Below are 72,089 nucleotides of genomic sequence, written 5' to 3'. Positions count from 1 at the left end.
GAACATGGAGATGGAGATCACCATGGTGAACAGCTTCAATGGAGATGGAGATCACCATATGAAAATGGGCCATACTGTGTCACAACTGTGTGAATGCTATTCTGATTTATGTTTTACTTTCTGCATGCTGTGATGTTAGAAGTAGAACGATCCCTCACAAAGTTTAAGTTAGTATGCCCTCCCAACTAGAACTTGCACCGTCCCATGTCTTGTACAATTAGTGGTGGGTCTATGAAATTAGGGTGCCACTAGTTTTCCTTGACTAGACGGGTCTGTGTCGGACACTTACATGCATAAGGGTTGGTTTGCTTAACAAGGTCATCTTAACGGTTAAGGACCTTGGGGCATAAAGGTTGGGCGCCGAGACATAGAGATGTCACCCAACAACAGGAGTCATATGTGATATGATTAGCAAAAGTTGCTTACCGATCTACCTCGTTTGCTAGCGGTGATGCTAAAGCTCACTAGTGGACTTGTTAGTTGTGGATCCTGAATCACTAAGTTTCAATAGAGGGATATTGATTTTAGTGGGAGTAGATTCTGTTAAAATAGTTTAATGTAATTTGCTCTATCATGGATACGTTTGTCTTAGTGTATTTTGCATTACTTTTGTTGTAGATTAAATGGCACCTAGCAACACCACCACATCGTTTGCTTTGCGTTCGGTCCTTGAGAAGGACAAGTTGAATGGAACAAACTACTCGGATTGGATCCGCAACCTGAGAATTGTTCTCAGGGCTGAGAAAAAGGAAGATGTTCTAGACAACCCACTACCAGAAGAACCTGCTGAGGATGCACCCGCTGCTGCTAAGAATGCTTACAAGAAAGCATGTGATGCTAACCTCGAAGTAAGCTGCCTTATGCTTGCTTGCATGGAACCCGAGCTGCAGATGCAGTTCGAAACAAACCATGAGGCGCACGATATGATCGTGGCGCTTAGAGACATGTTCCAAACACAGGCCAGGACTGAAAGGTTCAATGTGTCTAAGGCCTTTGTTGAGAGCAAGCTAGCAGAAGGCGCAGCAGTAGGACCACACGTAATCAAGATGGTTGGTTACACTCAACGGTTGGAGAAGCTAGGCTTCCCACTGGGCCAAGAGTTGGCCACTGATTTCATTCTTTCATCTCTTCCGGCTAGCTATGGGAACTTCATCTCGAACTACCATATGCATGGGACGGAGAAGGGTCTGAATGAGCTGTGTGGTATGCTCAAAACAGCAGAGGCTGACATAAAGAAAAGCGCTAGTACCAGCCATGTGATGGCGATACAGAACAAGCCCAGCTTTAAGAAGAAGGGCAATTCTTGGAAGAAGAAGGGCAAGGCTGGAACGTCCAAGCCAAACCCACCGCCCAAGGTTAAAGCTGGACCTGGACCTGCTCCAGATAAAGAGTGCTTTTACTGTCATGAACTTGGTCACTGGAAGAGAAACTGCAAGCAGTACCTAGCTTCGTTGAAGAACGGCGGAAGTAAGAGTACTTCTACCTCAGGTACGCTTGTTGTTAATGTTATAGACAACATATTTCTCGCTGATACAGTTATTAATTCTTGGGTATTTGATACCGGATCGGTTGCTCATATTTGCAATTCGATGCAGGGAATGATAAGAAGTAGAAGCGTGGAAAGAGGAGAAGTTGATTTCCGCGTGGGCAATAATGCAAGAGTTGCTGCTTTGACCGTCGGGACGATGCAACTCCACCTCCCGTCAGGATTTATTATGGAGTTGAATAATTGTTATTTTGTTCCTAGTTTAAGTCGAAACATTTTATCTCCTTCATGTTTGATGAAGGATGGTTATTCATTTGCGAGTGAAAACAATGGTTGTGTGATCTCTAAGAATAATATGTTTATGGCTTTTGCACCCATTGTGAATGGATTGTTTGTTTTAAATCTTGATGGTTCACCTGTCTGTAATGTAAGTGCTAAAAGGCCTCGGCCTAATGATTTGAGTCCTACCTACTTGTGGCATTGTCGTTTAGGTCATATAAGTGAAAAGCGCATGAAGAAGCTCCATTCTGATGGACTTCTAACTTCGTTTGATTTTGAATCATACGAGACATGTGAGGCTTGCTTGCTAGGCAAGATGACCAAGACGCCTTTCACAGGATTTCCTGAGAGAGCAGTAGACTTGTTGGAACTCGTACATAGTGATGTATGCGGACCAATGAGCACGACGGCTAGAGGAGGATTCCAATACTTCATAACTTTCACTGATGATTTTAGTAGATATGGATATGTCTACTTAATGAGGCACAAGTCTGAAACCTTTGAAAAGTTCAAGGAATTTCAGAATGAAGTTGAAAATCAGCGTGGCAAGAAAATTAAGGCCTTACGATCTGATCGTGGAGGCGAGTATTTGAGCCACGAGTTTAGCAATCATCTAAAGAGTTGCGGAATTGTTCCACAACTTACGCCGCCTGGAACACCTCAGAGAAACGGTGTGTCCGAGCGACGTAATCGAACTTTGTTAGACATGGTTCGATCAATGATGAGCCAGTCGGACCTACCGTTGTCATTTTGGGGATACGCTCTAGAAACAGCAGCTTTCACACTAAATAGGGTACCATCTAAATCCGTAGTTAAGACACCATATGAGATATGGACTGGAAAGGTTCCTAGTCTGTCTTTTCTAAAGATTTGGGGATGTGAAGTGTTTGTCAAGCGACTTCAGTCGGACAAGATCACACCCAAGTCGGATAAGTGCATTTTCGTGGGATATCCAAAGGAAACTTTGGGATATTATTTCTACAACCGATCAGAAGGCAAAGTGTTTGTCGCTCGGAACGGGGTTTTCCTAGAGAAAGAGTTTCTCAAAGGAGAAAAGAGTGGAAAGACAGTGCATCTTGAAGAAGTTCAAGATGAGCCAATCGGGCAAGAATCAATGAGTGATGCTAACGTAGCAGAACAAGTTGAGATACCCATGGCAAGAGAAGCACCGCCACAACCACGAAGGTCGGCAAGGCTCCGCGAAATGCGAGAAATATTATTGTTGGACAATGATGAGCCTGCGACATATGCAGAAGCAATGATGGACCCAGACTCCGAAAAATGGCAGAGTGCCATGCAATCCGAAATAGAGTCCATGGGAGACAATCAAGTTTGGAACTTGGTTGACCCGCCTGATGGTGTTAAAGCCATAGAGTGCAAGTGGATCTATAAGAAGAAAAAGGACATGGATGGAAATGTTCACATCTATAAAGCACGACTTGTCGCAAAAGGTTTTCGACAAGTTCAAGGAGTTGACTACGACGAGACCTTCTCGCCTGTAGTGATGCTTAAGTCCATTCGGATTATTCTAGCTATAGCTGCATATTTCGATTATGAGATATGGCAGATGGATGTCAAGACAGCTTTCCTGAATGGAAACCTAGCTGAGGACGTGTATATGATACAGCCCGAGGGTTTTGTCGATCCGAAAAATGCTGGAAAAGTATGCAAGCTTCAGAGATCCATTTATGGATTGAAGCAAGCATCTAGGAGTTGGAACATTCGTTTTGATGAAGTGGTCAAAGGGTTTGACTTCACCAAGAACGAAGAAGAGTCTTGTGTTTACAAGAAGGTTAGTGGGAGCTCTGTAGTATTTCTAATCTTATATGTGGATGACATATTACTGATTGGAAATAACATTCCTATGCTTGAGTCCGTAAAGACTTCACTAAAAAATAGTTTTTCGATGAAGGACTTAGGGGAAGCGGCATATATTCTGGGCATTAAGATCTATAGAGATAGATCGAGAAGGCTTATAGGTTTGAGCCAAGATACTTATATTGACAAAGTGTTGAAGCGGTTCAGCATGGAAGAGGCAAAGAAAGGGTTCTTGCCTATGTCACATGGCATACATCTCAGCAAGACTCAGTGTCCTTCGACTGCTGATGAGCGGGATCGCATGAGTAGAGTACCATATGCCTCGGCTATTGGATCTATCATGTATGCAATGATAAGTACTCGCCCAGATGTTTCATATGCGCTAAGTATGACAAGCAGACACCAATCTGATCCAGGTGAGAGTCACTGGACAGCGGTGAAAAACATTCTTAAGTACTTGAGAAGGACTAAAGATATGTTCCTCGTCTATGGAGGTCAGGAGGAGCTCGTTGTAACAGGTTACACCGATGCTAGTTTCCAAACCGACAGAGATGATTCAAAGTCACAATCAGGATTTGTGTTCACACTGAATGGTGGTGCTGTTAGTTGGAAGAGTTCCAAGCAGGAGACGGTGGCCGATTCTACGACAGAAGCCGAGTACATCGCGGCTTCGGAAGCCGCGAAGGAAGGTGTTTGGATAAGGAATTTCCTCATTGAGCTTGGTGTGTTCCCGGATGCGTCCAGCCCATTGAATCTCTACTGTGATAATAATGGGGCAATTGCGCAAGCAAAGGAGCCAAGGAACCACCAGAAGAACAAACACGTAATGCGGCGATTTCATCTCATTCGAGACTTTGTTAACCGGGGTGAGATCAAGATATGCAAAATACACACGGATCTGAACATTTCTGATCCGTTGACAAAACCACTCCCGCAGGCTAAGCATGATGCGCATGTAAGAGCTATGGGTATTAGGTACCTTCTAGATTGACTCTAGTGCAAGTGGGAGACTGTTCGAGGTATGCCCTAGAGGCAATCATAGAGATGATGATATTCCATTTGTATCCATGATTTGTATATTGTGTTCATTGAATATCCATTAAAGGCTACTTGAATTGATTTGCAATTATGTGAATTGTATGTGAAACTCTTTACTTGTATGGTTATTCTAAAGTTGTCCCTAGTCGGAGTTCATGTGAGGACACACATGAATATTAGACTAGCACATGTATTAGTTGATGACTATGTTTCACAAGTCATGGACATGGAGATGTTGAACTAATAATGTGGACACATGTGGAGACATGTGTTAGGACTGACCCAACACGAGAAGTAGTTCTCTCTTTAAACAACATATACGCTTTGTCCTTAGACCTGAGATTGTCGCATGTATTCTAGATGTGGATTGACCTACTTAGGGGCTATCAAACGCTACGCCGTAACAGGGTAGTTATAAAGGTAGCTTTCGGGTTTGTCAAGAAGCATGCTATGAGACATGGTCAATCAAGATGGGATTTGCCCCTCTCTGATTGAGAGTGATATCTCTGGGCCCCTCGAGTGATCGGATCAGAAAATGCATGGCCATGCTACGTACGGTTAAGAGTTAACCTACAAAGGGATTCCGAATCACAGGATCGAGAAAGAGCGGTCGGCTTGAAGCTAGACCAAATATCGTGAGGCAAAGGGAATAGCATGTATATTATGTTGTGATGGTTCGTCTGATATGATCTTCGTATGCGTATAGGAGTTGGCACGTCTTGCTAGAGGCCGCTACCGACTATTGGGCCGAGTAGGAGTACTCGGGCCATGTCTATACGTATCCGAACCCATAGGGTCACACACTTAAGGGGCTGGAAGCCCAATTCGGATCTGATCCGAGTTGGATTAGGTTTAGGAGTACTAATGGGCCTCGGATCCAGAGGCCCATCAGGAACCCCTATAAATAGAGGGGTGGGGGCGCCCTAGGGTTTCACACTTTTTGGCTGAACACACTTGCCGCGCCTCCCACGCCCTCGCCTGTTGCAACTCGCGGATCTAGCAATCCGGCTTGCGACGCTTCCTCCCTGCACGTGTGGATACCTTGGAGGTGTTGCGCCTGCAGCACTTGGACGAGCCATCGACGAGCCGCCGACGAGCCACGACGAGCCGACGACGAGCCGCGGCACCGGAGGCGATCTTGCTGTGCATGTGGACGAGCTGCTGAGGAGCCGCTGGACGTGATCGACTACGTACGACTACGTTGTTCGACTACGTACGACTACGTGATCGTCTTCACTGCACCGACGCATATCTACATCTTCCGCACCAGTAGTGCGTCGAGTGGTAATCCCGTGATCCTTATACGGCAGTTCTTCCTGGTTATACGCGGTAGAAATTTTGATTTGCGCTAGCGTAGCCTACCTCGTATCCCAACAGTTCGGCCTCAAAAACGCGGGGGCTACCTTCCAGCGATGCATGCTGAAATGCTTCGGGGACCTCATCGGGTGGACCGTTGAGGCCTACGTCGACGACATCGTGGTTAAATCCAGGAAGGGTAACCAGCTCGTTCCCGACGTAGAGCTAGCCTTCGAAAGGCTGAGGGATAAGCGTATTAAGCTTAATCCCGAGAAATGTGTGTTCGGTGTCCCAAGGGGCATGCTGTTAGGCTTCATCGTCTCTGTGCGCGGCATCGAGGCAAACCCGGAGAAGATAGCGGCCATCAGCGACATAGGGCCAATCCGGAACATAAAGGGAGTGCAGCGCGTCATGGGGTGCTTAGCATCCCTAAGCCGCTTCATCTCGCGCCTCGGCGAGCGAGGTCTTCCTCTCTATCGGCTCCTGAAGAAATCTGACCGCTTCGAATGGACCAGCGAGGCCCAGGAGGCACTTGACCGACTCAAGGACCTCCTGACGAAGGGCCTAATTCTAGTCCCGCCCGCCGACGGTGAGACCCTTCTGCTCTACGTCGCGGCGACCACCCAGGTGGTCAGCGCGGCCCTAGTAGTGGAGCGGGAGGAGGAGGGGCACGCTCTTAAGGTACAACGCCCGGTGTACTTCATCAGCGAAGTCTTGTCCGAGTCCAAGGCACGATATCCACAGATCCAGAAGCTCGTCTACGCCATCCTCATCACGAAGAGGAAGTTGCGTCACTACTTCACCTCCCACCAGGTAACGGTCGTCTCTTCATTCCCGCTTGGTGAAGTAATCCGGAACCCAAATGCAATAGGAAGGATCGCGAAGTGGGCGCTTGAGCTTATGGACCAGGATATCACCTACGTCCCCCGCACCGCCATCAAGTCCCAGGTACTTGCCAACTTCGTGACCGAGTGGACGGAGGTACAAGCACCGTCGGCGCCAGAGGAGCAAGAGTACTGGACGATGTACTTCGACGGGTCACTGATGAGGGCCCGCGCCGGAGCAGGCCTCGTCTTCGTCTCTCCGTTGGGCGTGCGCATCAGGTACATGATCCGCCTCCATTTCCCTGCGTCCAATAATGTCGCTGAATACGAAGCCCTACTCAACGGGCTCCGCATTGCCATCGAGCTGGGAATCTGTCGGCTAGACGTCCGGGGCGATTCTCAGTTGGTCGTCGAGCAAGTCATGAAGGAGTGGAGCTGCCATGACCCCAAAATGGCAGCCTACTGCAACGAGGTCCGTAAGCTCGAGGACAAGTTCGACGGGTTGGAGCTCAACCACGTCGCAAGGCGCTTCAACGAAGCCGCTGACGAGCTGGCGAAGGCGGCGTCCGGCCGGATGCCCGTCCCCGACGGCGTTTTCGTTAGCGACCAGCTGAAGCCCTCAATCCGTTATCTGGAGCCAGCAGGGGTTGGCGAGGCATGCCTAGCACTGGGGTCGGGACCCGAGCCGGGGGAGGTCGGCAGCGCGCCACCTGTCCCGGACCCGAGCGCCGATCCCGAGGGAATCAACACTGCCTTACCCGACTCGGCCCTGGAAGCCAAGCCGTCCGACCCCGTGGTCATAGAAATCACGGCAGACCCTGTAGCGGGGGCCGACCCCCGAAGCGACTGGAGAGCCCCGTACCTCGACTACCTTGTCCGCGGCACGCTCCCGGCAGACAAAACAGAAGCCCGCAGGATCGCGCGCCGTGCAAAATCCTTCACCATCATCGACCAGGAGCTCTACAAGAGAAGTCACACTGGGATCCTCCAGCGCTGCATCCCGATAGAGCAGGGAAAGGTGCTGATCCAGAATATCCACGCCGGGGCTTGTGGTCACCACGCCGCGCCGAGGACGCTTGTTGGCAACGCCTTCCGACAAGGTTTTTACTGGCCAACCGCGGTCGCGGATGCTACCCAGGTAGTCCGCACCTGTGAAGGATGCCAGTTCTTTGCCCGCCAAACTCACCTGCCCGCGCAGGCGTTGCAAACCATCCCCATCACATGGCCGTTTGCGGTCTGGGGGCTGGATCTCGTAAGACCCTTCAAAAGGGCGCCCGGGGGCTTCACCCATCTGCTCATCGCTGTCGACAAGTTCTCCAAATGGATCAAAGTAAGACCAGTGGCGCAAATCAGGTCCGAGCAAGCGGTACAGTTCTTCACCGATATCATCCACCGCTTCGGGATCCCGAATTCCATCATCACCGACAACGGCACACAGTTCACCGGGAAAAGATTTCTCCAGTTCTGCGACGACCACCACATCCGAGTGGATTGGGCGGCAGTGGCGCACCCCCGCACGAACGGGCAAGTCGAGCGAGCCAACGGCATGATACTCCAGGGTCTCAAGCCACGGATCTTCGACCGCCTCAAAAAGTTCGGCGGACGGTGGGTTGCGGAGCTCCCAGCAGTCCTCTGGAGCTTGAGGACGACCCCCAGCCGGGCGACAGGATTCACCCCGTTCTTCATGATCTACGGGTCAGAGGCCATTTTGCCCACCGACCTAGAGTACGGGTCGCCAAGGGTCAAAGCATACGACGAACAGGGAAACCAGGCATCACTCAAGGACGCACAAGATCAACTCGACGAGGCGCGAGATGTAGCCCTATTACACTCGGCTAAATACCAGCAGGCCCTACGGCGTTACCACAGCCGCAGGATACAAGGCCGCGCCTTCAACGTCGGTGATTTAGTGCTCCGCCTCGTCCAAGATAACAGGGGTCGGCACAAGTTGACCCCCCCCATGGGAAGGCCCGTTCATCGTCGTACAAGTACTACGGCCAGGCACCTACAAGCTGGCAACTCCCGACGGGCAAATCTTCAGCAACTCCTGGAACATAGAACAGCTAAGGCGCTTTTACCCATAGCTTTTATTTCCAAGTTATGCATAATCTTGCCGTCTTTTCCGTTCTTTCGTTTAAGCTCAGGGGCATCCGACCCTGGCCTCGTCCCAGGGTCGCATACCCCTCGGGGGCTACCAGTTTTGTTCTTCTGCGAAAAAAGAAACCCTGAGCCACCTTGGCTCAGGCCTTTTCCTTTAAGCTCAGGGGCATCCGACCCTGGCCTCGTCCCAGGGTCGCATACCCCTCGGGGGCTACCAGTTTTGTTCTTCTGCGAAAAAAGAAACCCTGAGCCACCTTGGCTCAGGCCTTTTCCTTTAAGCTCAGGGGTATCCGACCCTGGCCTTGCTCCAGGACCGCATACCCCTCGGGGGCTATCAGGGGTCCCGACCCCAGCCGCTGGGCGCCACCTAAAAAGAAAACAGTTTTTTCTTTTTTCAGACCGAACACTCCCTTTCTAAAACCTTTGGATGCAAAAAAGATAAGGATGCGTGAACGGTGCTCAGGCAAGTTGTGATCGGACCGCGGAAAAACCTACGCCCCAGCGGCTACGGCACCTTCGCTCATCAAAACTTACTGACGCACCCGGCAACGCATCCTAAGCTTTCGAGCCCAAAGGAATAACAGAGGGAATCGGGTTCTTTCATGCAACGAAAAGTCGTAAGAACAGGCCCGTATGGCCGACGCAAAATGAGTTCAAAGGACTGACATAATTACAAACTTTTTGGGTGCGAGCCCGGTACAGCTAATTTGCAGAGGGATCGGCAGGAGCGGCGGCTTCATGGTCGGCAGGAGGGACGGCTTCATCTTCCAGGAGCTTCGCGAGGGCCTCCGCCGGCGCAGTCACCGAGGCATCGATCTCGTCCAGCTCAGCTTCGGTGTAGCCCGCGCAGTACCCTTCACTCATCCCGGCAAAGTTGATGCCGGAATAATGAGAGCCGAAGACCCCGAAGGCTCGCCGCACGCCAAGGTGAAGCGCGTCCACGGCGATCTCGCGACGGCGACGGCGCACCCCGAGGACACGAGCCGGCAGAGAGCTCGACCCCTCCTCCGGAGCCACGCCGAAGTCGTCGCAGACGACACGAACCGCATCTCGCAGGGCGCCGTGCTCGCCGCGCTCCTCGTCGAGCTGACCCCGCAACTTGGCGATCTCACCTGCAGGAGCCACCCATAAAACCCCACCGAGTCAAAGAACAGAACACAGACGACACAGGAACGCAGGAATGGAAAAAACCTCACCATCGGCCTGGGTATTCAACTCACGCTCCCGGTTGGCGCTTTGGGACACGGCGGACTGAAGCCCCTGCACTTGCAAGCGGAGTTGATCGTTCTCCGTGCGGAGGGTTCCACGCTCCCCCCTCAGCTGCGCCAGTTCCTTGGCGTCGCGGCGGGCCCTCTCAGCAGCAGCTTTAAGCCCCTCGGCATCGCGACGGGCCCTTTCCGCGACGGCCTGGAACTCCTCGAGGTCGAGGCGGGCCTTCTCAGTGACGGCTTGGAGCCTGGCCTCCGCACGCCGCGACTCCTCCTGCGCTGCCCGCTCACGCCCTTGCAGGTCACGGATGACCCCCTGGGCGGCGTTGACCTGCAGAGACAGGTCCCTGGTCCGCTCCCTTTCGGTGTTGACCTGCAGAGACAGGTCCCTGGTGCGCTCCCTTTCGGTGTTGAAGCGATCCCAGAGACCCTGCTGCCGCCGGAGGAAATCAGATTTCCCCCGGCTGCCCTCTTGGAGAGCCTACAAAGCAACACCCCGTTAAGGCAAAAAAGGTAAAGGGGAGGTGCTCATCACCAACAGTAGAAGTCACATACCTGGCTGCCAGGGAGGACGGTGTTGCCCAGAACTCCCAGCGCTGAGGTCAGAGCCGCCTGGACCTAGGCGATGCCGCCCTGCACCGCCTGCCACCTGTGCCACTCGGCGGCGGCGTCCAGCGCGAAGAGATGCCTCGGCGGGTCATCGCGGGATGACCAGCGGAGGACGGACCCCCTCCACGCCCTGGGAACGGAGGAGGCCGAGGCTGAGACAGGGGCCGACCCTGACGCCGCCGTCGAGGACGGCACCACGGCGCTAGAGGCCGCCGGATCCGCTGACGGCCCCGGCACCTGCACGCTTGTTGCCGCCGAGGTCGCCAACGGTATCCCTGTGGGCACCTCCACCTCAGCCGCCAGAGTCACTCCCACGGGGGTGACTGGGGCGGAGGCCCTGCCTCCGTCACCACTGCCTCTGCCGCCACCGCGCCTCCGGGAGCAGGCGCCCCCTCCGCCTTGGATCCCGCCGCGACTGCAGGGGCATCCGCCCTACCTCCCGCCGCCGCCGTCTCCTCCACCTCGTCGGCATCAAGGTCGATCACCTCCCTGGCCTGAGAGCCCGGGGGGATCGCGCCCTGAGCTGAAGGGGCGACCGGAGGGGCCGAAGGCGGAGTAGAGTCCGCTCCCCCTCCCGCGGCTGACGCCGCCGCCGCTCCGCCAGCCGCCTCTGCAAGGGTCACCTCCGCGGGGGGATCCGCGGCCGCACCAGGAACCCCGCCGCTCGCCGCGGGCGGGGCCGCGGCCCGCCCTCCGGAGGAGGTCGACACCCGCAGCGCCTTCTTGGGTGCCAGCTGCAGGGTGAGGCCACGGGGAGAAGTGCTGCACATCGACGGCCAGACATCAGCAGAAACGAACGAAAGAAGAGGAGAAGAATGACGCACAGGGAAAGCCAACTTACGCCCTCAAAGCGCAAGGGCGGCGCGCGCGCTTCGACTCAGAGCCGGACGCCGACCCCAGGGCATCTGGCAGCGGCCTCTTGTCGCCGCCTCGCTGCTCTCCGGCAGCGGGCACGGCAGTGGAGGCAGGCTCCACGGACCCCCAAGGAGCGCCCCGAGCGGACTCCTGGGGAGCGTCCTGCGCCGGACCCAAGGCTGCGGTAGGGGAAGGCTCTGAAGCCCCCCGAGGGGCGCTCCGTGTCGACACCGGGGGGGCATCCCTTGCCGACCCCGGGGGAGCGTCCCGCGCCCGCTCCTGGGGGACGCCCTGCGCCGACCCCGGGGGAGCATCCCACGCCCGCTCCTGGGAGACGCCCTGTGCCGACCCCGGGGGAGCGGCCCGCGCCCGCTCCTGGGGGACGCCCTGAGCCGACCCCGGGGGGGCGCCCCGCACCCGTTCCTGGGGGACGCCCTGCGCCGACCCCTGGGAGGCGTCCCGCACCTGCTCCCGGGGGACGCCCTACGCCGACCCCTGGGGGGCGGTCCGCGCCAGCTCCTGGGGCGCGCGCTGCGCTGGCCCTAGAGGCACAGCCCTAGGGCCTGTGGGAGCCAAAGCCCGGGCGGATGCTTCCCCCACTTCACCCCCCGCGGCCGTCTGCGGGGGCGCCTCACGAATCACCAAAGCCCCCGACCGGGGGGGAACCAGCTCTTCCTCCTCATCATCTTCCTCATCTTCATCCTCTTCATCATCGTCGTCGTCGTCGTCGTCGTCGGACACGACCGTCCCCCTCCACCGCCGCTGGAACTCCTTGGCGGCCTTCTTCCGCCTCCTCGCCGTCTCCTTGTCCTTGCGGCGCTTCTGCGCCTCGGCTTGGAGACGGTTGCGAGTCCTCCGGTCGGCATCTTCCGGCACCGGCGGAAGGGAGTCCGCGACCCGGGTTAGTGAGCCCTGCAAACGCGAAACAGCTTCGCGTCAGAACAACAAATAGCGGGACACAAGGAAAGGAAGACGACGCGCCAACTCCTTACCAGGTCTACGAAGCCCGGCTCCGGGCGCATCTGCGGGTGCCCGGGAATCGGGTACTCGACGTCCCTGTCCTCCAGCGCCTCCTGGAGCCGTTGCCGGATCTCGGAGGTGGCAAGCGTGCCCGTCGCCAAGGCGGTGCCCTCGGTCGGCGCGTCAGGGGTCATGGCGCCAAGCGGCCGGGCCCGGAGCATCAGCGGCGCCACCCGCCGGGCGTGGTACGCGCCGATGACCCCAGTGCCGGTGAGCCCACTCCTCTTCAGCTGCTCGATGGCCTGCAGCAAGTCGGAGAATCGCTTCTTCTCCTTCTCCACCGGCCCGTACGCCCATACCTCGGGCGCCGCGTCGATGGTGCGGCCGGTGAAAGCCGGCAGGGGGGAGTCCGGGTAGCTCCTCACGTAGAACCACTGGTTGTGCCACCCCTTGTGGGACACCGAGGTCTTCACCGTCATATACTCCTTGGAGCGAGTATGACGGAGATGGATCCCAGCACACCCGATCGGCGCCAGAGGCGACCGCTGCTGGCTCCCGGCCTTCCCCGACTTCTGATACAGGCTCACTGTGAAAAAATATTTCCACAGTGCGAAGTGGGGCTCGATGCCCAGGAATCCCTCGCACAGCGCGACAAACGCCGCAATGTGCTGGATCCCGTTGGGGTTGAGGTGCTGAAGCTCGAGCCCGTAGTGGTGGAGGAGTCCGCGGAAGAAGCGGCTCGGGGGGGAAGCGAATCCCCGCTCGTGGAAGTGAGCGAAGGAGACGACATAGCCGGGGGGAGGTGACGGAACTTGCTCCGGCCCCGGCAGCTCCCACTCGCCCGCCGCCGTCCTCTCGCAGAGTAGACCCTTCCGCACCAGGCCCTCGGCGCGCGAGGAAGTGAACTGAGAAACTCCCCAGGAACCCATCGCCGGAGGAGGGAGGAGATCGACGGAGATGGAAGAAGAGCGCGCGGCTTGGAGCAAAGGAAACGAGGCGAGCGCGGATGAACTGAGTAGGAGGCAAGAAGGCTCGAATGCGAAGGGAAAGAGGAACCGGCGCGGCAGGCTCCTGCTTTTATAAGAAAAGTACCGAGGAAGCCAAATCGACGCCCCGGCCGCCATAAATGCGGCGCCAGGTACGCCCTTGCCACGCCTGTTTCCTTTTCGAAACCCGCGCGCACGATTGGCCGCGAAAACATCCTATCCTCCTCGATTCGCGGGATGGCGCTTCCATAACTCCACTTCCCGGGTAACGCGCCCACGACGCCCCCCACGTTCGGCCCAGGCGCAACAACCGCTCCACTCCGGCCCAAGGCCCACAGGGAGGTAAGAAAGGGATACGGGGCTGAAAACGCCCCTACGGCCCATTACGGTCCAGAGGTTCGAAAGCCAGCCCAACACGGGTTCGATAGCTGCCTCAGGACATCCCCCGAGCAAGGGGTGAGAAGGGACGGGTCCGCTAGCGGCCAATACCCAGGCGAGCGAAAGCCAAGGGCGTCCCAACCTCACGTTCGAGTCCTGCCCGGTATAAAATTCATGGTTTTTCCACGGGGAAAGGCAGCGAGCCCCCAGATCCGGTCGAACGGGTCCGGGAACTATATGAATTCGCCGGCGGGAAATTGGAGTACGCCACCAGCTTGGCCCAAGCCAGACCCCCCCGAACGGGGACCGGGACTCCACTCGAACCTACCTGTTCGTAGCTCAAACGAGCACCACAGTTCGTCCAACGCGGATAACGTGGCCCGGCTCAACCCCTTCGTCCTAGCGAACGGACGCTTGAGGGGCAACGATCAAAAAGTCGACCTAGCCTCCCGATCGGTTTCCTGCAACGAGCAGGAGCTCGGGGGCCAGTTTCGCAACCAACTACCACGCGTGTGGTCACAATTTGCAGGTTCCCCCAGCCAGGCTGAGATAAAACAAGCGCGCCATAACACAGAGCCCACGGCGAAACAGCGAAAGAAGCCTCCGGAGGAGCACTTCTGCTCCACCACAGGCTCGGGGGCTACTGTTGGGGGGAAATATTAACGATCCCCTAATACACCACTTAAGCAAGCAGACACGGGGGCCGGGGCCCACCTAGGCGTGATCAAAGCTCCGCCTCGCCCGACCAAGGCGCCAGGATCGGGAACGTCCGACCCCCCTCCGCAAAGTTTCCGCCTCGCCCGACCGCGACCCCGGGGTCGGGGGCGCCCGACCCCTCGCCACGGAGTTCCGCCTCGTCCGACCCCAAGCAAAGGGGTCGGGCGCGCTGGGGCCCCCGGGGGAGGGATCCCCCTCGGATGCGGTCCAGATAAGCGAGACAGACAAAATCCTATGGGTCCCCCCGTCGGCCTCATCATAAATGCGCCGCAGGCCTGGCAGAGGGAAGGACAACCGCGCTCCTCATGCGACCCGTCACAAGTACCCGTGCACGACCGCTCTGTGCAGGCTACAGTGCCGGCGGCCGACTCCCATTCGCCGCAGGGTACTCATGGCCTGCGTCGGCCGGAGCAAAGGAGCGACCGGCCTGTCCTCAGGCCCCGCGCGCCCTCGGGTCCCGCGCACCTGGCAGCGCGGATGTGACGCTCTCCCTCTCAGCGGCCATCGCCTGATCAGCAGCATCCACCGTCCTCCCAAACAGATGCTGGGATAACAACGGAACGCCCTCATCATCACGTGACGCCTACAAGTATCAAAGAAGCTATCTGTAGGGGGCAACAACACTTGGCATACGGCGGCCTCCCCCTCCGGCATGCACGCCGGCGTTCAACCAGGGCCGGCGGAGGCATCGGACACCTAGGGTCTGGCTCCTCCTTCCTGCCATACCTTTTACCATTCTACGTTTTACTCTTTACAGTCATCTTTACCCGATCCCAACTGTAACTCCGGCCGCCCCCTTGCGATATAAAAGGCGGAACCCGGGGCCAGAGGGGGGATCGGCTTCTTCTCCCGCAAGACAAGCCATAGCACACAACGCCTCTTTCCTGAGAGCACGAGTACCCAAAGAGACTTGGGACCGGTCCCTCTCTCGTCGATCTGTAACCCCCTACTACAGAACCCCCGCGTGGGCAACACGAACATCCTCGATACTGGACGTAGGGCTTCCTTTGCCTGAACCAGTCTAAATCCGTGTCTCCCACGCAACCACCTGAGGCTTACGCGCATAAAAGAAATTTACTAGTCTAAGTCTTGATCTGTTGATCTTGACAACGACAACTAGGGACAACTTTAGAATAACCATACAAGTAAAGAGTTTCACACACAATTCACGTAATTGCAAATCAATTCAAGTATCCTTTAATGGATATTCAAGGAACACAACATAAATCATGGATACAAATAGAATATCATCATCTCTATGATTGCCTCTAGGGCATACCTCCAACAGTCTCCCACTTGCACTAGAGTCAATCTAGAAGGTACCTAATACCCATAGCTCTTACATGCGCATCATGCTTAGCCTGCGGGAGTGGTTTGATCAACGGATCAGAAATATTCAGATCCGTGTGTATTTTGCATATCTTGATCTCACCCCGGTTAACGAAGTCTCGAATGAGATGAAATCACCGCATTACGTGTTTGTTCTTCTGGTGGTTCCTTGGCTCCTTTGCTTGCGCAATTGCCCCATTGTTATCACAGTAGAGATTCAATGGGTTGGACGCATTCGGGAACACACCAAGCTCAATGAGGAAATTCCTTATCCAAACACCCTCCTTCGCGGCTTCCGAAGCCGCGATGTACTCGGCTTCTGTCATAGAATCGGCCACCGTCTCCTGCTTGGAACTCTTCCAACTAACAGTACCACCATTTAGTGTGAACAAAAATCCTGATTGTGACTTTGAATCATCTCTGTCGGTTTGGAAACTAGCATCGGTGTAACCTGTTATAACGAGCTCCTCCTCACCTCCATAAACGAGGAACATATCTTTAGTCCTTCTCAAGTACTTAAGAATATTTTTCACCGCTGTCCAGTGACTCTCACCTGGATCAGATTGGTGTCTGCTTGTCATACTTAGCGCATATGAAACATCTGAGCGAGTACTTATCATTGCATACATGATAGATCCAATAGCCGAGGCATATGCCACTCTACTCATGCGATCCCGCTCATCAGCAGTCGAAGGACACTGAGTCTTGCTGAGATGTATGCCATGTGACATAGGCAAGAACCCTTTCTTTGCCTCTTCCATGTTGAACCACTTCAACACTTTGTCAATGTAAGTATCTTGGCTTAAACCTATAAGCCTTCTCGATCTATCTCTATAGATCTTAATGCCCAGAATATATGTCGCTTCCTCTAAGTCCTTCATCGAAAAACTATTTTTTAGTGAAGTCTTTACGGACTCAAGCATAGAAATGTTATTTCCAATCAGTAATATGTCATCCACATATAAGATTAGAAATACTACAGAGCTCCCACTAACCTTCTTGTAAACACAAGACTCTTCTTCATTTTTGGTGAAGTCAAACCCTTTGACCACTTCATCAAAACAAATGTTCCAACTCCTAGATGCTTGCTTCAATCCATAAATGGATCTTTGAAGCTTGCATACCTTTCCAGCATTTTTCGGATCGATAAAACCCTCAGGCTGTATCATATACACGTCCTCACCTAGGTTTCCATTCAGGAAAGCTGTCTTGACATCCATCTGTCATATCTCATAATCAAAATATGCAGCTATAGCTAGAATAATCTGAATGGACTCAAGCATCACTACGGGCGAGAAAGTCTCGTCATAGTCAACTCCTTGAACTTGTCGAAAACCTTTTGCGACAAGTCGTGCTTTATAGATGTGAATATTTCCATCCATGTCCTTTTTCTTCTTATAGATCCACTTGCACTCTATGGCTTTAACACCATAAGACGGGTCAACCAAGTTCCAAACTTGATTGTCTCCCATGGACTCTATTTCGGATTGCATGGCACTCTGCCATTTTTCAGAGTCTGGGTCCATCATTGCTTCTGCATATGTCGCAGGCTTATCATTGTCCAACAATAATATTTCCCGCATTTCGCGGAGCCTTGCCGACCTTCGTGGTTGTGGCGGTGCTTCTCTTGCCATGGGTATCTCAACTTGTTCTGCTACGTTAGCATCACTCATTATTCTTGCCCGATCGGCTCATCTTGAACTTCTTCAAAATGCACTGTCTTTCCACTCTTTTCTCCTTTGAGAAACTCTTTCTCAAGGAAAACTCCGTTCCGAGCGACAAACACTTTGCCCTCTGACCGGTTGTAGAAATAATATCCCAAAGTTTCCTTTGGATATCCCACGAAAATGCACTTATCCAACTTGGATGTGATCTTGTCCGACTGAAGTCGCTTGACAAACACTTCACATCCCCAAATCTTTAGAAAAGACAAAGTAGGAACCTTTCCAGTCCATATCTCATATGGTGTCTTAACTACGGATTTAGATGGTACCCTATTAAGTGTGAAAGCTGTTGTTTCTAGAGCGTATCCCCAAAATGACAATGGTAGGTCCGACTGGCTCATCATTGATCGAACCATGTCTAACAAAGTTCGATTACATCGCTCGGATACACCGTTTCTCTGAGGTGTTCCAGGCGGCGTATGTTGTGGAACAATTCCACAACTCTTTAGATGATTGCTAAACTCGTGGCTCAAATACTCGCCTCCACGATCAGATCGTAAGGTCTTAATTTTCTTGCCACGCTGATTTTCAACTTCATTCTGAAATTCCTTGAAATTTTCAAAGGTTTCAGACTTGTGCCTCATCAAGTAGACATAGTCATATCTACTAAAATCATCAATGAAAGTTATGAAGTATTGGAATCCTCCTCTAGCCGTCGTGCTCATTGGTCCGCATACATCGCTATGTACGAGTTCCAACAAGTCTACTGCTCTCTCAGGAAATCCTGTGAAAGGCGTCTTGGTCATCTTGCCTAGCAAGCAAGCCTCACATGTCTCGTATGATTCAAAATCAAACGAAGTTAGAAGTCCATCAGAATGGAGCTTCTTCATGCGCTTTTCACTTATATGACCCAAACGACAATGCCATAAGTAGGTAGGACTCAAATCATTAGGCCGAGGCATTTTAGCACTTACGTTACAGATAGGTGAACCATCAAGATTTAAAACAAATAATCCATTCACAATGGGTGCAAAAGTCATAAACATATCATTCTTAGAGATCACACAACCATTGTTTTCACTCGCAAATGATTAACCATCCTTCATCAAGCATGAAGGAGACAAAATGTTTCGACTTAAACTAGGAACGAAATAACAATTATTCAACTGCATAATAAATCCTGACGGGAGGTGGAGTTGCATTGTCTCGACGGTCAACGTAGCAACTCTTGCATTATTGCCCATGCGGAAATTAACTTCTCCTCTTTCCACGCTTCTACTTCTTATCATTCCCTGCATCGAATTGCAAATATGAGCAACCGATCCGGTATCAAATACCCAAGAATTAATAATTGTATCAGCGAGAAATATGTTGTCTATAACATTAATAACAATCGTACCTGAGGTGGAAGTACTCTTACTTCCGCCATTCTTCAACGAAGCTAGGTACTGCTTGCAGTTTCTCTTCCAGTGACCAGGTTCGTGACAATAAAAGCAATCTTTATCTGGAGCAGGTCTAGCTTTAGCCTTGGGCGCTGGGTTTGGCTTGGACACTCAAGCCTTACCCTTCTTCTTCCAAGAATTGCCCTTCTTCTTAAAGCTAGGCTTGTTCTGTATAGCCATCACATGGCTGCTACTAGCGCTTTTCTTGATGTCAGCCTCTGCTGTTTTAAGCATGCCACACAGCTCATTCAGACCCTTCTCCGTCCCATGCATATGGTAGTTCGAGATGAAGTTCACATAGCTAGGCGGAAGAGACGAAAGAATGAAATCAGTGGCCAACTCTTGGCCCAGTGGGAAGCCCAGCTTCTCCAACCGTTGAGTGTAACCAACCATCTTGATTACGTGTGGTCCTACTGCTGCGCCTTCTGCTAGCTTGCTCTCCACAAAGGCCTTAGACACATTGAACCTTTCAGTCCTAGCCTGTGTCTGGAACATGTCCTTGAGCGCCACGATCATATCGTGTGCCTCATGATTTGTTTCGAACTGCATCTGCAGCACGGGTTCCATGCAAGCGAGCATAAGGCAACTTACCTCAAGATTAGCATCAAATGCCTTCTTGTATGCCTTCTTGTAAGCAGCCTTAACGGCAGCAGATGCATCATCAGCAAGTACTGGTGGTAGTGGGGTGTCTAGAACATCTTCCTTTTTATCGGCCCTGAGAACAATTCTCAGGTTACAGATCCAATCCGAGTGTTCCATTCAACTTGTCCTTCTCAAGGACCGAACGCAAAGCAAATGGTGTGGTGTTGCTAGGTGTCATTTAATCTACAACAAAAGTAATGCAAAATACACTAAGACAAATGTATCCATGATAGAGCAAATCACATTACTATTTTAACAGAATCTACTCCCACTAAAATCAATATCCCTCTATTGATACTTAGTGATTCAGGATCCACAACTAACAAGTCTACTAGTGAGCTTTAGCATCACCGCTAGCAAACAAGGTACATCGGTAAGCAACTTTTGCTAATCATATCACATATGACTCCTGTTGTTGGGTGACATCTCCATGTTATTGGGTGACATCTCCATGTCTCGGCGCCCAACCTTTATGCTCCAAGGTCCTTAACCGTTAAGTTAACCTTGTTAAGCAAACCAACCCTTATGCATGTAAGTGTCCGACACAAACCCGTCTAATCAAGGAAAGCTAGTGGCACCCTAATTTTATAAACCCACCACTAATTGTACAGGACATGGGACAGTGCAAGTTTTAGTTGGGAGGGCATACTAACTTAAACTTTGTGAGGGATCGTTCTACTTCTAACATCACAGCATGCAGAAAGTAAAACATAAACAGAATAGCATTCACACAGTTGTGACACAGTATGGCCCGTTTTCTTATGGTGATCTCCATCTCCATAGAACCTGTTCACCATGGTGATCTCCATCTCCATGTTCCATGTGCGCCATCCTCCTGGTGATGAGTCCTCCAAGAACTAGAACATGCTATTACGCCTAATAGCTAGTAAAAATCTAGTAATGAAGATTACATAGTTGCTTGGATCATCACAGATTGGTACGCAGACCATTAAATACATTAAAGTGACAACACATATAGCTCCTGTCGTGTTGCCGTACGCGCGACATGCAGGTCACGAATGAGTTACACACATGCATCACATACACAAAGGGGCCATACTGATCACAAGATACAAACATCCTGCAAAACAGAGTTAAGCGTCCTAACATTCCAAACTTCGGAGGCCCGAAACTCTATCTTCCAAGCCGAATTTGGGAAATCTAATTTCGCTGAAAACGGAAAAGCCATTGAATTTCATGTGTAACTTTTTCTGTAGATCAATTTTCATATAAAATTCGACCCGATCCGAGATCGTACCGAAAAGTTACGGCTGATTTACCGAAGCATACGTACACGGCAAAATCCCGACCCCGGCAGTAGATCCCATCTACTATTGCACATCTCATGCGCCTGGCGTATGAACCTGGATTTCGATTCGACCAATCACATTGATCTTTGCTCACTGCAACTGGAATTACGCGTATCACTTAACTCCGATGGCGGAAACCCGACCGGTAGGAGTATGTCGTTACACTACCATTGCAGCAAGAACACGAAACCAGGACATAGATCAAATTGAAAACTCGCATATCTCCATATGCACACATCCTGAATCCAAAACTAAATAGCTACGGCTCTGATACCACTGTAGGGATACGAGGTAGGCTACACTAGCGCAAAACAAAATTTCTACCGCGTAAACCAGGAAAACTGCCGTATAAGGATCACGGGATTACCACTCAACGCACTACTGGTGCGGAAGATGTAGGTTAACTCTTAACCGTACGTAGCATGGCCATGCATTTTCTGATCCGATCACTCGAGGGGCCCAGAGATATCACTCTCAATCAGAGAGGGGCAAATCCCATCTTGATTGACCATGTCTCATAGCATGCTTCTTGACAAACCCGAAAGCTACCTTTATAACTACCCTGTTACGGCGTAGCGTTTGATAGCCCCTAAGTAAGTCGATCCACATCTTGAATACATGCGACAATCTCAGATCTAAGGATAAAGCGTATATGTTGTTTAAAAAGAGAACTACTTCTCGTGTTGGGTCAGTCCTAGCACATGTCTCCACATGTGCCCACATTATTAGTTCAACATCTCCATGTCCATGACTTCTGAAACATAGTCATCAACTAATACATGTGCTAGTCTAATATTCATGTGTGTCCTCACATGAACTCCGACTAGGAACAACTTTAGAATAACCATACAAGTAAAGAGTTTCACACACAATTCACATAATTGCAAATCAATTCAAGTAGCCTTTAATGGATATTCAAGGAACACAACATAAATCATGGATACAAATGGAATATCATCATCTCTATGATTGCCTCTAGGGCATACCTCCAACATGCCCTTCTTGTTGTGCGGTATAATCCATGAGATTATTTCCAAATTCTTATTGAGCATGAGGACGTGGAGCAGCGGCCTGGTTGGCCTTGGCCACGACTTGAACATCTGAAATGATTTTGCTATTCTTGGAAGGCCCTACTTCCTTGAGCTGAGGCCGAGGTCCCGCACGGCGTGGCGAGCCCAGGCACCAAAAAAGTTCCAAAAAAAAATAGACCACCGGCTGCCCACCCGCGCCGCCCGCACCCGCCCGCGCCGGAGCCGCCCGCCTGGAAGAAAGGGAGAGGAGGAGGGAGAGGAGGAGGAGAAAGAAGAGATAAGGTGGAGAGGCGCTGGAGCTGCCTGCGTGCGTGAGATATGAAAGGGAGAGGAGGAGATAAGGTGAAGAGAGAGAGAGGGGGTTGCCACGTGAAAAGGCTCCGGTTAGGCGTTTAATCCCGGTTGGTGTTACCATGGACTAAAGGCCCCTCCCTTTAGTCCCATGTTGGTATATCCAACTAGGCTTAAAGGAGACCTTTAGCCCCGGTTGGTGTTTTCAACCGAGCTAAACGCCCCACCAGATTCCCTCCATTACAACTAGGACTAAAGGGTGCTCTTTAGTCCCGGTTGGTACCGTCGAAGGTGGCTGTCGGTGGCTCATTTTTGACCCGAGACTAAAAGCCCTTTAGTCACAGGTCCAAAGTCAATCGAGACAAAAGTAGTTGGATGGAAGGTGAGTTCTCTAGTAGTGGATGACCGGTGGGCGAGGGACTCGTGCGATGACGTGAGCAGGGAGTTGCAGAGTGGCGCCTGTGGTCGGACCATCGGAGTCCTGCAGGAGCCTACATTGCACGAGGGTGTCGGGAGGCAGCCATGGCGGGGCTTGGGACTCGGGAAGTGCAGGTTGCGTGGAAAAGCATGAGCCCCGCAGTGCGGGCACGGGAGACCTGGGAGAGCATCGGCCTGTTCGCTTCAGTTTATAAGCCGGCTGAAAAGCTGAAACGGTTGATTTATTGTAAGAGGAAAATACTGTTTGGTGGCTGATAAGCCAGCTGAATAAGCTGAAGCGAACGGGCCGTACGGTGATGGTGAGGAAGGAGGGGGAGGAGCCGCACGACGGACGCCCGTCACCACCGGTTCTCGACGTTAACGGATAAACAGACGGAATGCTAGCTAGCAAGGTAACACGACGTTAACGGATAAACAGACCGAATGCTAGCTAGCAAGGTAACGTCCGTTCTTTTGATGGTACTAGCAGAAATGCCCGTGCGTTGCTACGGGTCATTACTTACTCTCATATTATTATACGTGTTCATAATATGTTACCTTCGCTTCACAATATGGTATTGTTGTATTAGTTTTTAATTTAGAATATCATAATTTGAGAATAATTATTAATTGTTTCATTCGATTCTTTATGGTTTCGGCCCCATGCATACCATTATAACTTAATAAAAGAAGTGTTCTTCAAATTATCAGCAGATCATTAATTGTTTCAAGTTACGCAGACCACTTGCTAAATGTTTTATTAGATATGGACGATATATATAGATAAAGATAAAAAATAAAGATATATAGGTAGGTATATGTATATATGTATAGATTAGGGTGCCAAGTAAGCAGGAATCCAACATGGCATAGCAATTAAGGAGGCCAGAGAAGTAAAAACGACGACACCAGGTCACATGCATCTAGGCGACCCGTTGAAACCTGAGCCATTGAATCTTGGCGATCGCATTAAATCATTGTATTCTCCTAACATATCCATCGAGAACTGGAAATCAATGTCACCCTCTTGCTCAGCTGTAGCAGAGAATGCCTCCCATTCTGCTACTCTCTTCCTGACCTCCACACACACAACCTCCAGCTGGCTTGGTTCCTCCTCCATCCCTCTGAACTCCCTTGTCATCATCTCACCTATCTATTCCAAGCAAGTCCGAAAGCTGCAGCTTTCTTGAGAAAGATTGTGCACATGACCAGGACACGCAAGCAGGCCTCACGTATCATTGGAAGTTCTCTGCGCCAACGCTGAGGAAACGTCCTTCGGACCAGACCCACTTTGGGTTCTCGCATATTGTTATGGAGCTGTCTGCAATCTCATCTTCTGAATTTTGTCCAGATGTTGAAGCCTCCTTGCATACAAAGCAATTTGTTCGGCAGATTATTTTGCGAGGTCTCTTTTGACTAAATCGTAGTGGTTGTGCTCCAGTTACATCATCCTCAGCTGATTCTGTAAGTGAATTAGTGTTTGGAGACTCAAGAAAAGCAACCTTTGCCTCATACGACCTGAAAATGACCAGAGATTGTTTAGTTGTCAACAACATAAAGCAACAGTAGTCCTACAATAGTACGTAACCATTACTCACCTATGCTGCTTCAGAAAGACCATTGTTCCAGAAAACTCATAATGTGCAGGACCCATCTACCGGTAGTTTTCGCTCTCCCTGATAACCTCTCCATAAAAACCATATCTACCGGCAAAGTAACAAGTGAATATCAGCAATCATGTGAAAAAGATGGCCTAGCATGCGGTAGCGAAATTCACAGATACTAAGTTCATTGTAGCTTCCCACAGAAAGTAAAGGTCCTATTACTTCTCTTTGTTTGGGTCATGGTAAAGACTCCTGCAGGATGCCTATGCTAGCTAATTTAACAAGTAAAACCAAGGACCGGCATTCAAACTCATCAAATTATCACTCTTTCAATTAATATAAGAACGAGGTAAATTCTTGTTTTCATGGATACATCACGGAAAAACCTAAATTTTATTAAAATTAAAGACAAAATTGTGCAGAGTTACACATCATGCAATTGTACTATCTCCTAGAGGAAGTAGCCAGCATACCCTGCAAATGAAGCGGCATAGCGGACAGTAGGCAAGACCTCAGCTGTTGGGCTACTTTTCCATCTGATTACTGAGCTATATCAAGTGACATCCTTCTGCTGAGAATAATAAGCAGAGCAGAGGTCACAGGATCTCGCTCCACAGTTGTGTTGCAAAGACCAATGAGCATTAACCGTCAGCAAAAATAATTGATGACTCCATATTATGTACAGACATACAGTGGGATCAGCACTTTGTGGTTAAAAAAAATGGTAACAATGTGCATGGGTTGCTGGAATTGAATGGGCATTAAACTCAATGTCTCCTTCAAGCTCAAGATCAGACTAAACAATCTCTTCATCGAGCTCATCTGGCTCAGGTGTGGGATCCCTCATATCCAGATCTTCTTCTTCGTCGTTGTCATCATCACCATCAATGTCAAGATGAAACATTTTGCACAAGGAAACAATTGAAAGGCAATGTCACTTTCTAAAATAGTACTACAGAAATTTCAAAGAACTTTATCTGAAAATTGTCTATATTGCTAATGATACTGTAACTGCAGACTGTTAGACCATTCATCAACACTAAATCATGTATATTTGGCTTCAAGTTGACTGGTTGTCTTACCAACACGACAGCCAGGATATTGCCCCCAATATACCAGTACATTCATCGTAAAATGAAGAATAAGCCAAACACTGACCATTAATTAAATCAATGCAAGTAATAACAACTTAGAGTTTTTAGAGATTTTATAACACATCACAACGACATCATTTATTTTCTTGAAAATCCATACACTTGTGCAGATGCAACAGAATAAAAATGATTACTCATAGAACAAAGTGATTACATGGGCATTTCGTCGAACACTTGGTCATCAAGCCAAGGACAGGAGGATAGAAATCAAATTGCAACCACTTGCTATGATGATTAACTCACGTACCAAGAGCAAACAACACAGAAGGGAAAGCAACAAAGCAATCAATAAGAAGACAGATTGAGCGGAAGGAACTTACCCGTGGACTCGCAAGGCTGATGGAGCTCTCCGGCATCGTGTGGCATGCTGATGTCCGGCGGCTGACCGCGTGGCCAACCTGCTATCGTCCCCTCTGCCGCACCATCCACATCCACGCTATTGGCCAACCTGAAATCTTTACACAAACCACGGGGCGGAGGACTTGGGGCTCTCGGAGGCGGCAAGGCGTGGCAGCGGATGGAATTGGCGTGGTGGCAGAATCAGGCGGCGGCGGCCTTGGTTGAGGAGGCGAGGGGCTGGAACAGCGCGTCGGGGACCTCGACAGTGACGGCGATGCCGGTGCCCGCAAGCACGTCGGAGGAGGAGGAGGAGAGGCGGAGTTGGGGAGGAGCAGGCCCTGCACGACCCACACCGAGTTGGGCGAGGGGAGTGAGGGCGCGGTCGAGGCGAGCGCGGACGCCGGCCTGGCGCAGCAGCGGCGTCCGCTGCCACCTCCGCGACCGCGATGCCGTCCCCCGCGCGGGGCTGCGGCACTGGGCAGCGGTGGCCCGCGGCAGCCCCACCGTGGCTGCGCCGAGGAGCAGGACGACGCCGGCGGCGGCGGCGGATGGCGCGGGAGTGGACCGGCAGGAGGGAAGCAGGGCGTCGAGAGGGAAGGAGGGAGTGGAGGGCAGCGAGGATGGGGCTTGGTAATAAGGCGCCCTCTGGTAGACGAGCACCGCGGCGGCCATCCCCAGCAGCGGGTGGTGACGCCCGCGCAGATCAGCAGGGGAGCCCGATGCTCCGCCGTCCCCGCCTGTGCTAGGCCGCTACCGCATCGCGGGCCGATGGAGCGGAGGACCCCGCTCCGGCCGCCGCCCACGCCCCATCCCCAGATCCCCTTTTTCGTCTCCCTGTTTCGGAGGAAGGAGAAGCATTTTTCACTAAACCCCCTCGATTTCTTATTTTTTCACCCGAGCCTTTCTATCTTCATAATAATGGACTGCGGGTTGATTCCACGAAACGTCAGGGGTTTTTTTGCAAAACGACCACGACGTACGAAAATCTGGACAGAGGCGTTACTTGCTTTAATAATAGGTAAAGATTTTACGTAACAGAAATTTTTTGTTAGTATTTTCTAGAAACCATATTTTTTAAGTGCTACGAAACCAACTTTCCCTTTGATCAAATATGAGCCGCAAATCTCAAAATTAAATGGCTAAAAGAATAAAGCAGGTACTAGGTGCTGTATAGATAATAGATAGACCCTCCTAACTTATTAGGAGTTTTCTTTTTATAAATTATTTCTATAAGAATGGTTTCATAACACAGGATTTCTCTTATAAATTTTTTCTATAGGAGTGGTTTCATTATTACACATTGGTAATAAGTAAAAAAAAAGTTATATTGATTACTTTTTTTTCTTAAGAATGTTTCCACAAATTTTCTATGTTCGAAATGAGGCATATACATCCCATTCCTCTAAAAATTACACAAATTTGAGGCCCCTTCCCATTTTCACACTTGCAAATTGCAATATTTCCATGACAAACATAGAAAGCCCAAGAGTTCGACTTTGCATATTCGTAGCATATATAGCAACGTTTCTGTGGAGATATTAATTACTTCTTCCGTCTTCCAACATGAACTACATAACATGCAACTCACTGAAGATTATTCGATCCAACTGTAGCAACTCGATCAATTGTAGCTGCACTCGAGCGGCACATGATTGTTGAACCGGAGCTTGTCCGTGCAGTAATCGTACACCATGTTGTTCTTCTTGACGCCCTCGTACGCCGCCCTCTGCGCGCCGGAGAGAACCTCGTACTCGCCGCCGTTCCACCACAGTGCCGCCGAGTCATTGCACGGCGTCACGCCGCCGCCGCCGCGGACGGCGCAGGCCGCGTCGACGTCGAAGCCGCGGAAGGCGGCGGTGAAGGGCGCCTTGGACCAGTCCACCTTGGCCCGCCCGTCGTCCGTCGCCCAGTCGGAGCCGTCCCACACGCTCCCGCGGATCAGCATCGCCGGCTTCGACGGGAACTGGTAACCCGGCACGGTGGCCGTCAGGTTTCTGAGCACCCGCACCGGCGTGTCGTCCAGGAACATCCTGCGGTAATTTCACGAAGGAATTTACTGGTCATTACTGCAGAAAGAAGTTGCAAGGCATGCACCTGAAAAATAGCAAAGATGAACGGATCGGATAATGAAAAGGTTACACGAGCTGGTAGGCGTTCCAGAGGATTTTGTAGTCGTGGAAGTCGGCGGCGGGGTCGAACCACAGGTGCAGCCGCTGCTCCCTGTAGCTCTGCCCGTCGATGATGAGGTTGGTCTGGAGGTTCACGGGCCTGCCGGCCTTGTCGCCCAAGAACTCAAGATCGATTTCGTCGTGGCCGCCATTTTCCGGCTGTGAAATAAGCTGGCCGGATCGATGCACAGGATCCAGAGATGGAAGAAAGTAGCAACGTAATGACGTCTCATTAATTAGCTCGTCTTAATCAAATTGATTAACGAATAGTTTTGATCATCACGACACACGAACGTGTAATCAAGAGGTTAAGTGAGCAAGAAGATCGGAATGATGTGTAACTTGTTTCACAGAAAAAATAAAATAAAAGGGTTGAACTGACATAGAAGGTTGTGACGACTCCGGCCGTATACCCGGAAGGGATCTTCATTGTCATGTGGAAGAGGCCCGACCCGTACACGGACTTGGAGCGGAACCCACAGCTCCTGCACGGTCACCTATGAACGTCACCGATCGGTAGGGTCTCAAGAACGTACGGGCAACTAGCCAGCTACTAGTGCGTTGCGTCAGCATCAGCCGCCTCGGCAAGAACTTATTACCAGAGCTTCGATCAAGGACGAGTCCCCCGGTTGACCAGATGATGACCATCCGCGCCATACTGCGCGTCGTAGTTGTCGTCGAACGCCGGCCCGTGTTAGGGGGTGTTTGGGAGGAGGAGGCTAAACTTTAGCTCTGTCACATCGGATGTTCGAATACTAATTAGGATGACTAAACATAAGCTAATTGTAAAACTAATTGCAGAACTCCTAGGCTAAATCGCGAGACGAATCTATTAAGCCTAATTAATCCATCATTAGTGAATGGTTTGTTGGAGGTATGCCCTAGAGGCAATCATAGAGATGATGATATTCCATTTGTATCCATGATTTGTATATTGTGTTCATTGAATATCCATTAAAGGCTACTTGAATTGATTTGCAATTATGTGAATTGTATGTGAAACTCTTTACTTGTATGGTTATTCTAAAGTTGTCCCTAGTCGGAGTTCATGTGAGGACACACATGAATATTAGACTAGCACATGTATTAGTTGATGACTATGTTTCACAAGTCATGGACATGAAGATGTTGAACTAATAATGTGGACACATGTGGAGACATGTGTTAGGACTGACCCAACACGAGAAGTAGTTCTCTCTTTAAACAACATATACGCTTTGTCCTTAGACCTGAGATTGTCGCATGTATTCTAGATGTGGATCGACCTACTTAGGGGCTATCAAACGCTACACCGTAACAGGGTAGTTATAAAGGTAGCTTTCGGGTTTGTCAAGAAGCATACTATGAGACATGGTCAATCAAGAAGGGATTTGCCCCTCTCTGATTGAGAGTGATATCTCTGGGCCCCTCGAGTGATCGGATCAGAAAATGCATGGCCATGCTACGTACGGTTAAGAGTTAACCTACAAAGGGATTCCGAATCACAGGATCGAGAAAGAGCGGTCGGCTTGAAGCTAGACCAAATATCGTGAGGCAAAGGGAATAGCATGTATATTATGTTGTGATGGTTCGTCTGATATGATCTTCGTATGCGTATAGGAGTTGGCACGTCTTGCTAGAGGTCGCTACCGACTATTGGGCCGAGTAGGAGTACTCGGGCCATGTCTATACGTATCCGAACCCATAGGGTCACACACTTAAGGGGCTGGAAGCCCAATTCGGATCTGATCCGAGTTGGATTAGGTTTAGGAGTACTAATGGGCCTCGGATCCAGAGGCCCATCAGGAACCCCTATAAATAGAGGGGTGGGGGCGCCCTAGGGTTCTACACCTTTTGGCTGAACACTCTTGCCGCGCCTCCCACGCCCTCGCCTGTTGCAACTCGCGGATCTAGCAATCCGGCTTGCGACGCTTCCTCCCTGCACGTGTGGATACCTTGGAGGTGTTGCGCCTGCAGCACTTGGACGAGCCGCCGACGAGCCGCCGACGAGCCGCGACGAGCCGACGACGAGCCACGGTACCGGAGGCGATCTTGCTGTGCACGTGGACGAGCTGCTGAGGAGCTGCTGGACGTGATCGACTACGTACGACTACGTTGATCGACTACGTACGACTACGTGATCGTCTTCACTGCATCGACGCAAATCTACATCTTCCGCACCAGTAGTGCGTCGAGTGGTAATCCCGTGATCCTTATACGGCAGTTCTTCCTGGTTATACGCGGTAGAAAATTTTGATTTGCGCTAGTGTAGCCTACCTCGTATCCCAACATGGTTACTGTAGCACCACATTGTCAAATCATGGACTAATTAGGCTTAATAGATTCGTCTCGCGATTTAGCCTAGGGGTTGTGTAATTAGTTTTGTAATTAGTCTAGGTTTAATACTCCTAATTAGTGTCCAAACATTCGATGTGACGGGGGCTAAAATTTAGCCCCCTCCTCCCAAACACCCCCTTAGCAGCCGAGATTGGAGAGGAAGGAATCGCCGTGGGGAAGGAGGAGATCTGGAGGAACACGGAAGGAGTTTATGGCAGAGTTATTGTTCATCACATGGATGATGTGTTCATCCATATCCGCTCCTCTTATCGGAGCTGGAGAACTCATGCACGTGATACACTATCAGGCCACCTCCAATCTGGGCCGGTTACATGCACGTTCGGTATCCTGGGCCGAGCAGAGCGACGAGGTTCAAGTTCCACTGCCGAAACTGTTGTTGGGTGACGCACAGTATGTTGCATCCTGACATTCCCCCTTGTTGAGAACCTGCTTGTCCCCAAGCAGGAGCTGCTAGAAATTTTTGACACAACGCTTCCATATTTTCCCAAGAGGCTAAGGAATCGGACCAGCCAGACCATTTGACCAACACTTGTTGCACAGTAGAAGATCCCTGAGTCACCATGCGTTTGGCGAGGACCTGCTCAGGAAACTGGCAGGAATCCGAGTGTGGGGGAAGATCAGCTGTTACCTGATGGGTAGTAGGAGGGGCTTTCTTTAGCTGCGAGACGTGGAAGACGGGATGAATCGATGCAGAAGCTAGGAGATCCAATTTGTAAGCGACTGGACCTATTTTGCTCAAGATCTTGAAGGGGCCAAAGAACTTGAAGGAGAGTTTCTGATTGGCCCTAGGAGCCAAAGAGCACTGCACATATGGCTGAAGCTTGAGGAATACAGAATCACCCACTAAGAAGGAGCGTTCTTGCCGACACTTGTCTGTCTGATGTTTCATGCGCTGTTGAGCACGGTGTAAATGTTGATGCAGCAACGCAGACATAAGCTTTTTGTCTTCTATCCAGGACAGGAGATTAGTAGCTTGGGTTTGAGAAGAAGGACAAATGCCCAGACTTTTGGGGGTGTAACCATATAGAGCTTCAAAAGAAGAACAACTAATGGCTGAATGGAAAGAACTGTTACACCAGAATTCAGCATGGCTCAATCAATCCATCCATTTAGAGGGACAAGCATGCACATAACAACGTAAGAAAGTCTCCAAGCATTGGTTAACCCTTTCTATCCGATCGTCAGTTTAGGGATGGTAACTAGTGCTCATGTTGAGAGAAACCTTGCTGAGCTTGAAAAGTTCCTTCCAAAAATGACTAGTAAATATTTTGTCTCTATCAGACACTATGGAATCAGGAAGGCCATGAAGTTTGTAGATGTTGTCAAAGAATGCTTTGGCTACAGTGGCAGCTGTAAATCTGTCATACTTAGTAAATCTGTCAACCACCACCAGGATACAGTTCTTGTGCTGTGAAGTGGGAAGACCCTCAACAAAGTCCATAGAAATAGCTTGCCAAGCAGAGGAAGGTAGAGGCAAAGGTTGAAGTAGGCTTGCATATTTAGTTCTATCAGGCTTGGCTTGATGACAAATTTGACAGGTAGCAACATATTCCTTGGTGTCTGTCTTCATTCCCTTCCAGACAAGTAGTTGCTTGAGATGCATGTAGGTGACAGGGAACCAGAATGCCCCCCTGTAGGAGCAGCATGTAGAGCTGAAAGGAGTTGCAGCTGGAGGCAGGGGCGGATCCAGGGCCCGGGCTGCCCGGGCTGCAGCCCGGGGCGAGATCATGGAGTCCCTTTAACATATGTGTTGTTTAGCCTAACAAAATGAGGTTTAGAAGATAAGATTAGACTATTTTAGGTGTGATTTAACAGCTCAGCCCGAGGCGCAGTCCCGTTCTGGATCCGCCCCTGGCTGGAGGGATTTGTTAGTGCCAATCCACAATCTGCCGTTGAACCGAAGGAGCCCATTTTGCAAAGAGAAGTGAGGTACAGAATTGCTGGAGACAGCCAACTTGGTCAAAATATGCAGTGTAGAAGGGTCAGAGTTATATCCTTCAACAATGACAGTAATCCAAGAAGGGTCACATGTAGAAACTACACATAGTTGGTGGTCATAGTGTGGTCTTCTGAATAAAGCATCTGCTACTCTATTAGAAACACCTTGTTTGTATACTATCTTATATTGCAAACCCAAAAGCTTAGTGAAAACTTTTTGTTGCCATGGAGTGTTCAACCTTTGGTCAGAAAGATGAATAAGGCTTCTTTGATCAGTGTAAATGGTGAATTCAGCATGCTGGAGGTAGGATCTCCACTGTTCTACAGCCAATAGAATTGCCAAATATTCCTTCTCATAAGTAGAGAGACCTGAAGTTTTGGGGCCAAGTGGTTTACTAATGAATGCCAATGGATGACCATTTTGAGTTAACACAGCACCAATCCCAGTAGCACAGGCATCTGTTTCCACACAAAATTGTTTTGAGACATCAGGTGTAGCTAAAACAGGTGCTGAACTTAGAGCAGATTTGAGGGCATCAAAGGCAGGCTGATGGTCTGAAGTCCACATAAAGATAATATGCTTTTTGAGCAGGGCAGTCAGGGGTTTGGCAATAACTGCAAAGTGTTTGACAAATTTCCTATAGTAACCAGCAAGGCCTAGGAAGCTGCGAAGTTCTTTAGCATTAACTGGTGGAGACCAAGAGGTAATGGTGGAAATTTTGTTGCTGTCTATAGAAATACCTTCAAAGCTGACAATGTGGCCCAGGTATGAGATTTGCCTTTGAGCAAATGAGTATTTAGACAGCTTAACTTGCCACTTATCAGTTGCCAATAGTTGGAGGACTGCTCTTAGGTGTAACAGATGTTCTTCAAAAGTCTTGCTGTAAACTAGGATGTCATCAAAGAATACTAGCACACATTTTTTGAGAAGAGGCTCGAGGGTGGAATTCATGGCACCCTGGAAAAGAGACAGGAACTCCACACAATCTAAAGGACATGACCAAGAATTCAAAATGCCCAAAATGTGTCTAAGATGCTGTTTTAAACTTGTCACAAGTCTTCATTCTAATTTGATGAAACCCAGAGTTGAGGTCCAATAAAGAAAACCAACTAGCACCAGCAAGTTCATCCACTAGCTCGTCAAAGATTGGTATAGGAAACTGACCTCGAATTGTAAGGGCATTAAGATACCTGTAATCCACACAAGGACGCCAAGAACCATCCTTCTTCCTGACCAACAACATTGGGGAAGAGAAAGGACTGTTGCTAGGTCTAATAATCCCCTTGTCAAGCATATCTTGAATTTGCTTTTCTATTTCATCTTTGAGAGCTAGGGGATATCTGTAGGGTCTGATGAAAACAGGTTTGGCACCAGGTACTAATGGAATAGAGTGGTCACAGGATCTTGGGGGAGGGATACCATCAATAGGTGCAGAAACAGCTGAAAATTCAGACAAAAGAGCAATAATCTCAGCAGGTAGATTAGAAGGTTGGGGATTGGCAGGTTGAATTGTTAATGGGAAAACATGGACCATTAAGTATTAGATACAGGAGAATTTATTCCATGCAAAACCACAGTGGTACCCTGGTATGGAATGGACATCCACTTATGTTTCTAGTGCACTTTCATGGGGCTAAACTGCTCAAGCCAATCCATACCCAAGATCAAGTCATAATGGTCCAATGGGATGATTTTAAGGTCAGAAGTGAAACTGAATTCTTGAACAGACCAAATGCCAGCAGGATATGAGAAGAACATTGTAAAATAGCTCCATTAGCCACTTGAACTCGAATAGGTCCAGGTAATTGTGTCAGCCCGTTCAATTGAAAAGCAAGAGCCTGACTGAGAAATGTATGTGAGCTGCCTGAGTCCACTAAAATGGTTAGGTGATGGTCTTGAATAGAACCCTTCAGTTTCATAGTGCGAGGGCCTTCAGTACCAACTAAGGCATCTTGAGATAAAGCAAAAAATAGTTGCCCTGGATATTCAGATCCCAAATAGCTAGGAGTATCCACAGCTGGTGAGGATTCGTCCTTAGAAAATAAATCAAACAGTTCTTGCACGGAATTCAATTGAACTGTAGGGGAGCATTTCTATCCATGATGCCACTTCTCAGCACACTTATCACAATCCACGAGCTCGACGATAAGCACGGAGGGAGGCAAATTTATCCATCTGAGTCTGGGAAGAGTCTTTTGGAATAGCAGCATCGGGACCACCAGTTGCCGGAACCAATGCTTTGTCCAACCGGGGAGGAATAGGAAGTGGTAAAGGACCTCGATGAGGAGGAGGCCGAGCTGGATAAGTAGCATCAAAGCGACAAAAATCCTGGCGTCGTGATGGATCCGCCACCTATTCCTGCAGTAAGGCTAGAGAGCAAGCAGTATCAGAGAGTGGATGGACGCTGAACAAGAATAGTGGCACGAATATCATCCCGCAGGCTATCAATGAAGCATGTGATGTAATACAAAGGATCAGTGCAGTGACCATAAACAATAAGTTGATCAATCAATTCAGTGAATCTAGCAATGTAATCGGCTACAGATCTAAATTGTTTGATGTGAAACAATTGCCGAATCAGGAGCTCTTGCTGATCACGGCCGAATCTAGTGATAAGCATAGCACATAATTCAGACCATGTGACCCTCTTCAACTGTTTATCAACCGATAACGCCCAGCGCGCCGTGGGACTAGACACCTCGAACTGCATAACAGCAACTTTGACCCAAATTGAGGGATCGACACGATACATCTCATAATAATCCTCACACCCAGACAACCATAATTTAGGATTCTCTCCTTCAAACACAGGGAAGTTAAGCTTGGGTAGTTTACCCAGGTGGAAACCATCCTGAGAAGCGGTATCATGAGAACTACCAAATGTGCGGGAAGTAGATCGATGGAAGGGAGGAGGGGGAAAAGCACACGCACCCTTGACTGGGATAGGAGAATGGGTGAACACCAACCCAAACCCCTCATCCCGGTTAGCAGATTTGACGTAGTGCCCATGAGGGCCGTCGGCGCAGGGTTCCGAAGCAGATGGGCGCACGGACGCCGACTTGGGGCTCGGGAAGAGGCCGTGGTCTGTGGATGCGTGTTGATGGACGGAGCGGTCCCAATGACGCGACAACTTGCCGAGTTCTAGCTTGACGTCGTCGATAGCGACGTCGACCAGTGGACGCTATTCTTCAGATGCCTTGGCGGACGACTCCAATTTGATGATACAGTCGCCGTGAAGACGCTCAGCTTCCAGGAAACGCTGCTTCCACTTGTGGTCGCTTTCCTCGAAGCACTTGTGGAGCTCATCGCGAAGCACTTGTGGATCTCGTTGAGCAGGAGTTTGGTGTTGGGGTCCATGGCGCCCGCACGTTTCTGCAGATGAGTGAAATGGTGGTGGGGAGGGAGGGGATCCAGGATCGCGTCTCTGATACCAGGATGTTAGCAGCCAAGATTGGAGAGGAAGGAATCGGCGTGGGGAAGGAGAAGATCTAGAGGAACACGGAAGGAGTTTATGGCAAAGTCATTGTTCATTACATGGATGATGCGTTCATCCGCATCTGCTCCTCTTATCGGAGCTGGAGAACTCACACACGCGACACACTATCGGGCCAACTCCAGTCTGGGCCGGTTACACGCACGTTCGGTATCCTGGGCCGAGCAGAGCGACGAGGCCCAGGTTCCACTGCCGAAGCTATTGTTAGGTTACGCACAGTATGCTGCGCCCTGACACCCCGGCACCGGCGCCTCCGCCGGCACCGTCACCGCCCATGAGAAGCTAGCAACCGCGGCTAGGACGATGAGGCAAAGGAGAAGCCATGGGCACACCTTATTGGAGGTCATGGCGGCTAGCTGAAATATTCGAGATCGAGGTCTTTCATTATTATCCTAGCTCTCTATCATCTCTCACGCTAGGCATGCAGTTCTCCGAGCTAGGTTCACTTCGCCATGGCACGGCCTAATATATATAGCAGCTGGTCGACACTAGGCGTCTCAAGACAGCGCGTGCGTGCATGAACGGATGGGTGGAAAGAAGGGTGTGGACGACTCAACTTCAGAATTGTCCTGCACGGCGCTTGATCTACCTGTTGTTGCACCTCGATCGATCGGCTTCTCTAATCTCCACCCAGACCATTACTCATTAACTAGTTCGACCATGCATGGTTCTTAATTGACCACTAGGTAATTGTTGGTACTAATCTGTGCATGAGTTCCGGTTTTGCACTTAATACCCTAACTAGATAGGGTGTGTTTGGTTGGGCTGTGGCTTTTGGAAAAACTGCTGTAAGCTGTGGGCTATGGAAAAGCAGCTGTGAGAAACCAGCTGTGGCAAAAGCAGAAGACTGTTTGGTTAGAGCAGCTGTGAAACTGTAGGCTATGTAAGAAATACCTGTAATACCCCTAAAGGTCTGTGGGTGTGTTTATATGCAAATTGCTCGTAACAAAATAATGTGTTCACTGATTCACATGTAAATGACTATTTTAGAAAGGAAAAAAAAATAAATTTTATATGTGAAGCTCAAAACTTAAATTTCATGCTATCTAAGACTCAGGCAGAATCTCAGTTAAATAACTGAAACTGAAACTCAAGTGTTCAGTTCATGATCGGATTTTCAGAACACTTATCTCTCAAACAGTGGATCCTTTGAACAAAGTTCCTATCTATCATTTATAAACCTACATTTCGTCTACACTTTTGTTTATTGGTGCTTGAAGAAATCGTGTTTCTTTTACATGATTTTTACTTGAGAAAGAGGACATGTTTATGTGTACCAAAGCTCAAACTTACGGCAGTAAGAAACAGCAACGACAAGCAGCACTTACAGTAAGAAACAACGGCAGTGCCGTAGCTCGCCGCCGGGCCACCGCGGTAATTATCTTAGCGCCGCCACACGCCGTCGAGTAGCAACGCTAGAGCAACTAGGCAGGCAGAGCTGGCAGAAGGGATCACGATGAAGCTCCACATATTTATAGCACCACCGTTGTCGTCCTCTCAAGCTCCTCCCGTTAGTATCGCCCGCCACAGCTCGCCGCCAAATTCGCTGCCGTCAAGCCATCTCCACCAAATTCCTCTCAAACACCATGCTGTGACACCCTCCTAAGCGACCCCAACAACTCCTTGCCCGACGAAATTAGCCACAACGCCGCCATGATATCTCCCCTATTCCGCCACCGCCATCAACACCCCAAGGTGAGAACCCCTTTCCCGACCCTCTCCGCTAAGGGTAGCTGCAAGAATGACTTCGCTGGAGTTCATGGATGCTCTCGCGCGCGCCCGTTGGAGCAGTTACTAGCTAGGGCCGCTGAAATGCCCAACCCTAGCTAGAGCGCGCCATGGCCATGGCCGCTGATGGGGGCGAGCTTGTTTGAACCATGAGCTGAGGATGAGAGCCATGGGGAAAGATGCGCATGCTTGCATAGATGCTCTAGAGTTAGTTGTTGTCCAGGTTTTGGCTGCAGTTTCGCCGGAGTAGTCGCGCCACCATCGTGCGCACGTTGCTGTCGCCACCGCGTCCGCTAGCAACATGAAGTTGCTGTCCCGCGCCAATAATATCACCAGTGGATGCGGTCGGCGACCGAGGGCGGCGGGTGGCGGGCCGCCGGGGCGGCGCGCGAAGGAGGCGGACGGTCGTGTGCGGGGGAGGAGGCGGACGGGACTGCGCGTGGGGACCAATCGAACGGGGGAGGAAAAACGAACCGGTGGCAAGTGGGTAATTTTTGACCCTAAAAGCACTTGAAAGCAGGAAGGTAGGTACTTTTAGTTTTGTACTAGAGTAAAAACAGCTTTTGGGCAAAAACACCTATGCCTTTTAGGCCTTTTGGTTAGCTTTTGGCTTTTGCAAAAGCAAAAGTAGGTTGGAAAGCCCAACCAAAAGCACCTAAGTTAGGGCTTTCCACTATCCTATTATTACTTGACGCTTATTTTGAAATCCGTGTCCGTTGATAGAATCTATTGCAAGGACACGCCCAATACTGCACGGACATGGTAGATATAGCATCACATCAAGGATGAGCTTGACCTGAAAAATGAAACTCAACGGACTAAATTGACCTATCCGAAAGTTGAGGATGAACTTGACTCTTAGTGTAAAGTTGCAGGACCAAAATTCTTTTTTCTTAGAAAAACTATGTAGATATAGTATAGTGTAAGATATTAATCTAGAAAAGATAAAGCAAATAGTAATTGGAGACGAGGAAGTTTTTTTAAAATCTCAATAAAATGCGCTGCCCTAAATTCTTCCGGGATATTCATAAAATAGGATGTGTATACGTGTTCACAAGATTAAAAAAGTGTAGGTGAATTCCAACACAAAGTAAAGATTTCCACTAGAAAGCACCGTGCGTGTACGTGTACAGGTCGATAAAAGAATCATCCACTTGGCTAGTTTGCCGATGTATCAGACAACGCAGACACGGTGTGCCACGCAGCATAAAACACATTTTCCAGCAAATTTCGTGTGGCGACTGGCGTCTGGCGAGGACAGAGCACTCGCCGGAATCAACCAGCCGAACCCAAATTTGGAAAGCTCGTCGCCCCCGCCTCTCTGATCCGTGGACCCCATACGGAGACCGCAAACCGATTCGAACCCAGGAAAACGCGGAATTTTATTTTCGTCCTCGCCCCCTTTCTCTGACCGAGACCGACCGGAAAGGCGCCCCTCTGCGCAAACGCGAAGGAAGAAGAGGAAGGAACTCGCCGCCTAGGGTTTCCGCCGTCTCTGCCGACGCCACCGCCGATCAGGTGGGAGGGGGACCTCGCCGCGATGCCACAGTCGGTGCTGGTGGAGCGCGCGACGAGCGAGTCGCTCATCGGGCCTGATTGGTCGCTCAACCTCGAGATCTGCGACATCCTCAACCACGACCCCTCGTGAGCGCCTGCTCCCTTCCCTCTTTGTTTAGGCGTTTCCTTTCCGCACTGTTTACCTACGGGCGGCGAGGTGCCGCTGGAGAGAGGCTCGGAGCCCGGTTGGGGCCGTCGCGCCGCTTATATTGTCCTGGTCTCGTAGCGATTCTGTAGGGTAGGCGGCTGGGGTGAGGCTTACGGTAAAATTGGTTTGATTGTTCGGGGGTGGAACTTTTGATGATCAATCATCATGGTCGTGATACTTGAGGCTCAACTTCTTTGGCGTTGTGTTCGTGTTTGTTCAATGGCTTCAATTTCAAACAATTAAACAACGAGGGGTTTGTTTTTCAATAGGTGAAGAAATAGAATTTGTTGCGTCATTTGGCGATGGTTAAATGTCCAGGTTCTGGAATATCTCAATCTCTGCTCCGGCAGAGCTGCGCCATAGTGATGATCAGTCACTGCATTTTGCACACCGTCCACTATTCCTAGTAGCCACCAGATAGACTAGACAGTATGGTCGCCGCATAGCCAGGTGATGGCAGAATTTTAGAAATTGTAGAGAAAGGTCATGCGTGTCGACTTCTGCCTCCGCTAGACACAAGGACTGGAAAAGAATTTTGGTCTGGTGTACTAATTGATGACAGGATTTCTATACTTCATTACACCTGAACATTTTTTTTAGGTTTAATATGAGTTACGAACCTGAATAGTCCTTAGATAATGGGTCAGATGGTCAACCAAATTCAGTTAATAGTGTGACTAAGGTTTGGTGGGGCTATAGCTCCTAGCAGCACCTCAGTGTTTGCAGGCTTAAATAAAATGGTTCAAGTCTATTTTTCAATAAAAAATGAAGACAAAATGGATTACACAATTTGGAGATCTGCCAAATAGGCCCTACCTGAGATATCAGTACGGAAACAGGAACATGGACTGGCAGAAACAAAACATGCAAAGTTTCATTCACCATGGAGTTTTTGTTAGATCTTGGAACTGATTCAGTTTCATCTTATGTTGTCATCTGTGAGATACGGAACTCTTCTATTTTTTAAAGTTGAACTTTAATGCTTCATGAATCAACAGAAAACAAGTGGATAGAATATGTTGCAAAACTAAAGGAGTAATGCAAATCACAATGATATCAATCTGGACCTTGCATGAAATAGTATTTGCTTCATCATACTTTATAGATCGTGTACCCTTTTCTTGGGTGGGGTAAGGGTGGATTTTAGTCTTTTTTAATGGCATCTTGTTAATACATGTCATGTGCTTCAGTGTCTTCTCTCACACTTCCATGTTTCACATAGGCAAGCCAAAGATGTAGTGAAGACTATCAAGAAACGGATTGGACACAAGAACTCAAAGGTCCAGCTTCTTGCGTTAACGGTAAACACCATTTTGCAATTGCCTTGATATCTTTTGTTTACCTATATGAATCATCAGTTGCCAGTTGGTCATGGTCAGAGGAGCCTTTTGATGGTTTTCTAGAAATAAGTTCAAAATTTTAAACATATTTAATTTAGGCTGTGTTTGGTTTGTAGCCCAAACTAGCCTAACCTTGGCTAGTGTTTGCTTCATGCCTAACCTTGGGCTGCTGCAACTCAACTATGCTCATTCCAGTACAAATCGTTCGCCACACATGCGGCGAGCTGCACTTAAGCTAGACTGGTTGAGGACACAAAGCAAACAGACCCTTAGCTTCTCTGATGTGCCTATGTTCGTGAAAGTGCAAAATTGTGTGCATCTTTAAGCATTACTTCATTTTATGAATCGATCAATGGCTCATTGATTTCATAGTGATTCATAGTATTCTAGCTCTGCTTATGATTTCAGTTCTTTGTTTAATTAATAAAAATCCCCAGTGTAAAAAATGGTTAACGCATGGAAAGTTACTCAAGAGAGAGAGAACAAATTTTCCTATGTAATGGCCCCGTTTGGCACGGCTCCAGCTCCAAGCTTCACCTCGAACCTGGAGTTTGTATGCTAAAATCAAGAACCTTAAGACTTTTTTTTTTGTCAAGAATAGAAAGGAAACAGTTCAACCACCAAACAACTCAGGTTTATCCACAGCTCCAGCTTCACAAATTTCTGGAGCTAGAGATACTCAGCTGCAAGAAATCCACAGATCTCTTGGGGCTGCAGCTCTGCCAAACAGGGCCAATGTAACCCTAATTTTATCATCTATGAACCTAATGCTTCCTGTTTTAATACTTTATCTTCTATCCTCTTTGATCTGTCTCGGCATACATTAGTTATCCAAGAGATGAATAATTGGATTATGTTATGCAATTTAATTTGATTGCTTGGGGTAGTTCGTACTTAACCTTGAAAGCAGGCAACATGCAACTAAGTACCTGTACTAAGTCAATTGTTTCCCATTTTCCTTTCAGTTGCTGGAGACTTTGATTAAAAATTGTGGAGATTTTGTTCACATGCAAGTTGCTGAGAAGGATATACTTCATGAAATGGTGAAGATAGCTAAGAAGAAGGTCCTTGAACACCTTTTAATCTTCTCTAGTGTAATTCTTAATTCCACTTAGACATGGACACAGTTGTCAGAATCCTGGGAAGAAATTTCTGGGCTTGGGTTTCCTGGTAACCCTGTTCCATATTAAAAATGACACTTAATCCGTTCTTTTATTTGTTCTGTAGCCGGACTATCATGTTAAAGAGAAGATACTAATTCTGATAGATACTTGGCAAGAAGCTTTTGGTGGTGCCCGTGCAAGATATCCACAGTATTATGCAGCATATCAAGAGATGCTGGTAAATGCTATCATATTTTGTTTTTCTTCCATAAATTTTGATCATACGCTATTATCGTTATGTTACAACAAGTACTAACAAACAATAAGTTTATTAGCAGAAGCTAAGTGGTATGTTTCAATATCTGGACAATTGCAGTAGAACAACCCTTTAGACCTTCGAAGTGTTAGTTTACCTAGTATTTAGCACTAAAATTTCTATAACTTATCATGCTTTTACTCCTCAACATATCAGCGTGCTGGAGCTGTATTTCCTCAAAGGCCAGAGAGTTCCGTGCCAATTTATACTCCTCCACAGACACAACCTCTAAGGAACTACCCACCTCCTGCTTTGCGCAACACTGATTATCGACAAGATGCGCCCGAATCATCTTCAGCACCAGAAGTGCCTACGTTAAGGTACATATCTTTACTTTACCATTTATCCATGGAATGGATGTTGCTCAGAACCAACACTTTTCCTTCTCCCACTATATTGTGCAGTCAACCAAAACGCTTTTAAGATAATTCAGATTATGTTTGCAGCTTGTCTGTAGTTTCAGTTCCCATTAAGATTGTTTATTAAAATGGTTAGAACTGCCTTACAGAGAGAAGTACATGAGGGTATGCATGAAATTTTTTATGGAACTGTATTGAGAATTTCTACGCATAAATGCTTTTTTTCCATAGCTTTTCTTTTCTTTTTCTTTCTACATCGCATCCTTTTGAACCAATTTTAGAATGTCATAATTTAATGATTGTTACGATTAGCAGTGTGTTGTTTGAAGAGTTTTCTTTCCAAAGTAAGTTTCAAAATCACATTATGTTTTTTTTATTGCCAGCTTGACAGAAATTCAGAATGCACGTGGGGTCATGGATGTTCTTTCAGAGATGTTGAATGCTATTGATCCTAATAACAGAGAGGTATCTATTTCTGCACTGTGCCTACTTGTCCTCTGGATTTATACATCTAGTAAAATAATGAGATGACCAGTTTATTTGTAAAAGTGTTTGCCTCACATTTTCTTCTTGGATTTCTTTTTATGAAAACTGGATTATGTGTTGACATTTTCCAGATTGTTCGACTGAACTCTAACATGTAGTTCTAAAAGTTCTCTAGTAATCCCTGTAATCAGTATTTCTGAATATTATTAATGACCATGCAGGGTCTAAGGCAGGAGGTAATTGTGGACCTTGTGGACCAATGCCGGTCATACAAGCGAAGAGTGGTCCAACTCGTCAATTCAACATCGTAGGTTACTGCTCTATGTTATGCTTTCCAACCAGCGTATGGAGTAAATGAAATTAGGTAGTCAAACTTAGGTTATGAATATTGAACCCACTAAATACTCTTGATGCCAAGTTCATTCTTGTGTCCTTTTGGAAGAGCTATTAGAATGCTCGCATAGTACTGCCAGTATTTGTGTTAAAATACTAATTGTTGATTCACTATAAGCATAAATCTGTTAGATGTATATGTACTGTTGGTATTTTACCTTTTCTATTAGGGATTTTTTTTGTATATTTCCCCCTTCCTGTACCTGTATATATATGGGCCTAGTGCCCTTGTTATGAATACAAGTGCTATTCCTAACATGGTACAGAGCCAAACTAGGGTTAGGTTTCTTCTCAATCTACCCTAGGATCCTTTTTTTCCACGCACGTTGCACTTGCGTGCTATTCTCCCCGCCGAATCTGTATTGTTGCCTGCCTGCGTAGCGCCTACGGCCGCCGCCCGTCCGGCTCTCCACTCGCCAGATTCGCCGCCCGCTCGTTGTCGACGCCAGCCCCCGCCGCCCGCTCGTCGCTGTCTCCCACGGCCCCCCCGGCCGCTCGTTGCCGTCTCCCCCTGCCCCGCCGGCTGCTCGTCGTCGCTACCGGCCACTGCCGCCCGCTCGTAGCCGCCGCCGGCCGCTCGTAGCTTGCTCGAGTTCCTCCGTCTAGTTGTCTGGTCCTCCCCGCGTGAAGCGATAACGTTGGATAAGGTTTGCTTGTCCTCCCGCGTGTGAAGATATAAAGCTTCCCAAAACTGCTGCTCTGCATACTCTCTGTTACTTGTTTCTACAGCGCACGACTGTTGAGTACTAGCAGCGAGAAAAAAAAAACGCTTGCGCCGCTATTCCTCTGCGCTTTTGCTGTCGTTCGCCGCTATTCCTTTGCGCTCTCGTGGCCGCCATGGCTCCTTCGGCTCCTTCCTCTGGTGGTGTCCTAGTGTTACGTTGTCCGGTGCTGTTCAATGGCACCAACTATCAAGATTGGGTTCATCGTCTACGGATTCATATGCGTGGTCTTCGTCTTTGGGAGTTTCTGACTGGCGAGTTGCCTTGCCCACCTCGTCCTACTGCTCCTACATACCCAGTGATTCTTGAGAGGCCTGTGATTCCAGAGAAGGCTACAGCTGAGGAGATGGATCGGTTGCTTGCTGCTTATGATGCGGATGTGGCAAAGCTGCTTGCTGATTATGATGATGGTCTTGCATCGTATGAGTCTCAGTTTACTGCATACAGGACATGGGTTGATGAGGATGCTCGAGCTGCTTCTATTCTTGGTGCTAGCATTGAGGACAAGGTTTCGGCTGATATTGTTGAGCTTGATTTTGCACATCAGATGTGGGCTTTTCTTCGTAAGCGTTATGAGCCTATTGGTCAGTCTACCTTTCTTTCAGCCATCTGTCAGGAGCAGCTTGTTCGACAGGGTGATGGTATAGTTGATGATTTCTATGCTCAGATTTCTGCTATTTGGCGCTAGCTTGACATTGGTCCTCAGTTGTCACCGAGCACTTGTCAGTCCTGTCTGGGTCAGCAGTAGGCTCTTGAGCTTCGCTGCACCTACTACTTCTTGACGCGTCTTCGGGATGAGTTTGAGCCACTTCGTGCACAGTTGCTTGCTTGCCATCCTTGTGTCTCCCTGATGGAGGCTCTTGTTGATGTTCGTAATGAGGAGACTCGCCTTCTTGCTGTTGGATTGATGCGGTACTCTTCAGTTTTGGCCGCCAACTCCTTCACTCGTCTTGCTGTTCCTCCTCTTGTGGTGCCTTCTTCTGAGAGTCGAGGGGGTGGAGGTCTTAAATGTGACTAGTGTGGCAAGGATAACCATGTGGAGGCATATTGTTACAGGAAGAAGGCTCAGTCTCGTGAGGGTCAGTCTCGCCGCAGTGGATGCTCTTCACAGGGTACTAGTGGTACCGGTGGTTCTGCTTGTTCTTCGCAGTGTACTAGTGGTACTGGTGGTTCTAGTTTTGGAGGTCCTCAGAGGAGTTTGGCTGGTTCTTAGACACAGGAGATCATCAGGTTGCTCAGTCACCTTGTTTCTTCTACACCACCGGGAGCTGCGGGTTCTGTGACTCAGCCTTCTGCACCTACAGGTTCTGCTGCTGCTTCTCAGTATTCGACTCTGGGATCACCTTCCATGTTTACTCCAGGTATTTGTCCATGGATTCTTAATTCTGGTGCTTCGTTTCATATGACTTCGTTGCACCTGTCTTTCTTCCATACGTTCTCCACCTGGTTCTCCCACTGTACAGCCGATGGTTCTTCTCTTCCTGTTGTAGGACATGACACTCTCTTATCTGACTCATTTCATGTCTCTGATGTTTCTTATGTTCCCGATCTAACCATGCAACTCATGTCCGCTAGCTAGCTCACTGATCATGACTGTCGTGTTATTCTTGATCCTGATTTTTGTTATGTTCAGGATCGTCGCACGAGTTAGCTGGTTGGTACTGGCCCTTGTCGTCGTGATTCTCAGCGTCTTTGGGAGTTTGACTGGCTTCGTCTTCCTTCCGCTGCGCTCGTCAGTCTAGTTGGCTCCGCTTTGGCTGCTTCGTCACCCTCATCTTTTGATCAATGGCATCATCGCTTGGGTCATCTATGTGGCTCTCGTCTGTCTAGTTTGATTCGTCGTGGTCTTCTAGGATCAGTTTCAGGTTATGAGTCTTTAGCTCAATGTAAGGGTTGTTGGTTGGGCAAGCAGATTTAGCTTCCCTATCATTCTAGTGAGTCTTTCACAGTGTCCTTTTGATCTTGTTCATTCGGATGTCTGGGGTCCTGCTCCCTTTGTTTCTAAAGGGGGCCATCGATACTATATTATATTCATAGATGATTTTTCTCGTCATACATGGATTTATTTTATGAAACATCGCACCGAGGCCTTATCTATCTACAAGTCTTTAACTGCTATGATCCATACTCATTTTGACACTTCCATTCGTGTTTTTTGTGCTGATTCTGCAGGTGAGTATCTTTCTATAGCTCTTCGTCAGGTTCTCTCTGAGCAAGGCACTCTTGCTCAGTTTTCTTGCCCTGGCGCCCATGCTCAAAATGGTGTGGCCGAGCGCAAGCATCATCATCTTCTTGAGATTGCTCGTGCTCTTATGCTTGCTTCTTTTGTTCCGCCTCATTTTTGGGCTGAGGCTGTGTCTACGGCCACTTATTTGACTAACATTCAACCTTTTTCTGCCCTTCATGGTGAGATTCCTTTTGAGCGTCTTCTGAATAAGTCGCCTAACTATTCCAGTCTTCGTCTCTTTGGCTGTGTGTGCTATGTGCTTCTTGCACCGTGTGAGCGCGCGAAGTTGATTGCTCAGTCTGCTGAGTGTGTTTTTCTCGGCTATAGTTTTGAGCGTAAGGGATATCGTTGTTGGGAACCGGGTGGTCGTATGATGCAGATTTTTCGGGATGATGTTTTTGATGAATATCGTCCTTTCTATCCTCATCCTTCTTTTGATGTTTCCTCGGCATCTTTGGTTGATCCACTATCCTTCTTAATATTACTTGATACCTCTATTGCTATCACACCTTTATCACGTCAGGTACCTCCTCCCTCCTCCAGTGGTTCCCCCTGTAGTCTCCTCGCCTGTTCATCGTGCTGAAGTGCTCTCTTCGGAGTCTACTTCTCTAGACTATCCTATTGTGGCTGCTGATTTTTCTGTGAAGCCACCAGTGACACATGTCTATACTCGTCGAGTTCGGCCTTCTGCTGTGCCATCTTCTTCTGATGTGCCATCGTCTTCTGCTGTGCCATCTTCTCCTATTGAGGCCTCTCTTTCAGAGGATTCCTCTCCTTAGTAGCTTCTTCGTCGTAGTCATCGCCTTCGTTGAAGTCCTAATTGTTATTCTCTTTCTGCTTATGCTGCTACTGTTCTTTCAGAATTGGCATCTTATCGTGATGCTCTTCCTCATCCGGAATGGCAACATGCTATGTCTAAGGAGATTGCCGCTCTTTGAGCGCACTCATACGTGGGATCTTGTTCCTCGTCCTGCCCATGTGCGCCCTATTACATGTAAGTGGGTTTATAAGGTCAAGAACTGCTCTGATGGATCTCTTGAGCGCTATAAAGCTCGTCTTGTTGCTCGTGTCTTTCAGCAGGAGCATGGTCGAGACTATGATGAGACTTTTGCTCTTGTTGCTCACATGACTACTGTTGGCACTCTTCTTGCTGTGGCCTCTGTTCGTGAGACCCATCTCTCAGCTTGATGTCAAGAATGCCTTTCTTAATGGTGAGCTGCGTGAGGTCTATATGTAGCCGCCACCTGGGTATTCTGTTCCTGAGGGTATGGTTTTTCATCTTCGTCGCTTGCTTTATGGGTTAAAATAGGCTCCTCGTGCGTCTGTTCGTGAGTGGTCCATCTCTCGTGAGTGGTCCATCTCTCAGCTTGATGTCAAGAATACCTTTCTTAATGGTGAGCTGCGTAGCCGCCGCATGGGTATTCTGTTCCTAAGGGTACAGTGTGTCGTCTTCATCGCTCGCTTTATGGGCTAAAACAGGCTCCTCGTGCTTGGTTCCAGCGTTTTGCCTCTATGGTCACTGTTGCTGGTTTTTCTGCTAGTGCTCATGATCCTGCACTTTTTGTCCATACTTCGCCACGTGGTCGGACTCTTCTCCTTTATGTTGCCTTTGTATATTGCCTTTGTCAAAGCCCATCTCAGTGAGCAGTTTCTTATATCTGATCTTGGTCCTCTTCATTTCTTTCTTGGGATTGAGGTTTCTTCTACATCTGAGGGTTTCTATCTGTCTCAAGAAAAGTATGTTCAGGATTTTCTTGATCGAGCTTCTCTTACTGATCAGCGGACTGTTGAGACTCCCATGGAACTTAGTGTTTATCTTCGAGCCATTGATGGTGAGCCTCTTGAGGATCCCACTTGTTATCGACATATTGTTGGGAGTCTTGTTTATCTTGGTGTTACGCGTCCTAATATCTCCTATGCTGTGCATATCCTGAGTCAGTTTGTCTCTGCTCCCACTCATCTTCATTATAGTCATCTTCGTGTCTTACGTTATCTTCGTGGGACTCTTTCACACCATCTATTCTTTCCACGCTCTAGCTCCTTACATCTCCAAGCATATTGTGATGCTACATGGGCTAGTGATCCCTCTGATCGTCGATCTCTTTCTGCCTATTGTGTTTTTCTAGGTGGTTCCCTTATTGCTTGGAAGACTAAGAAGCAGGTAGCAGTTTCTTGTTCGAGTGCTGAGGCTGAGTTGCGTGCTATGGCACTTGTGACGGCAGAGGTGGTTGCTTGAGGATTTTGGTGTTTCAGTACGGGAGCTATTAGTATTGCCCGTGATCCGGTGAAGCATGAGCTTACTAAGCATATTGATGTGGATGTCTCTTATACACGATCACAGGTTCAGGATGGGGTCATTGCTCTTCAGTATGTGCCTTCAGAGTTGCAGTTGGCTGATTTCTTTACAAAGGCATAAACCCGTGTTCAGCACAGATTTTATCTCTCCAAACTTAGTGTTCTTGACCCACCTTGAGTTTGAGGGGGGGGGGGGGTGTTAGATGTATATGTACTGTTGGTATTTTACCTTTTCTATTAGGGGGTTTTGTGTGTATTTCCCCCTCCTGTACCTGTATATATATGGGCCTAGTGCCCCTGTTATGAATACAAGTGCTTCCAAGAATGGTTCAACCCTACCTATTCTAAAAAAATGCAGTTGTTGATCAGTACATTTTAGTATGGAGAATTCTCGTTAGCATTCCTTATGAATTTTGTGTGGTCTACCGTCTACAAAGCCTGCATTGAGATTACATCCTTGAAGTCTTGAACTAGATACTCAAAGCATGACTTACAATATCCTGTGCTTTGTTTTCATGTGAGAGTAGAATGGTTTTCTAATGCTTATTTAATGGTGACAGTGACGAGGATCTGTTGAGTCAGGGCCTTTCATTGAATGATGATTTGCAGCGTGTTTTAGCAAAACACGATGCAATTGCTGCTGGCATAGCCGTTCGGGTAGAAAAGCCAAAAGCACTCCCAGCCCGTGCTGACAGTTCTCCAACAAATCCAGAGGTGACAAAAGAGACAGATCAAAGGTTGTGTTATCTCTAGCAATTTCTTTTTTTGATAATGAGGGTTTAGTAGCCCTCGAAACAGTATCTGAACGATAATTCTCTGACTTGACTTTTTTTATAAACATATGAACTTGCCAGGCCTTCTAAAGATTCCAGTAGCGTGACGCCATTTGAGCAGTTAGCACTTCCTGCACCGCCATCATCAAGTGGTTCGAAATCTCATGTAGAACCAGCTGTTAAACCTAATATTGACCTACTTAGTGGAGATGATTTTTTCAAACCAGAACCTGTTCATTCCCAAGCCATTGTTCCTGTAAGCAATCAGCCTGCAGCTTCAGCTTCTTCAAGCCACAGTACTTTAGACCTTTTAGACATGTTTTCAGATAGCAATGCTATCAATAGCACCAGCCAGAACCCTTCCATGCCGCCTATGCCAAACACAAATCCTAATCCCTCCGCAGCACAAGCCTATCTTGCTCCACAGCAACCTGTTCCACCACAGCAACCTGTTCCGCCGCAGCATCCTGTTCCACCGCAGCATCCTTCTCCATATTCTAATGGCTTAAATTCGAATACATTGGCACCCTATGATCAAGGCTCCAACTTAACCTCAGCAAGTTCATGGAATGGGCAGTTTGCTCATGGAGCGATACCACCACAACAGTCACCAAATTACGGTACTAACAGTGTCTTATTTAATCTAAATTTGAAGCTTCTAAAACATATATTAGCTTGGTATTTATTTTTGTTTGTTTTACTCACTTTTTGTCAGTAAAGCACTAAAAGCAGCTTCTGCTTGGTAATGTGAAAATGGTACTTAATGCCTAGTTATTTTTCATCAGTCTAGTGTTTCAAAGGCATCGCCTAGGCGTCCGGGTGGACCCAGCTCGACTTGGGGAACCGGTCTGCCTTGTCGCGTAGGCGATAAGGTGTGCTCAGGTTGCCAAGGTCGCCCTGTCGCCTTTAAAACACTGCATCAGTCTATAGTTGCTATGTATATGCCTTTCTTATTTCCTCATTTTTCTAAGCTGTTGACCAAAGCACTTGCAAAATATCTCTTTTTTAGAAAAGAATTATGCTATAGTCACCACTTACCCTTTGTGTAATTTGAGACACAATAACATCACCATTTGCAACTTAGCCTAGCACCAAAAAAAATGTTGATAAAAAACACGAAAGAAGTAGCACAATCTACCTCAATGCCAGACAGCCTGTTATAAAGTTAGCATCAAACAGGTTGAGTTTTTGTCTTAGCTTCTTTGTATTTACCATGTAGAAGTTATTAGTCCTCAGATATTCAGCTATTGGCTATTGGTCTTTGACAGGTCAAGATGAACAAACCAGCGACCTTCCGCCACCACCCTGGGAAGCTCAGCCTGCAGAAAGCGAGCAATTCCATGCTAGCCATCCTGGTGGTTTGTCAGTTCCACCACAATTCGGAGTTAGCCAACCCCAGCCAGTTCAAATTGCCCAGCCTGGGCAGCAGGTTTTACCTTCGCAACCAATGCCAACAGGACAACCAGGAGGGCAGTTTCAGCCTGGACTAGGGGTTCAACAACAATATGTGACGCCAAATACACCATATGGAGGAATGTTTCCGCCGGTGCAGGGCAACCAACCAGGCATGTACCCCCAGCAGATGGCAGGAGACATGTATCAGCAGCAGATGTATGGTGGCCAGATGGCCAGTTATGGCTATGGTCAGCAGCCTGGTGGCTACTATGTTCCAAATGCTGGATACGCATACACCAGTGCAAACGAGCTGCCTCAGAGGATGAATGGGCTCTCGATGCAAGACAGCGGTCTGTATGGCACAGGGTCTTCCCTCCAGCAGCGCAACAGGCCAAGCAGACCAGAAGATTCACTCTTTAGTGATCTTGTTAGCATTGCCAAAACAAAGCCTAGCAAAACTGCATCAAATAAGCCTGGTGACTTGTAAAGACGAGTGATTGCTTACTACCAGTTTCGGCCATGGTGATAGCTTTCGCTCAGAGTATATAAGTTATTTTTCAATTTTTTCCCTATTGGAAAGTAGCAGGTGAGAGTTATAGATTCTGAGGATTCATAGCGAGTGTTCGGCATAATTTTATTTTGTTTGATTCTTGCAAGCAATTATGTTTTCTTTACTAGTATTCTGAAGTTCTATGTGTGTACATATAAATATCCAACCAAAGGAAGGGGAAAAAAAACACATTCTTGTTACCTGAGGCCCCTGTCTGTTATCAAGAGGAATGTATCAGGTGAGTTTGGGTTTCGTAGTTTTCAAAATTGCTTAAGTAGGGGTTCCGTAGAGTGTCAAAGGTGGCGTTAACATACGATTTTGCTCGTAATTTTGAAATTCCTTTGCCGAGCTGTTGGCTCTACTTGTTCAGCAAAGTTGTGAAACTTGGATGTGCGTGTGCACGTCTCTGTCAGTGTGTGTGTTTGTGTGAGTCCCATAGGGACTCACAAATCCTATGTGTTCGAGAAAATTTGTGAAACTTGGATGACTTTTGTGTTTTGGTTCATATTGATGGGGTGAAAAACTTGTGAATGAATTCATGATTCACGAACCTGTATATTGATGAACTAGAATGAGCAAAGCAACTAAACATGGTTGGACCATTGGCTACATGAAGCAATCAAGCAATAGGTATGTACACAATGACCTATATTTGAACCAGTTTTGGAGTTCACTTCTTTATTCTTAGATCGAAGTTCGGTTGTTGCACCTTTCTTTTGATTTTAATTTGTTTGCTAAAATTTTGCAAAATTTTATTCAGTTTGGTATTTGAGCCATAAAAACTACAATTCTGATATAATTAAAAAATGATCCCCACAAAAATACAATCATAAGAATTGGATCACAAGTGGGCCTACTTAATTACCTTGCATGCCTAATCAAATGGTCAAAATAGATTTGCTAGTATTAATTACTTTGCATTCTGTGAATTGTACCAGCAAAAAGGTACCACGTGTAAAGTTACCAAGGTCATTTGGGAACGGTACTGTTTGGAAAAAAAAAACTACAATTGCATTCTTCATTGTACGGATTATGTTGGTAGTACGATCAAATACGAGGTTTGGTCAGGTTTTATTGAATCTTTCTATCCTTATATTTAATTATACTTTTTTGAAATTGAATTTTATCATTTGTTTCAAATTTGATATACAATTAAATACTTCGTGCCATGTTGGTGTTTAGATCTAGCAACCTATCGAAAGGGATGCCCGAGGTAGTGTTTTGGTTAGTGGGGCTCGTCGAGATCAAGAACTCGAAGGTAAACGCAGACACATGATTTAGACAGATTCCAGCCGCTAGATTGCGTAATACCCTATGTCTGTGTGTTGGTTGGATTGAATTGCTTTGGAGGAGATCCGTGCCTTGTCTTATATTGCCGTGGGTAGGGTTAGAGGTCGGTTGGTTACAAGAATACTAGTCGAATACTACTAGAGGAGTTCTACTCTTATTATAATGAGTACTTTCCTAATCCTTGACTAGTTCGTGTCTTTTTATGTAGACTACGCCGTCCTGCGCTATGGTCTTCATGTCAGATGCATCTCGGTGTCCAGCTGCATATTTAGGACTGTCCAAACCTTTTGTTGGGCCTATAGATGTATGTACGACAAGCTCCCCAGTACTTTTTAGTCAAATGCAGCAGTTTTGAGTACTTTTGTAGACTTTACTAACTAGTTTTGATGCTCTTCAAGCACTTTATCTGGTTGAATCTTCAAATGTACCTGAAAACTGCCATGTGGCTAGAATGTGCTCAAGCCTCATTTAACTCACTCTCGTATCCTTCAATCTTGAACTTTATAGGGAAGTGCGACGAAAGTCGCACTCCATATGGAGTAGCCCCCGAGCCTTAGGTTGAATCAAAGAATCAGGCTGAGGGTCAATCCATAATTTGCATTACCTTCCCCTTAAAAACCCAGAGAAAAAACCTGTTTATCGATGGACACATGACACACAGCCCCCGAGCCTTTAGCCGACTAGTTTAGTGGGTATAAGGGTCAACCTTTGGTTAACGTGATCATCTCTGGAAGGAGATCTTATCTCCTCCTGAAATGAAGGTAAATGCCAATCAGGTGTCTGAAATTCTAGGGATCCTTTAAACAAAAATTCCTTTATTTGCGTAGTTTTTACCGTTCCACTGTTATAAATAACAGAGGAAGTTATCCCACCCGTTTTACCTTTGCCATTTGCCTTTCCAACTTCCACACTTTAGCCCTAGCGCCATCGCCACTGTTCGATCTCCAAACACTAGCGCCGCGGTCTCCCCACCAAGCAGCCCCCGAGCGTATGCGACAGAAGAAGCTCGTGACATCAAGGATGGGTAGGAAAGCTACTGTGTCCAAATCAGGCGAAGGTGAGAAGAAGAAGACATCTGACAAGAAAAAAGAGCCGTAGTTGCCAATGCCCAAGTATGGGAAAACTGATCAGACTGTGCCACCAAATCCCGTCTGTGCCTGGAAGCAATCAACTCTGAAGGAGGAAGATATCAAGGCGCTCGTAGCCACCAATTTACTCCAAGATCAGGACTTCATCAACTGGCGATCTGCATATGGCAATGCCTGCCCTTTGGAGACCTATCCCGATGAGACGGTAATATTTGCTCACTTTATTGAGCGGGGTCTCGCATTGCCAACTTCTGATTTCTTCCGAGGCTTGCTGGATTTCTATAAGTTGGAGTTGGTTCATCTGAATCCCCAATGGAATCTTCCACATTGCGATCTTCGTACATTTTTGTGAAGCTTTTTTAGGGATTAGGCTGCATTTTCAATTATTCCGGAAAATTTTCCATGTGAAGCCACAACCCTCGAGGGAACACACGCTTTTGGTCAGGGGCGCTGGAATTCAGATGCGGGAGACAGCCGGCAACCAGTATATGGATTACGAGTTGATAGACTCCAGTGCCGGGTGGAAGGAAAAATGGTGCTACATTGGCAACCATGATCCAAAGCTCCCCAAGCTGACAGGGCACCATTCCTCCTGGAACATTCGGTGGCTTGATGAGCCAAAGCATGGCGATTGCCTGCAATTGCCCGATTTGATGGGTGGCTTGATGAGCTAAAGCATGGCGATTGCATGCAATTGCCCGATTTGATGGGTAGAATCGCCCACCTGAAACAATAAGGCCTTACTGGAGTAGGAGTGGCCTTTAGCTTTATGAAGTGCCGCATCCAACCTCTACAGCAGCAGTGCCATTACGGCTATGAGTATACCGGCCTCAATGATCCATCCAGATTCTCTTGTGATGAAATCAACACAGATGAAGTCATGGTGAGGTTCAAGAGAATGTTCAAGAATGTGGGCGAAATCCCCACTATTGTGCGAGAATTCAGTGCCTCACACTCGTTGAAGCCTGTAAGTACCCGTGACCTTAGCCCCTGAGTACTTATTTTGAATGTCCTAGTCAATTGACTTATCTCATTTTGCAGGAAGATGTTGCTTTCACTACAAGGTTTTACCTCCAATGCCATGCCATATGATTGCAACACCACTAATTTGGTTGCCATAGGTGGGTCGTATTGCAACTTTTTCATAAAATGGTTGCAATATGTGCCTATAATGCAACAGACTAAATGTGTTGCAATATGTGTGGTTTGTCATTGCAACAGGCTTGTGCTACTGCAACCATTAAGAATTGTGTTGCAATTAGTTGGCATTATTGCCATGGCACTTTTGAGTTGCAATGGTATTGATTTTCGTTGCAATTACTTGGTGTTATTGCAACTATATTGGATTTGGTTGCTTTTGCTTGTAACTATTGCCATGGTTGTTATGGCTTGCAATAATGTTCCATGGTGTTATAATTGCTAGGGTGGTTATTGCAACAAGATTTTTGAATGGATGCAATAGCATGTTCCTATTGCCATGGTTTTTGGGGTTGCAATAATCTTTTGTGGTGTTGCAATTGTTAAGTACTTATTGCAACTACAATCCTAAATGGACGCAATATCATGTTAATATTACCACGATTTTTTTGTGTTGCTATAGACTACCGCTGATGCAACGACCTAAAAGTGTTGCAATATACAAAATGGTTGCAATAGACAAAATGCTCCACGCATTAGACTACCCCTAATGCAACGGCCTAAAATTGTTGCAATATACCAAAAATGGTTGCAATAGATAAAATACTCCACGCATTTTTGAATAATATATTATATTAACAAAAAAAATTCCACGGAAGATTTGATCCCAGGAACTAAAGTACAAGCAAACCCTCATCTACCACTAGGCTACTGTGGTGTGTACGACATTAAGCAACCTTTATATTACTTGTTTACATGATGAAGATGGCTAATTCACTTCATATTTCAACAAGGATGATCACCATCCGCATCTTCCATTATGATTTCAGAAAACAAAAAAATTATCCAGTTTGCTGATATTGGTGCTTACGATAGAAAACAAACATGAGTATAATAGTTTGAAGACCAACTGCAGCTATTCATTATCCCGGACAATGTGATAGTTTTCAACAAAAAATCCAGAAAAACATGACTGTTGAACAAAGGATAAGTATTTAAACAAAGAAATCATCTTCTAAGCTTTCTACCACAACTGGTGCAACAACTCCATCGTCAATGTAGGTGTCATCTTCATCATCATCATCCTCATCAAGTAAGACTGCATCATCTGGTTCAAGAACTGCTTCAGCACGCACCTGATCAATAACAGAGGAATCACCAGTTGTGCCTTCCTTGTCTGGTCTTGTCCAATTTGACAAATCCTCATTTGGGCCTAATAAATTCATGTCTTGGATTCCCACATCAAGTATATTGACTTCCATGTCACCCTCATTTTCTGCTTCTGGCATGGCAAACAAATTTCTTCGTCTCACCCCAACAACACTAGACCATCCTGGGTTGTTCACGAGGTTGACAAAAAGCACCGGTTCGGCCTGTGTTGCCAGAATGTAAGGTTCATTTGAATATCTGAACCTGGAAGTATCGATATCGATAACACCATATTTATCCCTACTGTATCCTCTAGTTCTGCTGGTACTGGCAGCCGACACATCATACCAATCACACTGAAACAATACAACTTCTTTTTGTGCAGGGAACTCGAGTGAGATCAGTTTCTAATCACTCCATACCAGGTCATGTTGCCAGTAGTACCATCACCCCTCACAAGGACACCACTGTTTTGTGTGACGAGGTTTCTCTCAATGGTAGTTGTTCGAAATAGCCAGTTATTGATGTAGCATCTATTGAACACATGAGCTCGATGGTCCGGTCCTTAATAAAGGGCATACATCAGTTCGCTCGCTTCCGCTTTCTCATATAGTTTGGTGATATGCAAACACAGTTTGAAAACAAATGGTAGTTAATAAGTACATCGTTCTAACCATCACATGGAATAAAAAAATTAAAAAATAGAACTAACCTTGCCCTCGAACCACCTTTCAAAGTGCTCCTCATGTCATTTATTAAGATTCCTTATACTATTTTTTTGTAGTTCTTCCATATGCTCGCTGCATTGAAATAGCCAATTAATTAATTAGTTGATGCCAGAAACAAAAAGTAGAGTAATTAATGATGGTATATTGCAACTTACTCGACCCATGGTCTGGCTTCATCACAGTTACTAATTATGTAGTGCCTCATCTTCCAAACCTCATCTCCACCAAATATCTCGGCAGTCTGTCCTCTCCTCTTGTAATCCATTTCTCTAAATACGCTCAGACCAGATGGCAGCTCATTCACTGCTGTACTTTCATGACGATCAGCGTGATTCAGCTTGGTGTTGACATCCAAGAATCTAGAGCAAAATGTAAGGCACTCCTCGACTATGTATCCCTCGGCTATTGAATCTTCTGGGTGCGCCTTGTTTCTCACGTAGCCTTTAACAGTACGTAAATACCTCTCAACTGGATACATCCATCTATAACACATGGGCCCTCCAAGTTTAGCCTCTTCAGCTAGATGAACCGGCAAATGAATCATGATATCAAAAAATGCAAGTGGGAATACCATCTCAAGCCGGCAAAGAGTCTCTATAATTGAACTGCTAAGTTTGTCAAGATCTTCTTCCACCAGCTCCTTCGAACAAAGTGCACTGAAGAACCTACTAAGCTGAATCAATGGCATGACAACTTCGGGCAAAATATTTCTGACGACTAAGGGTAACAGTTTTTGTAGAATAATATGGTAGTCATGTGTTTTCAGTCCAGACACCTTACATGCATTTGCGTCCACACATCTCCTTATATTGGAGCTAAACCCATCAAGCATCTTCGCTCCATGTAGAAATTAGCATAAACTTTTCTTGTTAGCCTTATCTAAAAAGTACAAGGCTGGTGGTAAGGTATAATTATCATTGTCAATGATAGGGTGCTGATCTTGCCTTATCCCTAGCTGTTCCATGTCAAGTCGGGTCTTCTCGTTGTCCTTACATTTACCATCAATTTCAAGCAAAGTACCCAATATGCTCTCGCATATGTTTTTCTCAATGTGCATCACATCCAAATTATGCCTTATGAGCAAAGAAGACCAGTAAGGGAGCTAAAAAAATACTCTTCTTCCTCCAATTGTGGCATCTTTTATCTTCGTCACGCTTCCTCTTTTTTGATGTCACCTTTCCGAATATCACTTGATCAAAAGTTTCATACTGGTCCAATACCTGTTGACCAGATAGTGGTACTAGAGCCTCCCTGGTTTCCACCTCATTGTTGAAGCTCATCTTGTTCATGCGCCATGGATGGTCCGACGGAAAAAAACGACGATGTCCCATGTAGCAGTGATTTTTCCCAAATCTCAACCACAAATAATCTGTATCCTTGTGGCAGTATGGACATGCAAATTTGCCTTTTGTGCTCCAACCAGAAAGCATCGCATATGCAAGAAAGTCATTAATTGTTCAAAGCAGAATAGCATGTAGTTTAAAAATCTTGTTTACCTTGTCATCCCATGTATCAATTCCCTTTTCCCAAAGATCCTTCAGCTCATCAACGAGGGGCCTCAAATATACATCAATATTCATTCCAGGAGATTTTGGACCAGGTATCAACATCGACATCATCCTATAAGACTGTTTCTCAAACAACCAAGGAGGCAAATTGTAAGGGATAAGGATAACAGGCCATGTGGTGTATGTAACATTTTGCATGCCAAAGGGGTTGAAGCCATCAGAAGCAAGACCCAGCCTAATATTACGAGCTTCCTTTTCAAACCAACCATACTTGTTATCCACATGCTTCCATGCCTTCGAGTTAGCAGGGTGACGCATTTTGCTATCATCGACCAATTCTTCCTTATGCCGTCGCATTTGTGATGATGTGCTCTCTGTCATATATAATATTTGTAGCCGAGGAGTAAGAGGAAAGTATCGTAGGATTTTACGTGGGACACGCTTCTTGTTTGTTGTATCAACATCACCATCCGCAACTGTCGGGCATGCATCCCAGGCCCACGAGTAGACCCTGGACGGCCCACTAAGGGACGTACTCGGATATGATCAGGACAAGGGGATAGGCTTATCCCACTCAGACTAGTCAAGTATGTGTATGGAAAACTACTCGGGCCATGCCGAGTAGAACTCTGTAATAGTACTCGACTAGGACTCGGACTTGTAACCCTGTCCTCCCTTGCATATAAGGTCTGGCAGGGACCTCCTCCAAACAGAACAACTCCAAGTGCATCTAAGATCAATACAAACAAACACACAGGATGTAGGGTATTATGCGATCTAGCAGCTCGAACCTGTCTAAATCGTGTTCCTTGCATCACCATTGATTCCTTGATTCTCGACGATCCTTACCGCACAAAAGACCACCTAGGGTACCCCCTAGGCGGGTTGCCAGTCTAAAACACCGATAGCTGGCGCGCCAGGTAGGGGAACTCGTCGAGTTTCTCTGCACGAACTCAATGGCAACGGTCGTCATCAAGCCCGTCTTCACCATTGAAGCAGGCGCAACCTTCGTTTTTGGATCCTGGCTCTGCATCGCCGACGGTGCTGGTTCATTCCGGCGCCAGATCATCAACGCCCAGGAGAAGGAATCGGAGGGTTTGGATAGAAAAAACCAAGATTTCAAAGTCAACAACCTCGAGTTTGACTTCGAGTCGGACTCGACTTCGGTTTGGACTAGTTGGTCCTAGTCGCTCCTCAAATCAACTTCGACTCCAAAACAGTTTCCAAAAGGACTCCGCAATGCAGCCGAAGGCCACCAGAGTTTCCTTACTCGAATTCAACTCGAACTCAGGAACGACGAAGGCGACGACTCCGACTCGGTCGATCTCCCAGAGATACCATTATTAGGACCAGCCCAGGGTCTGGTAATAACTACAACATCACAAGGCAGATTCGTTCACTGGCCAGGAATGCGACCATCCCTTGCCCGCGACTACGAATCACGCCTTATCGCCCATATAGACAACCTCCCGTACCAGGAAGGCGTCCTACTCACTTCCAACCGCGAGGAAAGTTCCACAGAGATTGCGACATCAAGCTCCGGAAACTACTACCTAGACAGGGAAGTCTTTGTTATTACTCAAAATAACAACCCGGGTACTAGCCAGAACAGAACCCCTAGGCGATTAGCACAACTCGACAACATCTCAGAAGATGAGTCTACAGCTGACGCCCCACAAAATGAAACCTCCGACCAAAGGAATCAAAGAAGGATGTGTAACGCTACTCGGGCTGAGCGACGACAAACGCTGGCTACAAATATTCCCATCACAAACCTCGAGAGAGCATTTGACGTAGTTCAGGCTCAGGAACATACCACCCCACTCGCAGCAATCGCTTCTATCAATCTTTTAACAACGTTAATGCCTCAAGACAGGGACAATGAAGCCACAGCTCAGCTCGTGCAGCGCAACAACGGACTAATCGCACAACTCACAGAGCAAGCTTACAAGCTACTCGACAAAGAATCACCAATCCCATCTGTTCCTCGCATCACAGCTCATCAAGAAGGCAGCAGAGGCGCTGCAGCCAACAACAACGATGCTCCAAGAAACGACAATGAAGTCGTCAACCAACCTCGGCAACATAGTCAAGGCCCAAGTAAACGCAATGCCCCAATACGCCATAAGGATGTTGGAGAGGTCAGCTGCACTAACTTCGTAAAAAGTATTCGCCCTACTCGGAAGAACCATGAAGTGTCAAACTTCAGTGATCTACGAGAAATACTCAACAGTCGGCGTGAGTGAGAAGTTGACAACTACAACCACTTTCCTGCTTTCACAAATCGTGGTAATGAAGACAAGACTACCCGAGAAGTTCAAGCCAACAGGAATCACCAAGTATGATGGCAAACAAGACCCAATTCAATGGCTACGATGCTACTCGCTTGTAGTCCAAGTAGCTGGGGGCAATAACGACACCAAAGTTATCCACTTCCCCATATGCATGGAACCAGCACCGCTGACATGGCTTTAGTCACTCAAACCATGATCAATCGATTCTTGGGCAGATTTGACAAAGGCTTTCACCAACAACTATGCCGGCTCCATGGCTAGACCAGGCAACAAGATTGACCTAAGTCAAATAAAGCAGAAAGAAGGCGAAAGCTTGCGCGACTACTTGAGATGATTCTTCGAAAAGAAGGCAACCATAGTTGACATTTTAGAAACAGACATCATCGAGTGCTTCCAGAACGGACTCTACGATCGACGAACATACCAAGACTTCGGTGGACGACGACCAGCTAATTTCAAAGACCTCAAAGTTATTGTACAACAGTGGGCAGACGAAGAAGACAAAGAGCGAGAACGGTTCGGCTCCCACCGCAATCGTGGATGCGACAACAATAACATCAATGATCAGGATAGAACCCGACATAATGACACTCGAAACAACTTTTCGAGTAATCACAATCGCAAAAGGAAGCCCGACAACACTGTTGCTGCCATGACCAACTCCGGGAAAAAGGGATCCCGCAAAAATGATGAAGGGCTGACCTTCACCGAACTACTCAAAAAGCAGTGCCCATGGCACCCGACTAGCAAACACTCAGCAATAGACTGCTACAGCATGCGCCAAGTAATGCAAGACTTACCCGCTCCACCACCCCCTGAAGAGTACACCAAGAAAAAGGATAAGGGCAAGAACAAAGTCCACAACAACAAAGAAGAAGAAGGAGACTTCTAGACCACCTCAAAAACAGTCAACGTCATCTTTAGCGGAATCCCAGGCACTGCATCTAAGCGAGCCAGCAAACTCGTACTTAGGGAGATCATGGCCATTGAACCAACAGATCCAACACCGCTAAAGTGGTCAGAAGTGCCCATATCCTTCAACAGAAAGGACCAATGGACCAAGTTCTCGGAACCAGGCCGGTTCCCTCTAGTACTCGACCCCATGGTGGCAGGATCGAAGCTAACAAAAGTACTCATCGATGGCAGAAGTGGACTCAACGTCATCTTCGCCAAAACATTGAGGAAGATGTGCCTCGATGCTACAGAAATGCTTACTCCAACAGATTCACCATTCTACGGCATCGTACCTGGAAACGCAACTATACCACTAGGACAAGTCATCCTCCCAGTCACCTTTGGAACTAAGGAACACTACCATACCGAGTACATCAGATTTGAAGTCGCCGACTTCGAGACATCTTACCACGCCATACTCGGAAGGCCAGCACTCGCCAAGTTCATGGCCATACCACATTACGTTTACTTGGTACTCAAAATGCCAGGCCCCAAGGGAGAACTAACGCTACGGGGAGATCTACGGCGATCCTACGAATGTGACACCGAAACCATGGAAATCGCCGCGACCTCTCAAGCACCTAGCTCTATGCAACAAGTCTTCACAGCTTCAAAGAAACTTCATCCAACTGAACTCGAGATCCCAGAAAACAAGTCGGGGACCACAAAAGTAAAGCCCGCAAGCGAGAAAGACTTCAAAGCAGTCGATCTCCACACAGGCGACCCTTCCAAGATAGCCCTGATCGAAAAAGAGCTAGATCCCAAATAGGAATCCGCGCTCGTCAGTTTCCTTCGGGCTAACCACGATATCTTCGCTTGGAAACCAGCTGACATGCCCGGTGTGCCCAAGGAGATGATCGAGCACTCTCTAAATGTTGACCCTAAAGCTACTCCAAAACGGCAGCGACTCCGCCGGTTCGCTCAAGACAGACGAGAAGCAATCAAAAAAGAGCTAGCCAAGCTACTCGCGGCAGGGTTCATCAAAGAAGTCTTTCACCCCGACTAGCTAGCCAATCCCGTACTCGTTCGTAAGGAAAACAACGAGTCGAGGATGTGTGTCGACTACACCGACCTCAACAAGCACTATCCTAAAGACCCTTTCGGGCTACCCAGGATCAACCAAGTGGTCGACTCCACTGCTGGGTGCGCTCTACTATGTTTTCTTGACTGCTACTCAGGCTATCATCAGATAAGCCTAAAAGAAGAGGATCAAGCTAAAACAGCCTTCATCACACCATTTGGAGCCTTCTGCTACAAAACAATGTCCTTCGGACTAAAAAATGCAGGGGCAACATATCAACGAGCTATACAGATGTGCTTCGAAAAGCAACTTCACCGCAATGTCGAGGCTTATGTGCATGACGTAGTCGTCAAAACAAGAAACCAGGAGGAACTCATCACCGATTTGGAGGAAACTTTCTCCAGTCTACGAGCTTTCCGATGGAAACTCAATCCTACTAAATGCGTCTTCGGAGTACCTTCTGGCAAATTACTCGGGTTCATCATTAGCCATCGCGGCATTGAGGCCAACCTAGAGAAAATATCTGCCATCACAAACATGCAAGCACCTACTAGCATCAAGGATGTGCAGAAACTCACAGGCTGCATGGCAGCCCTCAACCGGTTTATCTCAAGACTTGGAGAGCGGGGCCTACCCTTCTTCAAGCTTCTCAAACGACAGGACAAGTTCACATGGACAGAAGAGGCAGACAAGGCACTGACACAACTCAAAGACTTTCTGTCAAAGCCTCCTATACTCACTGCTCCATCTCCAAATGAAGACTTGCTCCTATACATATCAGCTACTACTCATGTCGTCAGCACGTCAATAGTAGTTGAACGGTCTGAACCAGGCCACGCTTACAAGGTCCAAAGACCTGTATACTTCATCAGTGAAGTACTCTCTGTTGGGATATGAGGTAGGCTACACTAGCGCAAATCAAAAATTCTACCGCGTATAACCAGGAAGAACTGCCGTATAAGGATCACGGGATTACCACTCGACGCACTACTGGTGCGGAAGATGTAGATATGCGTCGATGCAGTGAAGACGATCACGTAGTCGTACGTACTCGATCACGTCACGTCCAGCAGCTCCTCAGCAGCTCGTCCACGTGCAGCAAGATCACCTCCGGTGCCACGGCTCGTCGTCGGCTCGTCGTGGCTCGTCGGCGGCTCGTCGATCGTTCGTCCAAGTGCTGCAGGCGCAACACCTCCAAGGTATCCACACGTGCAGGGAGGAAGCGTCGCAAGCCGGACTGCTAGATCCGCGAGTTGCAACAGGCGAGGGCGTGGGAGGCGCGGCAGGTGTGTTTCGCCAAAAGGTGTAAACCCTAGGGCGCCCCCACCCCTCTATTTATAGAGGTTCCTGATGGGCCTCTAGATCCGAGGCCCATTGGTACTTCTAAACCTAATCCAACTCGGATTAGATCCGAATTGGGCTTCCAGCCCCTTAAGTGTGTGACCCTATGGGTTCGGATACGTATAGACATGGCCCGAGTACTCCTGCTCGGCCCAATAGTCGGTAGCGGCCTCTAGCAAGACGTGCCAACTCCTATACGCACATGAAGATCATATCAGACGAACCATCACAACATAATATACATGCTATTCCCTTTGCCTCACGATATTTGGTCTAGCTTCAAGCCGACCGCTCTTTCTCGATCCTGTGATTCGGAATCCCTTTGTAGGTTAACTCTTAACCGTACGTAGCATGGCCATGCATTTTGGATCCGATCACTCGAGGGGCCCAGAGATATCATTCTCAATCAGAGAGGGGCAAATCCCATCTTGACTGACCATGTCTCATAGCATGCTTCTTGACAAACCCGAAAGCAACCTTTATAACTACCTTGTTACGGCGTAGCGTTTGATAGCCCCTAAGTAGGTCGATCCACATCTAGAATACATGCGACAGTCTCAGGTCTAAGGACAAAGCGTATATGTTGTTTAAAGAGAGAACTACTTCTCGTGTTGGGTCAGTCCTAGCACATGTCTCCACATGTGTCCACATTATTAGTTCAACATCTCCATGTCCATGACTTGTGAAACATAGTCATTAACTAATACATGTGCTAGTCTAATATTCATGTGTGTCCTCACATGAACTCCGACTAGGGACAACTTTAGAATAACCATACAAGTAAAGAGTTTCACATACAATTCACATAATTGCAAATCAATTCAAGTAGCCTTCAATGGATATTCAATGAACACAACATACAAATCATGGATACAAATGGAATATCATCATCTCTATGATTGCCTCTAGGGCATACCTCCAACACTCTCGGACTCCAAAACTCGGTACTCACCGATACAAAAACTCTTAGACACAATCCTGCTCACCTCCCGGAAAATACGCCATCATTTCCAAGAACACAACATCACAGTCATCTCTGACTTCCCGCTCGGTGAAATTCTCCACAACAGAGAATGGGCAGTTGAACTCGGAGCTCTCACCTAGGACTTCAAGCCAAGAACAGCTATCAAATCCTAAGCTTTGGTCGACTTCATGGCTGAATGGACTGAAAATCAAGTACCAACACCAGTCGAGCGGCCAGAACACTGGGTAATGTATTTCGACGGGTCCCTCAAAATCAAAGGGGCCGGTGCAGGCGTACTCCTCATCTCCCCGAGAGGAGATCAACTCAAATACATACTGCAAATCTTCTAGGAAGCATCAATCAACGAAGCTGAGTACGAAGCACTACTACACGGCCTTCGCCTTGCAATCTCCCTCGGCATCAAAAGGCTACTGGTGTATGGCAACTCACTAGTCGTTATAAACCAAGTCAATGACGAGTGGGATCGAAACAAGGACAACATGGACGCTTACTGCAAAGAAGTCCGCAAACTGGAAAACAAATTCTCAGGCTTGGAATTTCATCACACCGTCCACGACAACAACGTGGCCGCTGACATGTTATCAAAAATGGGCTCAACTTGTGCAGAGGTTCCAGCAGGAATTTTCGTACACGAACTGCACAAGCCATCTATACCTGAACAAGTTACACCACCAGTAGTCCAGACTACTGACGTCACTCGAGAAATCATGATGATAGAAGTCGACTGGAGGGCACCCTTCATCGACTACATCAAGGATCACAAGTTACCCTCCGACAAAAACCAGGCTGAACAAGTCTCTCAACGAGGAAAAAACTACGTTCTAGTCGGAGACAAGCTCTACAGGAAAAGCGCATCATCGGGGGTACTCATGAAGTGTGTTACCCGTGAAGATGGCCAAGAAATCCTAGAAGAAATTCACAAAGGGATCTGCGACAACCACGCATCTTCACGAACAATAATTGGCAAGGCTTTCAGGGCAGGTTTCTACTGGCCAATGGCTCCAGCTGACGCCAAACAGTTAGTTCGGAAGTGCAAGGGTTGTCAATTCTTCACTAAACAGCAACATGTTCCTACCTACAAGCTAGTCACAATACCTCCAACATGGCCGTTTGCCTGCTGGGGGCTCAACATGATAGGGCCACTGCCAACTGCGCTAGGAGGATTCAACTGAGTACTCGTGGCAATCGACAAATTCACCAAGTGGATTGAGGTCAAACCAGTCACTTGCCCCAAGGCAGACCGAGTCCTTGACTTCTTGGATGAAATCATACACCGTTACAGCTTTCCAAACAGGATCATCACAGACCTAGGGTCCAACTTCAACAACCATGACTTTTGGGAGTATTGCGAAAATAGTGGCATTGACGTCCGCTACGTCTCTGTCGCTCACCCACGAGCCAATGGACAGGTCGAGCGAGCTAACTGCATGATACTCGAAGCTCTTAAGAAATGACTACATGATGTCGGCAACACAAAAGGAGGCAAATGGCTCAAGGAATTACCCAACGCTCTATGGGGACTACGAACCCAACCATGCAAGACTACTGGGCTCTCTCTCCCTATTTCCTCGTATATGGCTCAGAAGCTATATTACCCGCAGACATTATGTGGCAATCTCCTTCAATCGAACAATATGATGAAGCAATGGCAGAAGAAACAAGGCGGACAGATCTAGATAGTCTGGAAGAAGCAAGATGCGCAACGCTTGTATAATCTACTAGATACCTTGATGGGTTAAGGCGTTGCCATGACCGCAATGTCAAGGAACGATCTTTCAACTTAGGCGACATGGTCCTCAAACGAATCCAAGACATGTCAGGGTTACATAAACTCAATTCACCATGGGAAGGCCCTTACATTGTATCCAAGGTTACGAGACCTGGGTCCTACAGACTACAAGAGCTCTCAGGAGAACAAGTACCAAACTCTTGGAATATAGAACACCTTTGTCGCTACTACCCGTAGCAGCACTCGAATAATTGCTTCGAAGCAAAGACTCATGGCAACTACTCGAGCCAGTAGCTGGACTATCAACTAGAAGATGTACTATTCTTAACTCAAGACTACCAACCTAACAGGCATTCCAGCTCTGGTACAAAGCCTCAGCGGTAGAGTAATTCTTTACTCGAGACCGAAGATACATCAAGATTACATACGAGTACGGGTACTCGAAATACAATACAAGAGGACTGCAAGCAACTGCCTACTGGTGGGCTGCATTTAAGCCTCAGGCTTTTATAATATCACAAGGCCACTCAGGTCTGCTGACTACAACGGGAGGGACCTACACACAAGGAAGCTGTGCAAAACGCAGCCATATCCAGGTCCTCTACCCAAGGCAATGCCAGGTACTCCTGCACCATCGCTGCCTTGATAGCAACAACGATGAATCCCGCGCGCTGCGCCAAGAGGGAAACAAGGCTGCTCTTTTGCTAGCCTTACCGAGCCAACCTACCCTACAGCCACACCTCCACCTCTAAGTGAGCGGGATAAAGACCGCGGCACTCATCACCCATCACCCACGAGTTCCAGCGCGTACTCCGCTAGATCACGAGCTGCAAGATAAGGCGTGCGATGAAACCTCCTACGAGGATTCTTCTAGCATCGCGGCTATCCCTACGAGTGCTAGAGTTTGTGGAGGGAAGGTGGTCTCAATCTATAAGGAATCTTCTAGCAACGGTGTACTCTCTGAAGGCTCTCTACACTCAAACAACAGCAACCGAAGGCAATCCATTGCTACTCAGAAGCTTGATTTGGGTCTATCTCCAGAGGTGGCCTATTTATAGCCAAGCGCTACAACTACCAACCACCCAGGAGTTACTATACATCCGTGATCAATGAGTTTGACGACCCCTGACTCTACCCATGTGAAAGCATTCACGCTGTAAAGGACAAAAGAGTACAGTACATCCGTGCACCACCAAAAAGCAGAGTACTCGACAAACACCGTAACTACTCAAAACTTAGAACTACTCCAGCCAATCATGGCCTGCGCTCAAAACGCATCCTTGTATCGGGGGCTTGGATGAGTCCGACCCTCTACTCAGGGGTCGGGCAATACGAAGCCTCATGACAAGGGGTCGGGCGCATCCGACCCTGGGACCAAGGGTCGGGCGAAGCGGAGTTCCATCCTCAAAGGGTCAGCCGTGTCTGACCATGCGACCTTGGGTCGGGCGAGACGGAATGAACTACTCCTTGCCCGCGCCGGGTCAAGATAACTTCAAACAACAAAAGAATGGACAAGAGTTCATTCCTCATACAAGATATCATTCAGAGTACTCGGAAGCTTACAAGAGTACACAAAAGTTCAAGGCTCCTCCAGAGATACAAATTCCAACATCTTCGACACGATTGGCTCCGCCTCCTCAAGGTACTGCGCATAAGCTTCTTCTGTGCAGTTGCGAGCAACGCCGTCACCAGCCGCCGACAAATCTGCCCTCGAGTAGTATGACTTGACCACAGCAAGGACTTGTTTGCAAACAGCCTTGCAGAGGCCGGCCAGCTTACCTGGAGTAGCCTTCAAATGCTCGACTAGTGATTGAGGCCTTGCGTCCTCTTCCAAGGGGGCAATGGTGTTGACCAAGTCTTGAGCTACAACAGTTAACTCTTGGAGTTCGCCCTGAAGTCTTCCTATGGACTGGACATGATCTCTGCATGCCACCATGGCCATAGCAAGCATCACCCCATTCTGAATCTTCCTGTCTCGCTGATGCTCGCAAGCAGCCTGTGCTTCTGTCAGCGCAGCCCGAAGATGTTCAGCTTCATCCGCCACTCGGTCGTGCGTGTTTCTCCAGTCAAGGAGTTGGCTACTCGTAGTAGCCTCTTGCCTCTTGAGCTCTGCAAAAATGACCAAGTTCAAACACAACTGACTACAGTTGGACATACTCGGAAGATGCAAAGTACTCACCTTGATACTTTTTATTCAAAGACTTGTAGCGGCTCTCCAGCTTCTGCTGCAAGACTTCATGATCTGACCGCTCCACAGCAAAGGATTTTGCTCCAACTTCATGAACCCTCAAGGATTCTGTAAGTTGGGCCAATTGATGATTTCATTCCTGAAGGGCCCGAGTGTTCCTTTGCGTCTGGTCATACAACTCCTGCAAAGCAACACAATCGATCAAGTCCATTAATCATTAACTCTGTTAGACAAAGCAAAGAAAACACACCTGGAAGCTACGAAAAACATCAACGACCCTCTGAAACTCCGACTCAGACGGAAGCTCGAGTACTGGACCCTCAGTACTCTTCACAGCGTGCGGAGCTGCACCCAAGGCGGTACCTAAGACACAAGCATCAGTAAATTCAATACCACGACTACAATACCAAGACCCCGGTTACATACCTGCAACAGTTGGATCTTTGGATTTGTCCACATCCACTATAGCCAGAGCTCCGCCAGTAGATGCCGTCAAAGTTATATTTCCTAAACCCGAAGCAGCCCAGGAGCCCTCCACTGAACGGATCACCTCTTGAAGCATAGACATGGTAGCTCCAAGGTGACCAGCATCAACTCCGGATACTTCTTCAACAAACAAATCCTCCAAAGGAGCTGAAAGCGTAGTCGGGGGACACGACTCTACTCCTGCCTCCACAGGGATAGTCTCCTCTACATCCCTACATCAAAATGTAGAGTCATCTCACGGCCTCAATAAAGCTTGAAGGTACAAACAAGGACAAAAGAACTCACCGAGTTGATCGCGGTGGCAATCGCACACGCTTCTTCTCGGCGACAGGCGGTCGAGTACTCGGCGCCATAGGAGCAGCTGCTGGCGCTGTCTTCTCGCCAAGACCTTGAAACAATAGGGTCAAGACTACAAACAAACTCAGACTAACAAAAAAGTTGGGAAGAGAACTTACCACTAGCAATCACATTGGATAATAAAGAACCAGTAGAAACTACTGGCGATACCTCCTTCGCAATGCCAGTCCCTCCAGCAGGCAAACCCAGGACTGCCTGGTCAAGGACCGGCAGTGTGGTAGCTGACGGAGTTTGGGCTGTCAGCACAAGGGCTACTCCAGCATCTGCTGGCAGCACCCCCTCTGGCACCTTCTCAACAAACGCAATACTGATGCCCGGGTCGGTCACGACTACTTCTTCGGAAGAAGCATCACCATCACCAAGTGCCGCATCGCCAGCCTTTTGAGAAAGACAAAGTGATCAGAAGATTACAAGTTCAAATCCATCAGCTACAAGTGAGTACACAGCTACATACCTTAGCACCCTGAGACTTCTCAAGCGGAGAAGTCGAAGCAGACTTAGCAGCAGACCTCTTGCGGACTACTCTGCGTTTCTTCATAGGAGGAGAGGGCTCATCCTCTGACTCCTCAACAACAGTTTCTTCTTCTTCCGACTACGTCAAGTAGCCGGCAAGAACTCAAGACTACAAAAACAAGTCGACACTCACAACAAGGGTCAAAAAGTTCACATAGTACAAGTCAAGTGCAAGGACATACCACTTCTAGCTCATACCAAGCATCATAGATGAAGAGCTGCAGGTATAACTAGCACTCCTTGATAGTTCCTGAAGAACTTGGCAGCAGCGCCTCCACATCATCATCAGATATATCCTCATCAGACATACGCGATGGATAGTTAAATCTCGAGTACTCACTACCCGAGTGAGCCCGTTTCTGAAGAGGCTGAACCCTTCTCTTGAGAAAACTGGCCGCCACGTTAATCCCAGTCAGACCAAGTGCTTTCAACTCGGTAATCTGGTGCAGCAAATGGTCAAGCTCCGGGCTATCTTCAGGTTCGCTCACCCAGTTCTCTACGTGCTTTGGCGCGTGACCAGTAACCACCGGCAAGCGAGGATCATGGTTCCCAATATAGAACCACCTTTTCTTCCACTCCCCATGGGAGTCACTCAAATTATATTCAATATATGCGCCCAAGTTCCTGAGTTGGAACCCGGCGCCTCCAAATACCTCCGTCCTAAGTGCACTAGGCTGAGGTTTATAGCGAAACAACTTCCTAAACAGCTCAAGGCTTGGAGGAACTCCCAAGTATACTTCGCAGAGGTGTATGAAAATTGACATATGCAGTACACCATTGGGGTTCAAGTGAACAAGTTGAAGCTTATAGTACTCGAGGATACCTCTGAAGAAGTCAGAGGTGGGCACTGCCAACCCCCTCTCCACAAAGTGTGCAAGCATCACCGTCTCGTTCGGGGTGTTCCTCGAACTGCCACGCATTCGTAAAAGCAAGGCGCCACTCGAGTACCTCCTTCATCTGCAGAAGCTTGGCATCAACTAGCGCCTGAACGGCCTCTTCCTTCATCACCGAATGCTGCCATGTCGCTCTAGGCGGTGGCAGCGCAGTCTAGTTCGTCGGCCCCACCTTCGGCGCCGGCAGCACCAGTTCCTTCCCCTTCTTGGACTTCACCTTGCCCGCTGCTGGAGCCTTGCCTTGGACCTTCTCGGGTTTCTTCCCCATCTTCTTGGTGCGCATCTGCCAGCTTCACTCGCAGCAAATGCGCTCAACCTCGAACCTCTCTCAGAGGAGCAGCAACGACGGCGGTGGCGCTAGAGAATCACGGTGGAGGAAAACAGGAACGGAAAGGTGGGGGAAGAAGAGAAATAGATCTGCTACAGTGGGGGGTAAACCTAACCAAAAGGGGCCCCTCCAGTTATATCTCCGCCACCTCCGGATTTCAAGCATCAGTTACGCAACGGACAGATTTTAAGCAGATTAATTGCCTTAAACACCCAACGGCTACTCTTTTCAACGGGTTTTTGACCACTTCAATGACAAAAATCGCCTAAGAGCTTAGGGGCTGCGGGTACCATACCCGATGGTCAGAATTTTCTTTTTCAGACTTCCGAGGGAAAAACAGCCAAGAAGCAGGATTGACCCTAAGCCTGACTCTTCGACTCAACCTAAGGCTCGGGGGCTACTCCATATGGAGTGCGATTATCATCGCACTACTATATAAAAAATTCTCGGAATAGAAGCAACTCAAAGGAGCAAGAAGAATACCTTCCAGCCACACGACAGTACTCGAGCACTTCGGACACTGCAACCTCCACGACGAACTACTCGGATAGTGCCCACAGTACTCGAGACTGTGGCGCACGACTACAAAGTACTCGGGGGCTTGTCGGGCATGCATCCCAGGCCCACGAGTAGACCCTGGACGGCCCACTAAGGGACGTACTCGGATATGATCAGGACAAGGAGATAGGCTTATCCCACTTGGACTAGTCAAGTATGTGTATGGAAAACTACTCGGACCATGCCGAGTAGAACTCTGTAATAGTACTCGAATAGGACTCGGGCTTGTAACCCTGTCCTCCCGTGCATATAAGGGCTGGCAGGGACCCCCTCCAAACAGAACAACTCCAAGTGCATCTAAGATCAATACAAACAAACACATAGGACGTAGGGTATTACGCGATATAGCAGCCCGAACCTGTCAAAATCGTGTTCCTTGCGTCACCATTGATTCCTTGATTCTCAACGATCCTTACCACACAAAAGACCACCTAGG

General features: G+C 48.1%; 3 protein-coding genes across 3 annotated transcripts; 1 reads left to right on the top strand and 2 right to left on the bottom strand.

Annotated features, from left to right (window-relative positions):
* Positions 1-23,485: 23,485 nt before the first annotated feature.
* LOC140222507 (uncharacterized) lies at positions 23,486-26,648 on the bottom strand. Its single transcript, XM_072293215.1, has 3 exons — positions 24,758-26,648; positions 24,279-24,383; positions 23,486-24,198 (listed from the first exon to the last, which is right to left on the bottom strand). The coding sequence occupies exon 1, from the start codon at positions 26,447-26,449 to the stop codon at positions 25,979-25,981; it is 471 nt and encodes a 156-aa protein (XP_072149316.1). The 5' UTR covers positions 26,450-26,648; the 3' UTR covers positions 23,486-24,198; positions 24,279-24,383; positions 24,758-25,978.
* A 714-nt stretch (positions 26,649-27,362) lies between these two features.
* Positions 27,363-28,636, bottom strand: LOC117852146 (xyloglucan endotransglucosylase/hydrolase protein 3; the record flags this gene model as incomplete). Its single annotated transcript, XM_072293451.1, is given in 4 exon segments — positions 27,363-27,807; positions 27,917-28,116; positions 28,328-28,430; positions 28,545-28,636. Coding segments are annotated over 4 exon segments (804 nt in total), but the record flags the coding sequence as incomplete, so codon positions are not given.
* A 10,202-nt stretch (positions 28,637-38,838) lies between these two features.
* On the top strand, positions 38,839-51,306 carry LOC117852560 (TOM1-like protein 9). Its single transcript, XM_034734687.2, has 10 exons — positions 38,839-39,086; positions 40,370-40,448; positions 41,453-41,551; positions 41,715-41,828; positions 42,063-42,226; positions 42,649-42,730; positions 42,973-43,058; positions 48,949-49,125; positions 49,243-49,781; positions 50,430-51,306. The coding sequence occupies exons 1-10, from the start codon at positions 38,983-38,985 to the stop codon at positions 51,041-51,043; spliced, it is 2,058 nt and encodes a 685-aa protein (XP_034590578.1). The 5' UTR covers positions 38,839-38,982; the 3' UTR covers positions 51,044-51,306.
* The last annotated feature ends 20,783 nt before the right edge of the window (positions 51,307-72,089 follow it).

Source organism: Setaria viridis, chromosome 4 (assembly GCF_005286985.2).
Source record: "Setaria viridis chromosome 4, Setaria_viridis_v4.0, whole genome shotgun sequence".
NCBI classification, from domain to species: domain Eukaryota; kingdom Viridiplantae; phylum Streptophyta; class Magnoliopsida; order Poales; family Poaceae; genus Setaria; species Setaria viridis.
Note: the sequence above shows the minus strand (reverse complement) of the source record. Positions and strands in the feature narration are given on the sequence as shown.

Excerpts from the sequence above, each read along its gene's own strand:
- LOC140222507 (XM_072293215.1), bottom strand. The coding sequence starts at position 26,449 with ATGGCCGCCGCGGTGCTCGTCTACCAGAGGGCGCCTTATTACCAAGCC.
- LOC117852560 (XM_034734687.2), top strand. The coding sequence starts at position 38,983 with ATGCCACAGTCGGTGCTGGTGGAGCGCGCGACGAGCGAGTCGCTCATC. Across the intron at positions 40,449-41,452 it reads TCCAGCTTCTTGCGTTAACG|TTGCTGGAGACTTTGATTAA; the intron begins GTAAACACCATT and ends TTTTCCTTTCAG. Across the intron at positions 42,227-42,648 it reads CCAGAAGTGCCTACGTTAAG|CTTGACAGAAATTCAGAATG; the intron begins GTACATATCTTT and ends TTTTATTGCCAG.